Source organism: Bombina bombina, chromosome 7, assembly GCF_027579735.1.
Source record: "Bombina bombina isolate aBomBom1 chromosome 7, aBomBom1.pri, whole genome shotgun sequence".
Classification (NCBI taxonomy): domain Eukaryota; kingdom Metazoa; phylum Chordata; class Amphibia; order Anura; family Bombinatoridae; genus Bombina; species Bombina bombina.
The window spans coordinates 46,313,923-46,386,011 of record NC_069505.1 but is presented as its reverse complement, the minus strand read 5'-3'; positions in this window follow the sequence as shown (position 1 = coordinate 46,386,011).

Here is a 72,089-nt window from a genome sequence, read left to right as displayed (position 1 = left end):
ACTTGCCACCAGTTTGGCCATATTTCAGAGCTGCAACATCACTGGAGTGCCCAAAAGCACAAGGTGTGCAATACTCAGAGACATGGCCAAGGTAAGAAAGGCTGAAAGACGACCACCACTGAACAAGACACACAAGCTGAAACGTCAAGACTGGGCCAAGAAATATCTCAAGACTGATTTTTCTAAGGTTTTATGGACTGATGAAATGAGAGTGAGTCTTGATGGGCCAGATGGATGGGCCCGTGGCTGGATTGGTAAAGGGCAGAGAGCTCCAGTCCGACTCAGACGCCAGCAAGGTGGAGGTGGAGTACTGGTTTGGGCTGGTATCATCAAAGATGAGCTTGTGGGGCCTTTTCGGGTTGAGGATGGAGTCAAGCTCAACTCCCAGTCCTACTGCCAGTTTCTGGAAGACACCTTCTTCAAGCAGTGGTACAGGAAGAAGTCTGCATCCTTCAAGAAAAACATGATTTTCATGCAGGACAATGCTCCATCACACTCGTCCAAGTACTCCACAGCGTGGCTGGCAAGAAAGGGTATAAAAGAAGAAAATCTTATGACATGGCCTCCTTGTTCACCTGATCTGAACCCCATTGAGAACCTGTGGTCCATCATCAAATGTGAGATTTACAAGGAGGGAAAACAGTACACCTCTCTGAACAGTGTCTGGGAGGCTGTGGTTGCTGCTGCACGCAATGTTGATGGTGAACAGATCAAAACACTGACAGAATCCATGGATGGCAGGCTTTTGAGTGTCCTTGCAAAGAAAGGTGGCTATATTGGTCACTGATTTGTTTTTGTTTTGTTTTTGAATGTCAGAAATGTACAGGGAGTGCAGAATTATTAGGCAAATGAGTATTTTGACCACATCATCCTCTTTATGCATGTTGTCTTACTCCAAGCTGTATAGGCTCGAAAGCCTACTACCAATTAAGCATATTAGGTGATGTGCATCTCTGTAATGAGAAGGGGTGTGGTCTAATGACATCAACACCCTATATCAGGTGTGCATAATTATTAGGCAACTTCCTTTCCTTTGGCAAAATGGGTCAAAAGAAGGACTTGACAGGCTCAGAAAAGTCAAAAATAGTGAGATATCTTGCAGAGGGATGCAGCACTCTTAAAATTGCAAAGCTTCTGAAGCGTGATCATCGAACAATCAAGCGATTCATTCAAAATAGTCAACAGGGTCGCAAGAAGCGGGTGGAAAAACCAAGGCGCAAAATAACTGCCCATGAACTGAGAAAAGTCAAGCGTGCAGCTGCCAAGATGCCACTTGCCACCAGTTTGGCCATATTTCAGAGCTGCAACATCACTGGAGTGCCCAAAAGCACAAGGTGTGCAATACTCAGAGACATGGCCAAGGTAAGAAAGGCTGAAAGACGACCACCACTCAACAAGACACACAAGCTGAAACATCAAAACTGGGCCAATAAATATCTCAAGACTGATTTTTCTAAGGTTTTATGGACTGATGAAATGAGAGTGAGTCTTGATGGGCCAGATGGATGGGCCCGTGGCTGGATTGGTAAAGGGCAGAGAGCTCCAGTCCGACTCAGACGCCAGCAAGGTGGAGGTGGAGTACTGGTTTGGGCTGGTATCATCAAAGATGAGCTTGTGGGGCCTTTTCGGGTTGAGGATGGAGTCAAGCTCAACTCCCAGTCCTACTGCCAGTTTCTGGAAGACACCTTCTTCAAGCAGTGGTACAGGAAGAAGTCTTCATCCTTCAAGAAAAACAGGATTTTCATGCAGGACAATGCTCCATCACACGCGTCCAAGTACTCCACAGCGTGGCTGGCAAGAAAGGATATAAAAGAAGAAAATCTAATGACATGGCCTCCTTGTTCACCTGATCTGAACCCCATTGAGAACCTGTGGTCCATCATCAAATGTGAGATTTACAAGGAGGGAAAACAGTACACCTCTCTTAACAGTGTCTGGGAGGCTGTGGTTGCTGCTGCACACAATGTTGATGGTGAACAGATAAAAACACTGACAGAATCCATGGATGGCAGGCTTTTAAGTGTTCTTGCAAAGAAAGGTGGCTATATTGGTCACTGATTTGTTTTTGTTTTGTTTTTGAATGTCAGAAATGTATATTTGTGAATGTTGAGATGTTATATTGGTTTCACTGGTAAAAATAAATAATTGAAATGGGTATATATTTGTTTTTTGTTAAGTTGCCTAATAATTATGCACAGTAATAGTCACCTGCACACACAGATATCCCCCTAAAATAGCTATAACTAAAAACAAACTAAAAACTACTTCCAAAACTATTCAGCTTTGATATTAATGAGTTTTTTGGGTTCATTGAGAACATGGTTGTTGTTCAATAATCAAATTAATCCTCAAAAATACAACTTGCCTAATAATTCTGCACTCCCTGTACATACAGAGCTAGAACAAGGCACTGTGTGTTCCTGGCAGATTGTGTCTCTTTCTGTATGTACCTGCTACTGATTACAAATACGTACAGACCTAGAACAAGTCAGTGAGATGTTTGTTCCTGGCACATTGCGTTTCTTTCTGTATGTACCTGATACTGATTACAAATACATACAGACCTAGAACAAGGCACTGAGCTGTTTGTTCCTGGCAGATTGCTTCTCTTTCTGTATGTACCTGCTACTGATTACAAATACATACAGACCTAGAACAAGGCACTGAGATGTTTGTTCCTGGCACATTGCTTCTCTTTCTGTATGTACCTGCTACTGATTACAAATACATACATACCTAGAACAAGGCACTGAGATGTGTGTTCCTGGCAGATTGCTTCTCTTTCTGTATGTACCTGCTACTGATTACAAATACATACAGACCTAGAACAAGGCACTGAGCTGTTTTTTCCTGGCACATTGCGTCTCTTTCTGTATGTACCTGCCACTGATTACAAATACATACAGACCTAGAACAAGGCACTAAGATGTGTGTTCCTGGCAGAATGCTTCTCTTTCTGTATGTACCTGCTACTGATTACAAATACATACAGACCTAGAACAAGTCAGTGAGATGTGTGTTCCTGGCAGATTGCTTCTCTTTCTGTATGTACCTGCTACTGATTACAATTACATACAGACCTAGAACAAGGCACTGAGATGTGTGTTCCTGGCAGAATGCTTCTCTTTCTGTATGTACCTGCTACTGATTACAAATACATAGAGACCTAAAACAAGGCACTGAGATGTTTGTTCCTGGCACATTGTGTCTCTTTCTGTATGTACCTGCTACTGATTACAAATACATACAGACCTAGAACAAGCCAGTGAGATGTGTGTTCCTGGCAGATTGCTTCTCTTTCTGTATGTACCTGCTACTGATTATAAATACATACAGACCTAGAACAAGGCACTAAGATGTGTGTTCCTGGCAGAATGCTTCTCTTTCTGTATGTACCTGCTACTGATTACAAATACATACAGACCTAGAACAAGTCAGTGAGATGTGTGTTCCTGGCAGATTGCTTCTCTTTCTGTATGTACCTGCTACTGATTACAAATACATACAGACCTAGAACAAGGCACTGAGATGTGTGTTCCTGGCACATTGCGTCTCTTGCTGTATGTACCTGCTACTGATTACAAATACATACAGACCTAAAACAAGGCACTGAGATGTTTGTTCCTGGCACATTGTGTCTCTTTCTGTATGTACCTGCTACTGATTATCTAAATTAGCTAATGACCTAAACTGAATATAATACTTTAATGCTCTTGGTGCAGTTTAATTTGCATTTGCTTTGTATACAATGCTAAGCTTCAAGTGTCATTATAATAAAAATGACATGTTCTCATTTGTTACAGCAATAAATCTTAATACTAGTGACCTTGCAATGCTGTATCAACCCCTGCAAATAGGTTACACGCATAGTTAAAGTAGCAAGAGGTAGCTGTAGAACACTGCTGATCCAATAAACAGCAGGAGACGCATCACAATTCAGCTACATCTATCAATTTCACCTCTTAGCGCAAAGAGATTTTTACAAAAATGACTTTAAAACCTCCCAGAACAAACTAATAAAAAACAAAAACCCTCTATGAAACAGACCACTATAACATATGCACAAAAGAAAACTTTAAAACAGTTGAAATAAATAAAATTAAATCAACTGTTAAAGGGACATTCCGGTCTAAATTTAAATGCACATAGATGTATTACATCTCTGAATAGAAACATATTTGTAATACACAGCACACACTGGAATATCCCTTTAAAGAGAGACACAAAATACTTTAAGGGACACTGGAGTCAAAATTAATCTACAAAACACAGAGGGAAGGGTGTTAAGAGAGGTTAAATACAGTGTTATACTATGGATAATATAAATACTGATGGATATGCAAAAAATCTAATATATTCAAATGAATTTATTTATAAACACATAAAGGTGAAAAGATATAACGAAATAACCACCGGTGGTACTAAAAATATAAATTAAATGCAGTCCGAATAAATAAAGAATAATCTCTAAAATGTCCATCTAAAAATGTTGACAACAAAAGGTGGTTATTTCTTTATGTCTTTTCACCTTTATGTGTTAATAAATAAATTCATTTGAATATATTAGATTTTTTTTGCATATCCATCAGTATTTATATTATCCATAGTATAACACTGTATTTAACCTCTCTTAACACCCTTCCCTCTGTGTTTTGTTGATTGCAATTTGAAGTAAACACAGTAATTTACTTCTTTTAGGGTTGCTTTTTGCTAAGCTTTGACAGACTTTTTTGTTTTCTTATAGTCAAAATTAATCTGTAATGATTCAGATAGAGCATGCAATTGTAAAAAAACAAACAAAAAAAACTTTCCAATTTAATTCCATTATGAAAATGTGCAGTCTTTTTATATGCACACTTTTAGAAGCACCAGCTACTACTGAGCATGTGCAAGAGTTAACAGTGTATAAGTATTAGTCTGTGATTTGCTGAATGCTGTCACATGATACAGGGGCGGAGAGATAAAATGAAATGTTGAAATTTGTAAGAAAAATAAAATCTACTGCTCATTTTGAAATTCAGAGCAAGTTCTATTGCGATTTTTATTGTACATTTGTTGATTATTCTACTATGATTATTCTACTATAGTTAAAATGAATGTAAATTTTGATGCTAAAGTGCCCGTTTTTTTAAAAATGTGATTAAAAACAGGGGCACTTTAACTCATCAAAATTTACATTTCACTCGTGTTGTGAAAAAATACTGACCTTTAAATCTTGACAGCCACTCCAGCTTCCCCCGGGCGTCACAAGCCTCTTCCTACGTCACAAATGACGGATCAGTCATCCTCCAATCACGGCTTCCCCCCCGGGGAATCAGTGTCTGATTTAACGCTGTGATTGGAGGAAGCCGGATTCCTCATTTTAGAGCCAGGAATAGGCTTTGCGACAGGTGGAGGAAGCGATGCAGCGGCTGTCAAGATTAAAAGGTACGTTTTTTCACAACACGAGTGAAATGTAAATTTTGATGAATTAAAGTGCCCCTGTTTTTAATCGAATTTTTAAAAAACGGCACTTTAGCATAAAAATTTGCATTCACTTTAAAGGGACATAAAACCCCCAAATTGTATTTCATGATTTAGATAGGACATGCAAATTTAAAAAACTTTCTAATTTACCTCCATTATTGTTGTTGAAAAACGGACCTATTTAGGCTCAGGAGCTGGTAGCTAGCTGCTGATCGGTGGTTGCACATATAGGACTCTTTTCATTGGCTTACTGATGTGTTCAGCTAAGTCCCAGAAGTGCATTGCTGCTCCCTCAATAAGTATACAAAGAGAATGAAGCAAAATTGATAATATAAGTAAATTGGAAATATGTTTAAAAATGTATATTCTATCTGAATCTTAAAAGAAAAAAAAATTAGATTTCATAACTCTTTAACCCCTTCACACTGTTAGGATGTTCCATGCCGTCCAAACAGCATTGGACTTTAACGCTGTTAGGACGGCATAGAACGTCCTACCTTGGTGGGTGGATTTCCGTTGGGGGAGGAGTTTTGCAGTGTACCTGCATGCAGGTGTTGTGAGAGGACGCCCTACTATCAGCTCCCCGCTCTCTGCCACTTACCTGGGAAAGCTTGCCGAGGTTTTTGAGCGTGGCACTCTGCAGGGTTTCAACCTGCTCGAGAGTTTGAAGTCTACATTAGCCGTCATGGCTGCGACTGCACTGCAGTACAAATTTTAAATTTTCCCTACAAGCTACAGCCCTTACCAAGAAGGAGCTACCGACCGGTGTTGAAGTAAATAAGGAAAGGCGCCGTCCTGAACGGCTGAGGCTTGCAGCGGCTGGATAAGGTCTCCCAACAGTCCCGGTGTCTGGTGCATGAGTACAACAAGACTCCCTGAGAAGGTGAAGCGGACCGGTCGGACCCGGGTACATTCTTAGACACCGCCCGGGGGAATCTGGAGACAAGCTGTTTGAAAATCCGGGAGCGCCGCGGTCATCTGTATATACAGCCGCACCATCCAGAGCCGGCAAAGAGCGCTGTAGCGGAGAGCGAAGATTCACATCTATGTCAGGTCAGGTGTTGAAGTAAATAAGGAAAGGCGCCGTCCTGAACGGCTGAGGCTTGCAGCGGCTGGATAAGGTCTCCCAACAGTCCCGGTGTCTGGTGCACGAGTACAACAAGACTCCCTGAGAAGGTGAAGTGGACCTGTCGGACCCGGGTACATCCTTAGACACCGCCCGGGGGAATCTGGAGACAAGCTGTTGGAAAATACCGGGAGCGCTGCGGTCATCTGTATATACAGCCGCACCATCCAGAGCCGGCAAAGAGCGCTGTAGCGGAGAGCGAAGATTCACATCTATGTCAGGTCAGACTCCCTCACGGGCTTTTTGTATCTGCATAAGAGGCTTGCACGTTGTTATCTGCTGGTATTATCTAAGCCCGTTGCTGATTAAATCATCTCTGCTATATTAGAGATTTTTTCTGGAGAAAGGCTCAGCAGTATTACAAGAGAGCACTATTATTTAATGGTGCAGTGAGAAGTTGCTGATTCCTGGCTTGACGAGCCGGCTCTCTGGCTACACATTGTTTCGTTGTTACTCGAGCAGAACTTGCCGAGTCGCCCCTGTTGTGTAATTCCATCTGTGATTTGGAGACTTGTCACTAAGGAGGTACTGGGCAACTCGTCTCATCTTCAACAAGACTTTTTTTTTTTTTCAGCATATCCAGTTTTGGGGAACATTTGTGTCTTGCGGGGGCACTAGTAAGAAAGCTCAGCTGTAAATTGATTACACTAACTTTGTTGCCAGTGGTTACTATACAACAGAAGTTCATTGAACTGGGGGCAGAATTAGACGCTGTGACAGTCGCTGTGCGTGTGAACCCCCCTAATTGTGTAATCTGTGGTCTGTTAGTCCTATGGCTGGATAAAGGAAAGATCTAAGGAAACAACTTTAGACGCTGAGGCTATTGCTAAGGGGTTTATGGATAAATCAGCTTGAATAAGATGTACCGCCAGGGATAAGAAGTGTCCTTTTCTCTGAGGCTGTGGATTTATAGTTTACTAAAATGTCATATTACATGTATTTTTCTTTGAGATGTTACAATGCCAAGTTAGAGATCTAACACTTGGGTTCAGAAATTTATGTTTTACTAGAGTAGGGTTTATATACCAGTTGGAGGAGGTTGATGTGATTCTATCATTATTATTTTTGGGTATTTAAGTGTGCATTTAACATTTGCTTAGACCCAATATTAACTGAAGATATAAAGAGATAAATAGAATATTAGAATACAAGTTAGTCAAGGGGTAAAAATCCTCTCCAAGTAAAGGTGTTAAGCAACAGCCGTCCCCTATTAAACAAAACTTAATTAAATATTTTACCAATAAGAATTTTCTTAAAGACGATAAGAAAGGTTCTAACTGGGTCAAAGTGTAAACGACTGAAATGTTTGTTCTTGTGATTTGTGCTTGCCATGTCATTTGAGTTTTGGGCTGCACTATATCTGTTGCAAATTGTTCATATGCAGTTTTTTCCTTTTTTTTTTTTTTTGACTTGGTGATTGCTCTTTTTCTGCCGATTATGTTATAGGCTGGCTTTTCCCAGTAAATTAAAATAGTTTTTCCTCTTACACACGCTAACACGTCGTACACCTCAGCACACACTAAAACAAATTCAACTTTATTTGCTATATAATTTTTTTATTTTCATGCACAAATGTGCAATATCTTGCTCTTTTCTAAAGAGGACATAAACTGGTCTTCTATCAGCAATATAAAACAACTTTGGTTTTATATATCCAAGCACCTCACTATATACTAAATTCACTTAATTTTTCACGTTAAGGATTCCCACTGTCTGTTTGTAGTGGTTTTTCTTCTTTTCACTGATCTGAGAGTGTTTCACACTTTTTTGTATTCTTTTTCTTTTCTTTTTATTATCAATGGAAAAATTTATTACGCAAACAAGTTCTAATTCCCCGAAAATGCCAGCAAAATCGAAAGATAAAAAAACCAAGTCAGCTGACATTAGTGCAGATATGGTATCAGATATAGGTCATTCAGTTATAGATACTCAGGCCTTAATTGGTCAACTATCAGCCATTTTCTCACCCCAATTTGATTCCATTAAGAAAGAGTTAGGAGTAATCTCTTCTGATATTGTAACACTCACTTCAGAAGTTAAACAGTTCTCTATTAGGTTAGTGGAGGCTGAGGAAAGGCTCTCCGTAGTAGAGGATCAGACTAACATACACCAAGGAGTCTTAAAAAAACATGAAGATAAATTAAACAATATGCAATTGCGCCTGGAGGATCTGGAAGATCGCTCCAGGCGCAATAACATTAGAATCATTGGCCTTCCGGAGCTTCCGGAGTTTGAGGATCTTATGACATTCACTTCAATGACCTTGCCACAGGCTCTGGGTATGCCAGCACATTTGCTACCTTTGGTTGTTGAAAGGGCGCACAGAACTGGCCCCAGAAGAAATATGGATAGTGGGGCAGTCAGACCAAGAATGATAATTTTCAGACTCCTGAAATTCCAAAATAAAATAGAATTATTGAACCTTTTTAAGAAAAAGAAAAATGAGCCGGTGATATTCGGGAACAACAAGATTTTGTTGTTTCAGGATTTCTCCGGCGAAACTTCTGCTAGGAGGAAGGTTATGGCGCCATTCTGCACTCAATTGATAAACACGGGAATAAATGCATGGTTGATGTACCCGGCCAGAATTGTAATAGATGATAAAGGCAGTAGACGAGTATTTAATGAAGTAACAGAGATTACTGAATTCTTAAAATCAGTAGGATAGTAATGAAATGTATAGATTGTATTAGAAGTGTTTGATCATCCAGGTTGATGTATAGAATTAGGATTCCTAATTGGTCTAATTTTGTTTGGTTTAGTTATTTTATGGTGGAATGTGGGGGGGGGTATCATCCCCAGTAAAACGTAAACTAGTGATTAAAACCCTAGGTAAAAAACAGCCTGATGTGGTTTGTCTTCAAGAAACCCATTTAAATGAGACAGAAGCAGCTAAATTTAAGATCAAATGGGTGGGAGAAGTAATATCTACTAGAGGTTCAACAAAAAAATGTGGATTAGTCATACTATTACACAAAAAACTAGATTATAAAATAATCAAGACAGAGATCGATAGTCAAGCAAGATATATTTTACTTCAAATAGTAATTAATGACATCAAGTTTGTAATCTGCAACATATATGCGCCAAATAGACTATCAGTGAAATTTTGGGAAAAAATTCAAAATAAGGTATTTCCATACAAAAATCAAAATTTAGTAATTTGCGGAGACTTTAATATGACGCTAGATCCAGCTTTAGATCGGTTTTCGCAAAGAAATATAGTTAGTAATAGATATAGTGCAAAGTATTTTAAGAAATTCTGTAATAAATTAAAATTGACAGACATATGGCGGATCCAAAACCCTGACAGTCTTAGGTACACATGTGAATCTCGAGCACACAGAACATTTTCCAGGATTGACCTATTCCTGATCTCTGAACCACTGTCTATTCGGCAAGTCAAGCCCGATATTGGAGAGGTCCTGATATCGGACCATGCAATAATATCTTTAACAGTTTTTCTTTTGAACAAATGTAATTCTCAGAATATGGTATTTTCTTTTCCCCGTTTTCTATGCTCTGAGCCTAGATTCTGTGCATGGCTGCTAGTAAAATGGCAGGAATATGCGGCGAATAATGCAGACTATAGAAATAAAATTGAAACTTTTTGGGAAGCGGCTAAAGCCGTGCTGAGAGCTGAGATCGTTGCTTATCTAAATGTTCGGTCAAAAAAGATTAAAGCTAGGGAAGTCATGCTGGCAACAAGTGTACAGGAGATGTATATACGGGTACAACGGGATCCCTCACACCAAAATTGGGACAATTATACTGTTACTAGAAAAGAACGCGATCTTTTCCTAAAACAAAAACTGATAGCTGAGGAAATTAGATTAAATCGTTTCTATAGGGGATTTCATGGGAGGTCAGCTAAATTTCTAGCTAGTCTTACTAAATGTAGAAAGAAGAAAAATTTCATATCCGCCATTAAAGATAATGAGAATAGATATTTTGAAACTGAGAAAATTTGCGAAAGTTTGGCTTCTTACTACCAGAGGTTATATTCCACAGTAGAGATAGACATGGATAGGCAGGAGAGATTCTGGGCTAAAATAGTGACTCCACAAATTCCAGCTGAGGATTTGATGGCATTAAATGAACCTATAACTAAAGAAGAAATTGATAAAGCTATTGATAAATTGAAAGGCAATAAAGCAGCTGGCCCTGATGGATTTCCATCTGAATTCTATAAGTGTCTAAAGGAAGAGTTAGTACCAGTATTAGAATTGCTTTATAATAAGTATTATACAGAAAGCATGCCGATTTCAGCTTATTTTACAATGGCCAATATCTCCCTTATATTAAAGAAAGATAAAGATGCAGAGGATCCGGCGTCTTACAGACCAATATCGGTCTTAAACGCTGATTATAAGATTCTAACAGCTATTTTAGCCAATAGATTTTCTCTGTGTTTACAGAAACTCATTCATCCGTACCAAACGGGGTTTATGACCAACAGAAATTCAAGCAAGAATATACGTAAACTAACAACTTTCCTAGACTATGCTTGGAATCAGGAGCAGCCAAATAGAAGATATGATATGGCAGTCTTAACACTAGACGCAGTTAAAGCTTTTGATTCCATAGTATGGGAACATCTATTCACATCACTAGGAAAATTCGGCATTAGAGGGAATTTTGTAAAATGCATTCATAGAATATATTCTAACCCTATATCTCACCTAGTGGTAAACGGTACTATCTCTTCCAAAATCTTTATGCAGCGGGGTACACGACAAGGATGTCCCCTATCTCCTCTACTGTTTAATACAGCACTAGAACCATTTGCAATTCAAGTGAGAAAGTACCTTACTGGAATCCCCCTGGGTACATCTCGCTTGAATATATTATTATATGCAGATGATATTTTACTTTTTTTAGAGAATTTACAGCATTCCATTCCAATTTTGATCCAGCTTCTGGAAGAGTTTAGCTCGTTCTCAGGTTATAAGGTCAATACCGGGAAAAGCGAATTGATGATTGTCGGCAAATCTCCTTTAAGCTTATCTATTAATACTTTTAAAGAGGTAGAATCCATTAAATATTTAGGGCTTGTATTACACAAAAACCCTAAATACTGGTACACTGATAACTATATCTCTTTATTTAAAAAAATTAAAGTGGATCTACAATTGTGGACTTCTTTTCCACTGTCTTTAATGGCGCGGGTCAATCTAGTTAAAACCATTATTCTCCCTCGGCTGCTGTATCCTTTACAGAATTTGCCGATATACTTACGTAATACTGATTTAAGGAAATTGTGTTCCCACTTTTCAAAATGTATATGGGGGAATAAAAAACCTCGCATTTCCTTAGCAAGACTTTCACAAAAATCAGGTGCTGCCGGGTTATCATTTCCTGACATTAGATTGTATAATATTGCCTCATTATTGAAAATTGCAATTGATTGGCTGGCAAAGACAAATATCTATGCCACATATGAAGAAGAATCCTTTTTGATCCATCCTTTCGCATTGGCAGCTATAATTCACTGTCAACCTAAACAGCTCCCTTCTAATGTCTCTATAATGATTACATTTAAAAATATAGTTCTTGCATGGCATAAATTTTGTAAAATATTGGAGATAGATTCTTCCCTTTCAGAATTTCTTCCTATTCAGGGTAACCCTCTCTTTTTACCAGGAATTAATCAGAAGGTTTTTAAGCTATGGGCAGAAAAAGGATTAAATCGGGTTTGCCAATTATTTGGCTCGGACGAGTTAGTACTTCAAGGGGAAACCTTGTTTGCCGCATTTAATTTGCCCAGATCCGATTTATTTGCATTTTTTCAAATCAGACACTTTATCTCTGCTCAAAAATGGAGGTTACCTTTGTCCATTGCATGGTCTGAGGTCAGGACTCTCTTACAAAGATTTACTGCCGGCATTACATCAATTTCTCTGATATACGACATAATGTTATCAAAACAATCTCAAGTCATAATGGATAAGATCTGTAACTTTTGGTTACCGTTAATCCCAGATATAGATCAGGATAAAATTTGCCTGAGCTTTAATAACTTAGATAAGTGCTTAATACCTTCAAATTGGAAGGAATCACATATGAAATTCATAAATGATTTTTACCAATATCCAGCGAAAATTGCCAAGTACTATCGGGATGGATCCGCTGAGTGTCCAAGATGTCACTACCAAGATGCTGATCTGTTTCATATGTTTTGGGCTTGCCCCAAGATAAGACAGTTATGGCAAAAAATCACATACTGGTTTAATAAAGTTCACAACTCATCTATCTCCCTCACATTCCGGGATATTGTCTTATTATTTAATACCTCTAATAGTCAAGTGTGTTGTTGGACATACCCCTTAAATATTACAATATTAATTGTAAGACTTTGTATACTAAAAAGCTGGAAAGCCAGAAGAGCGCCCTCGCTCTCTACAGTTACCCAAATGCTACAGGAACAAATTCTCTTTGAATCTTACCATCTTCAGTCTTTGTCTGAAAAAAGAATTAAGAAATTCTTATATGCTTGGTACTCCATCATTAAGACATATCCTCTAACTATTCAAAAACAGATATTAGCACCCTTCCTTTCCTCTCTTAGTTTCATTGAGATGGTCGTATTAGAATTGTTTCCATATACCTGGATTAGAAATCCAACCGAGGTATAAATGTAGAGAGTAATAAGATCAACTCAAGAAAATACTTTATTATAATTCATTACTTCCCCCCCCCCTTTTTTTTTTATTTTTTTTTTATTTCTTGTCTTTTTTCCTTTTTCTTTTTTATGTAAGCTAGAGAAAAAAAAAAAAAAAAGCCGACAAATGATTGTTATATGTTTTTGTAGACTCAGGTGTCGAGTATCTTTTAATTTGTTTAAGATTGAAAAATTATGTAAATGACAATACGACAAGATTCTTTGTATATTGTACTGTATATCTTTTTCACTGTTGTTGTATTATTAATCATTGTTTTTTGTTACATTGAATGATTCGGCAAATAATAAAGAGATTTAAAAAAAAAAAAGAACGTCCTACCTTATATGGCATCCTGCAGCCTCCCCCTTTGACGAAAGCAGGAAATCTGACTGGGGGGCATGCCTAGCTGCATAGGCATTCCCCTGCAATCTGATCCCTGCTTTGAAATCACAAGATTGTTCTGATGTTAAATATTGGCTCCTGGCATGAAGAGGTTAATGATACTCTCACAATAAAATTCCCTATGCTGTAAGGAACTCCTCAAGAACTCCGCAGAACATCCACGCCCGGACCCTCTTTTGCGTCTGCAAGATTATTGAGACAACTTTCATTCTATCCAGTGAGACTACTTTACCGTAACACGATTGAACTTCGAGTATTTTACAATTACATACATTGCTCCTGTCTGTGACACTGATGGTGTGAAAGCTCCTTTATGTGTGACTCAGATAGTAAGAAGGCTCCTCTGTGTGTGACACTGATGGTGAGAAGGCTCCTCTGTGTGTGACACTGATGGTGAAAAAGCTCCTCTGTGTGTGACACTGATGGTGAGAAAGCTCCTCTGTGTGTGACAATCATGATGAGAAGGCTCCTCTATGTGAACGAGAGAACTAGCAAAACCCCAGACGTACATTTCGGCCTATTGTGGTCCTCGTCAATGAGGTGCAGCCATATACCTCTAGGCACACTGAGCAACGGGCCCACATCTGGATTCCCGCATCACACTTAGGGAGACTTCCCCAAGTGTCATAATTTGCATAAATAAAAAGAGAGAAGCGCTCAACCTGGGAACGAACAATAGCATAATAGCTTGTTGTATGGCTAGTTACCACCCAAGAAGCAGCCTCTTTTTGCTCAACATGTGCCTTTCACAGAAAAGAACTTTCCTGAAGCATATTAGTCTGATCCTGACTTCACAGTACAGTCGAGCCCCGAAATACCAGTCAATCCCTCTCTGAACGAGAGAACTAGCAGAACCCCAGACGTACGTTTCGGCCTATTGTGGGCCTCGTCAGTGAGCTGCAGCCATATCCCTCTAGGCACACTGAGCAACGGGTCCACGTCTGGATTCCCGCCTCACACTTAGGGAGACTTCCCCAAGTGTCATAATTTGCATAAATAAAATGAGAGAAACGCTCAACCTGGGAACGAACAATAGCATAATAGCTTGTTACCACCCAAGGTTGAGCGCTTCTCTCTTTTTATTTATGCAAATTATGACACTTGGGAGAGAGCAGGAAGTCTCTCTAAGTATGATGCAGGAATCCAGACGTGGACCCATTGCTCAGTGTGCCTAGAGGTATATGGCTGCACCTCACTGACGAGGCCCAGAGAAGGATTGCCTGGTATTTCAGGGCTGGACTGTACTGTGAAGTCAGGATCAGACTAATATGCTTCAGGAAAGTTCTTCTCTGTGAAAGGCACATGTTGAGCAAAAAGAGTCTGCTTCTTGGGTGGTAACTAGCCATACAACAAGCTATTATGCTATTGTTTGTTCCCAGGTTGAGCGCTTTTCTCTTTTTATTTATGCAAATTATGACACTTAGGGAAGTTTCCCTAAGTGTGATGCGGGAATCCAGACGTGGACCCGTTGCTCAGTGTGCCTAGAGGGATATGGTTGCACCTCACTGACGAGGCCCACAATAGGCCGAACCTCTATGTGTGACCCTGATGGTGAGAAGGCTCCTCTGTGTGTGACACTGATAGTGAGAAATCGCCTCTGTCTGTGACACTGATAGTGAGAAGGCTCCTCTATGTGTGACCCTGATGGTGAGAAGGCTCCTCTGTGTGTGACACTGATAGTGAGAAATCTCATCTGTGTGTGACATTGATAGTGAGAAGGCTCCTCTGTGTGTGACACTGATAGTGAGAAATCGCCTCTGTCTGTGACATTGATAGTGAGAAGGCTCCTCTATGTGTGACCCTGATGGTGAGAAGGCTCCTCTGTGTGTGACACTGATAGTGAGAAATCTCCTCTGTGTGTGACACTGATAGTGAGAAATCTACTCTGTCTGTGACACTGATGGTGAGAAGGCTCCTCTATGTGTGACCCTGATGGTGACAAGGCTCCCCTGTGTATGACCCAGATAGTGAGAAGGCTCCTCTGTGTGACCCTGATGGTGAGAAGGCTCCTCTGTGCATGACACTGATAGTGAGAAGGTTCCTCTGTATGTGACACTGATAGTGAGAAGGTTCCTCTGTATGTGACACTGATAGTGAGAGGACGTCTCTATGTGTAACAATGATAATGAGAAGGCTCCTCTGTATTATTTATTATCTGTATGTGACATTGATAGTGAGAAGGCTTCTCTGTGTGTGACACTGATAGTGAGAAGGCTTCTCTATGTGTGACACTGATAGTGAGAAGGCTCCTCTATGTGGGAGACTGATAGTGAGAAGGCTCCTCTGTGTGTGACACTGATAGTGAGAAGGCTCCTCTGTGTGTGACACTGATAGTGAGAACTCTCCTCTGTGTGTGACACTGATAGTGAGAAATCTACTCTGTCTGTGACACTGATGGTGAGAAGGCTCCTCTATGTGTGACCCTGATGGTGACAAGGCTCCCCTGTGTGTGACACTGATAGTGAGAAATCTCATCTGTGTGTGACACTGGTAGTGAAAAGGCTCCTCTGTATGTGACACTGATAGTGAGAAGGCTTCTCTATGTGTGACACTGATAGTGAGAAGGCTCCTCTGTGTCTGACACTGGTAGTGAGAAGGCTCCTCTGTGTGTGACACTGATAGGGATAAGGCTCCTCTGTATGTGACACTGATAGTGAGAAGGCTCCTCTGTGTGTTACACTGATAGTGAGAAGGCTCCTCTGTGTCTGACACTGATAGTGAGAAGGCTCCATTGTGTGTGACACTGATAGTGAGAAGGCTCCATTGTGTGTGACACTGATAGTGAGAAGGTTCCATTGTGTGTGACACTGATAGTGAGAAAGCTTCTCTGTGTGTGACACTGATAGTGAGAAGGCTCCTCTGTGTGTGACACTGATAGTGAGAAGGCTCCTCTGTGTGTGACACTGATAATGAGAAGGCTCCTCTGTGTGTGACACTGATAGTGAGAAAAGCCTCCTCTGTGTGTGACACTGATAGTGAGAAGGCTTCTCTGTGTGTGACACTGATAGTGAGAAGCCTCCTCTGTGTGTGACACTGATAGTGAGAAGGCTCCTCTGTGTGTGACACTGATAATGAGAAGCCTTCTCTGTGTGTGACACTGACAGTGAGAAGGCTCCTCTGTGTGTGACACTGATAGTGAGAAGACTCCTCTGTGTGTGACACTGATAGTGAGAAGGCTCCTCTGTGTGTGACACATAGTGAGAAGGCTCCTCTGTGTGTGACACTGATAATGAGAAGGCTCATCTGTGTGTAACACTGATAGTGAGAAGGCTCCTCTGTGTCTGACACTGATAGTGAGAAGGCTCCTCTGTGTCTGACACTGATAGTGAGAAGGCTCCTCTGTGTCTGACACTGATAGTGAGAAGGCTCCTCTGTGTCTGACACTGATAGTGAGAAGGCTCCTCTGTGTCTGACACTGATAGTGAGAAGGCTCCTCTGTGTCTGACACTGATAGTGAGAAGGCTCCTCTGTGTGTGACACTGGTAGTGAGAAGGCTCCTCTCTGTGTGACACTGATAGTGAGAAGGCTCCTCTGTATGTGACACTGATAGTGAGAAGGCTCCTCTGTGTGTGACACTGATAGTGAGAAGGCTCCTCTGTGTGACACTGATAGTGAGAAGGCTTCTCTATGTGTGACACTGATAGTGAGATGGCTCCTCTGTGTGTGACACTGATAGTGAGATGGCTCCTCTGTGTGTGACACTGATAGTGAGAAGGCTCCTCTGTGTGTAACACTGATAGTGAGAAGGCTTCTCTATGTGTGACACTGATAGTGAGAAGACTCCTCTGTGTGTGACAATGATAGTGAGAAGGCTCCTCTGTGTGTGACACATAGTGAGAAGGCTCCTCTGTGTGTGACACTGATAATGAGAAGGCTCCTCTGTGTGTAACACTGATAGTGAGAAGGCTCATCTGTGTGTGACACTGATAGTGAGATGGCTCCTCTGTGTGTGACACTGATAGTGAGAAGGCTCCTCTATGTGTGACACTGGTAGTGAGAAGGCTCCTCTGTGTGTGACACTGGTAGTGAGAAGGCTCCTCTGTGTCTGACACTGGTAGTGAGAAGGCTCCTTTGTGTCTGACACTGATAGTGAGAAGGCTCCTCTGTGTCTGACACTGATAGTGAGAAGGCTTCTCTATGTGTGACACTGATAGTGAGAAGGCTGCTCTGTGTGTGACACTGATAGTGAGAAGGCCCCTCTGTATGTGACACTGATAGTGAGAAGGCCCCTCTGTATGTGACACTGATAGTGAGAAGGCTCCTCTGTATGTGACACTGATAGTGAGAAGGCTCCTCTGTATGTGACACTGATAGTGAGAAGGCTCCTCTGTATGTAACACTGATAGTGAGAAGGCTCCTCTGTGTGTGACACTGATAGTGAGAAGGCTCCTCTCTGTGTCTGACACTGATAGTGAGATGGCTCCTCTGTGTGTGACACTGATAGTGAGAAGGCCCCTCTGTATGTGACACTGATAGTGAGAAGGCTCCTCTGTGTGTGACAGTGATAGTGAGAAGGCTCCTCTGTGTCTGACACTGATAGTGAGAAGGCTCCATTGTGTGTGACACTGATAGTGAGAAGGCTCCATTGTGTGTGACACTGATAGTGAGAAAGCTTCTCTGTGTGTGACACTGATAGTGAGAAGGCTCCTCTGTGTGTGACACTGATAGTGAGAAGGCTCCTCTGTGTGTGACACTGATAATGAGAAGGCTCCTCTGTGTGTGACACTGATAGTGAGAAAAGCCTCCTCTGTGTGTGACACTGATAGTGAGAAGGCTTCTCTGTGTGTGACACTGATAGTGAGAAGCCTCCTCTGTTTGTGACACTGATAGTGAGAAGGCTCCTCTGTGTGTGACACTGATAATGAGAAGCCTTCTCTGTGTGTGACACTGATAGTGAGAAGGCTCCTCTGTGTGTGACACTGATAGTGAGAAGACTCCTCTGTGTGTGACACTGATAGTGAGAAGGCTCCTCTGTGTGTGACACATAGTGAGAAGGCTCCTCTGTGTGTGACACTGATAATGAGAAGGCTCCTCTGTGTCTGACACTGATAGTGAGAAGGCTCCTCTCTGTGTGACACTGATAGTGAGAAGGCTCCTCTGTATGTGACACTGATAGTGAGAAGGCTCCTCTGTGTGTGACACTGATAGTGAGAAGGCTCCTCTGTGTCTGACACTGATAGTGAGAAGGCTCCTCTGTGTCTGACACTGATAGTGAGAAGGCTCCTCTCTGTGTGACACTGATAGTGAGAAGGCTCCTCTGTATGTGACACTGATAGTGAGAAGGCTCCTCTCTGTGTGACACTGATAGTGAGAAGGCTCCTCTGTATGTGACACTGATAGTGAGAAGGCTCCTCTGTGTGTGACACTGATAGTGAGAAGGCTCCTCTGTGTGTGACACTGATAGTGAGAAGGCTTCTCTATGTGTGACACTGATAGTGAGATGGCTCCTCTGTGTGTGACACTGATAGTGAGATGGCTCCTCTGTGTGTGACACTGATAGTGAGAAGGCTCCTCTGTGTGTAACACTGATAGTGAGAAGGCTTCTCTATGTGTGACACTGATAGTGAGAAGACTCCTCTGTGTGTGACAATGATAGTGAGAAGGCTCCTCTGTGTGTGACACATAGTGAGAAGGCTCCTCTGTGTGTGACACTGATAATGAGAAGGCTCCTCTGTGTGTAACACTGATAGTGAGAAGGCTCATCTGTGTGTGACACTGATAGTGAGATGGCTCCTCTGTGTGTGACACTGATAGTGAGAAGGCTCCTCTATGTGTGACACTGGTAGTGAGAAGGCTCCTCTGTGTGTGACACTGGTAGTGAGAAGGCTCCTCTGTGTCTGACACTGGTAGTGAGAAGGCTCCTTTGTGTCTGACACTGATAGTGAGAAGGCTCCTCTGTGTCTGACACTGATAGTGAGAAGGCTTCTCTATGTGTGACACTGATAGTGAGAAGGCTGCTCTGTGTGTGACACTGATAGTGAGAAGGCCCCTCTGTATGTGACACTGATAGTGAGAAGGCCCCTCTGTATGTGACACTGATAGTGAGAAGGCTCCTCTGTATGTGACACTGATAGTGAGAAGGCTCCTCTGTATGTGACACTGATAGTGAGAAGGCTCCTCTGTATGTAACACTGATAGTGAGAAGGCTCCTCTGTGTGTGACACTGATAGTGAGAAGGCTCCTCTCTGTGTCTGACACTGATAGTGAGATGGCTCCTCTGTGTGTGACACTGATAGTGAGAAGGCCCCTCTGTATGTGACACTGATAGTGAGAAGGCTCCTCTGTGTGTGACAGTGATAGTGAGAAGGCTCCTCTGTGTCTGACACTGATAGTGAGAAGGCTCCATTGTGTGTGACACTGATAGTGAGAAGGCTCCATTGTGTGTGACACTGATAGTGAGAAAGCTTCTCTGTGTGTGACACTGATAGTGAGAAGGCTCCTCTGTGTGTGACACTGATAGTGAGAAGGCTCCTCTGTGTGTGACACTGATAATGAGAAGGCTCCTCTGTGTGTGACACTGATAGTGAGAAAAGCCTCCTCTGTGTGTGACACTGATAGTGAGAAGGCTTCTCTGTGTGTGACACTGATAGTGAGAAGCCTCCTCTGTGTGTGACACTGATAGTGAGAAGGCTCCTCTGTGTGTGACACTGATAATGAGAAGCCTTCTCTGTGTGTGACACTGATAGTGAGAAGGCTCCTCTGTGTGCGACACTGATAGTGAGAAGACTCCTCTGTGTGTGACACTGATAGTGAGAAGGCTCCTCTGTGTGTGACACATAGTGAGAAGGCTCCTCTGTGTGTGACACTGATAATGAGAAGGCTCCTCTGTGTCTGACACTGATAGTGAGAAGGCTCCTCTCTGTGTGACACTGATAGTGAGAAGGCTCCTCTGTATGTGACACTGATAGTGAGAAGGCTCCTCTGTGTGTGACACTGATAGTGAGAAGGCTCCTCTGTGTCTGACACTGATAGTGAGAAGGCTCCTCTGTGTCTGACACTGATAGTGAGAAGGCTCCTCTCTGTGTGACACTGATAGTGAGAAGGCTCCTCTGTATGTGACACTGATAGTGAGAAGGCTCCTCTGTGTGTGACACTGATAGTGAGAAGGCTCCTCTGTATGTGACACTGATAGTGAGATGGCTCCTCTGTGTGTGACACTGATAGTGAGAAGGCTCCTCTGTGTGTAACACTGATAGTGAGAAGGCTTCTCTATGTGTGACACTGATAGTGAGAAGACTCCTCTGTGTGTGACAATGATAGTGAGAAGGCTCCTCTGTGTGTGACACATAGTGAGAAGGCTCCTCTGTGTGTGACACTGATAATGAGAAGGCTCCTCTGTGTGTAACACTGATAGTGAGAAGGCTCATCTGTGTGTGACACTGATAGTGAGATGGCTCCTCTGTGTGTGACACTGATAGTGAGAAGGCTCCTCTATGTGTGACACTGGTAGTGAGAAGGCTCCTCTGTGTGTGACACTGGTAGTGAGAAGGCTCCTCTGTGTCTGACACTGGTAGTGAGAAGGCTCCTCTGTGTCTGACACTGATAGTGAGAAGGCTTCTCTATGTGTGACACTGATAGTGAGAAGGCTGCTCTGTGTGTGACACTGATAGTGAGAAGGCCCCTCTGTATGTGACACTGATAGTGAGAAGGCCCCTCTGTATGTGACACTGATAGTGAGAAGGCTCCTCTGTATGTGACACTGATAGTGAGAAGGCTTCTCTATGTGTGACACTGATAGTGAGATGGCTCCTCTGTGTGTGACACTGATAGTGAGAAGGCCCCTCTGTATGTGACACTGATAGTGAGAAGGCTCCTCTGTGTGTGACAGTGATAGTGAGAAGGCTCCTCTGTGTGTGACACTGATAGTGAGAAGGCTCCTCTATGTGTGACACTGATAGTGAGAAGGCTCCTCTGTGTCTGACACTGATAGTGAGAAGGCTCCTCTGTGTCTGACACTGATAGTGAGAAGGCTCCTCTGTGTGTGACACTGATAGTGAGAAGGCTCCTCTATGTGTGACACTGATAGTGAGAAGGCTCCTCTGTGTCTGACACTGATAGTGAGAAGGCTCCTCTGTGTCTGACACTGATAGTGAGAAGGCTCCTCTGTGTGTGACACTGATAGTGAGAAGGCTCCTCTGTGTGTGACACTGATAGTGAGAAGGCTCCTCTGTGTGTGACACTGATAGTGAGAAGGCTTCTCTATGTGTGACACTGATAGTGAGATGGCTCCTCTGTGTGTGACAGTGATAGTGAGAAGGCTTCTCTGTGTGTGACACTGATAGTGAGAAGGCTCCTCTGTATGTGACACTGATAGTGAGAAGGCTCCTCTGTATGTGACACTGATAGTGAGAAGGCTCCTCTGTATGTGACACTGATAGTGATAAGGCTTCTCTATGTGTGACACTGATAGTGAGATGGCTCCTTTGTGTGTGACACTGATAGTGAGAAGGCTCCTCTGTGTGTGACACTGATAGTGAGAAGGCTCCTCTGTATGTGACACTGATACTGAGAAGGCTCCTCTGTGTGTGACAGTGATAGTGAGAAGGCTCCTCTGTGTGTGACACTGATAGTGAGAAGGCTCCACAGTGTGTGACACTGAAAGTGAGAAGGCTTCTCTATGTGTGAAACTGATAGTGAGAAGGCTCCTCTGTGTCTGACACTGATAGTGAGAAGGCTCCTTTGTGTGTGACACTGATAGTGAGAAGGCTCCTCTGTATGTGACAGTGATAGTGAGAAGGCATCTCTATGTGTGACACTGATAGTGAGATGGCTCCTCTGTGTGTGACACTGATAGTGAGAAGGCTCCTCTGTATGTGACACTGATAGTGAGAAGGCTTCTCTATGTGTGACACTGATAGTGAGAAGGCTCCTCTGTGTCTGACACTGATAGTGAGAAGGCTCCTCTGTGTCTGACACTGATAGTGAGAAGGCTCCTTTGTGTCTGACACTGATAGTGAGAAGGCTTCTCTATGTGTGACACTGATAGTGAGAAGGCTCCTCTGTGTGTGACACTGATAGTGAGAAGGCTCCTCTGTGTGTGACACTGATATTGAGAAGGCTCCTCTGTGTGTGACACTGATAGTGAGATGGCTCCTTTGTGTCTGACACTGATAGTGAGAAGGCTCCTCTGTGTGTGACACTGATAGTGAGAAGGCTCCTCTGTGTGTGACACTGATAGTGAGAAGGCTCCTCTGTGTGTGACACATAGTGAGAAGGCTCCTCTGTGTGTAACACTGATAGTGAGAAGGCTCCTCTGTGTGTGACACTGATAGTGAGAAGACTCCTCTGTGTGTGACACTGATAGTGAGAAGGCTCCTCTGTGTGTGACACATAGTGAGAAGGCTCCTCTGTGTGTAACACTGATAGTGAGAAGGCTCCTCTGTGTGTGACACTGATAGTGAGATGGCTCTTCTGTGTGTGACACTAATAGTGAGAAGGCTCCTCTGTATTTGACACTGATAGTGAGAAGGCTCCTCTGTGTGTGACATTGATAATGAGATGGCTCCTCTGTGTCTGACACTGATAGTGAGAAGGCTCCTCTGTGTGTGACACTGATATTGAGAAGGCTCCTCTGTGTGTGACACTGATAGTGAGAAGGCTCCTCTGTGTCTGACACTGATAGTGAGAAGGCTCCTCTGTGTGTGACATTGATAGTGAGAAGGCTCCTCTGTGTGTGACACTGATAGTGAGAAGGCTCCTCTGTATCTGACACTGATAGTGAGAAGGCTCCTCTGTGTCTGACACTGATAGTGAGAAGGCTCCTCTGTGTCTGACACTGATAGTGAGAAGGCTCCTCTGTATCTGACAATGATAGTGAGATGGCTCCTCTGTGTCTGACACTGATAGTGAGAAGGATCCTCTGTATCTGACACTGATAGTGAGAAGGCTCCTCTGTGTCTGACACTGATAGTGAGAAGGATCCTCTGTATCTGACACTGATAGTGAGAAGGCTCCTCTGTGTCTGACACTGGTAGTGAGAAGGCTCCTCTGTGTGTGACACTGGTAGTGAGAAGGCTCCTCTGTGTGTGACATTGATAGTGAGAAGGCTCCTCTGTGTGTGACACTGATAGTGAGAAGGCTTCTCTATGTGTGACACTGATAGTGAGAAGGCTCCTCTGTGTGTGACACTGGTAGTGAGAAGGCTCCTCTGTGTCTGACACTGGTAGTGAGAAGGCTCCTCTGTGTCTGACACTGGTAGTGAGAAGGCTCCTCTGTGTCTGACACTGGTAGTGAGAAGGCTCCTCTGTGTGTGACACTGATAGTGAGAAGGCTTCTCTATGTGTGACACTGATAGTGAGATGGCTCCTCTGTGTGTGACACTGATAGTGAGAAGGCTCCTCTGTGTGTGACACTGATAGTGAGAAGGCTCATCTGTGTCTGACACTGATAGTGAGAAGGCTTCTCTATGTGTGACACTGATAGTGAGAAGGCTCCTCTATGTGTGACACTGATAGTGAGAAGGCTCCTCTGTGTCTGACACTGATAGTGAGAAGGCTTCTCTATGTGTGACACTGATAGTGAGAAGGCTCCTCTGTGTCTGACACTGATAGTGAGAAGGCTCCTTTGTGTCTGACACTGGTAGTGAGAAGGCTCCTCTGTGTGTGACACTGATAGTGAGAAGGCTCCTCTGTGTGTGACACTGATAGTGAGAAGGCTCCTCTGTGTGTGACACTGATGGTGAGAAGGCTCCTTTGTGTCTGACACTGATAGTGAGAAGGCTCCTCTGTGTCTGACACTGATAGTGAGAAGGCTCCTCTGTGTCTGACACTGATAGTGAGAAGACTCCTCTGTGTCTGACACTGATAGTGAGAAGGCACTTCTGTGTCTGACACTAATAGTGAGAAGGCTCCTTTGTGTCTGACACTGATAGTGAGAAGGCTCCTCTGTGTCTGACACTGATAGTGAGAAGGCTCCTTTGTGTCTGACACTGATAGTGAGAAGGCTCCTCTGTGTCTGACACTGATAGTGAGAGGCTCCTCTGTGTGTGACACTGATAGTGAGAAGGCTCCTCTGTGTGTGACACTGATAGTGAGAAGGCTCCTCTGTGTGTGACACTGATAGTGAGAAGGCTCCTCTGTGTGTGACACTGATAGTGAGAAGGCTCCTCTGTGTGTGACACTGATAGTGAGAAGGCTCCTCTGTGTGTGACACTGATAGTGAGAAGGCTCCTCTGTGTGTGACACTGATAGTGAGAAGGCTCCTCTGTGTGTGACACTGGTAGTGAGAAAGCTCCTCTGTGTGTGACACTGATAGTGAGAAGGCTCCTTTGTGTCTGACACTGATAGTGAGAAGGCTCCTCTGTGTCTGACACTGATAGTGAGAAGGCTCCTTTGTGTCTGACACTGATAGGGAGAAGGCTCATCTGTGTGTGACACCGATAGTGAGAAGGCTCCTCTGTATTTGACACTGATAGTGAGAAGGCTCCTTTGTATGTGACACTGATAGTGAGAAGGCTTCTCTATGTGTGACACTGATAGTGAGATGGCTCCTCTGTGTGTGACACTGATAGTGAGAAGGCTCCTCTATGTGTGACACTGATAGTGAGAAGGCTCCTCTGTGTCTGACACTGATAGTGAGAAGGCTCCTCTGTATGTGACACTGATAGTGAGAAGGCTCCTCTATGTGTGACACTGATAGCGATAAGGCTCCTCTATGTGTGACACTGATAGTGAGAAGGCTCCTCTGTGTCTGACACTGATAGTGAGAAGGCTCCTCTGTATGTGACACTGATAGTGAGAAGGCTCCTCTATGTGTGACACTGATAGTGAGAAGGCTCCTCTGTGTCTGACACTGATAGTGAGAAGGCTCCTCTGTGTCTGGTACTGATAGTGAGAAGGCTCCTCTGTATGTGACAATGATAGTGAGAAGGCTCCTCTGTATGTGACACTGATAGTGAGAAGGCTCCTCTGTGTGTGGCAGTGATAGTGAGAAGGCTCCTCTGTGTGTGACACTGATAGTGAGAAGGCTCCTCTGTGTCTGACACTGATAGTGAGAAGGCTTCTCTATGTGTGAAACTGATAGTGAGAAGGCTCCTCTGTGTCTGACACTGATAGTGAGAAGGCTCCTCTGTGTCTGACACTGATAGTGAGAAGGCTCCTTTGTGTCTGACACTGGTAGTGAGAAGGCTCCTCTGTGTCTGACACTGGTAGTGAGAAGGCTCCTCTGTGTCTGACACTGATAGTGAGAAGGCTCCTCTGTGTCTGACACTGATAGTGAGAAGGCTCCTCTGTGTCTGACACTGATAGTGAGAAGGCTCCTCTGTATGTGACACTGATAGTGAGAAGGCTTCTCTATGTGTGACACTGATAGTGAGATGGCTCCTCTGTGTGTGACACTGATAGTGAGAAGGCTCCTCTGTGTGTGACACTGATATTGAGAAGGCTCCTCTGTGTGTGACACTGATAGTGAGATGGCTCCTCTGTGTCTGACACTGATAGTGAGAAGGCTCCTCTGTGTGTGACATTGATAGTGAGAAGGCTTCTCTATGTGTGACACTGATAGTGAGAAGGCTTCTCTATGTGTGACACTGATAGTGAGAAGGCTTCTCTATGTGTGACACTGATAGTGAGAAGGCTCCTTTGTGTCTGACACTGATAGTGAGAAGGCTCCTCTGTGTCTGACACTGATAATGAGAGGCTCCTCTGTGTGTGACACTGATAGTGAGAAGGCTCCTCTGTGTGTGACACTGATAGTGAGAAGGCTCCTCTGTGTGTGACACTGGTAGTGAGAAGGCTCCTCTGTGTGTGACACTGATAGTGAGAAGGCTCCTTTGTGTCTGACACTGATAGTGAGAAGGCTCCTCTGTGTCTGACACTGATAGTGAGAAGGCTCCTTTGTGTCTGACACTGATAGTGAGAAGGCTCCTCTGTGTGTGACACTGATAGTGAGAAGGCTCCTCTGTATTTGACACTGATAGTGAGAAGGCTCCTTTGTATGTGACACTGATAGTGAGAAGGCTCCTCTGTGTGTGACACTGGTAGTGAGAAGGCTCCTCTGTGTGTGACACTGATAGTGAGAAGGCTCCTCTGTATGTGACAATGATAGTGAGAAGGCTCCTCTGTATGTGACAATGATAGTGAGAAGGCTCCTCTGTGTGTGACAGTGATAGTGAGAAGGCTCCTCTGTGTGTGACACTGATAGTGAGAAGGCTCCTCTATGTGTGACACTGATAGTGAGAAGGCTTCTCTATGTGTGAAACTGATAGTGAGAAGGCTCCTCTGTGTCTGACATTGATAGTGAGAAGGCTCCTTTGTGTCTGACACTGGTAGTGAGAAGGCTCCTCTGTGTCTGACACTGGTAGTGAGAAGGCTCCTCTGTGTCTGACACTGATAGTGAGAAGGCTCCTCTGTGTGTGACACTGATAGTGAGAAGGCTCCTCTGTGGCTGACACTGATAGTGAGAAGGCTCCTCTGTGTCTGACACTGATAGTGAGAAGGCTCCTCTGTGTCTGACACTGATAGTGAGAAGGCTCCTCTGTATGTGACACTGATAGTGAGAAGGCTTCTCTATGTGTGACACTGATAGTGAGATGGCTCCTCTGTGTGTGACACTGATAGTGAGAAGGCTCCTCTGTGTGTGACACTGATATTGAGAAGGCTCCTCTGTGTGTGACACTGATAGTGAAATGGCTCCTCTGTGTCTGACACTGATAGTGAGAAGGCTCCTCTGTGTCTGACACTGATAGTGAGAAGGCTCCTCTGTGTGTGACATTGATAGTGAGAAGGCTTCTCTATGTGTGACACTGATAGTGAGAAGGCTTCTCTATGTGTGACACTGATAGTGAGAAGGCTTCTCTATGTGTGACACTGATAGTGAGATGACTCCTCTGTGTCTGACACTGATAGTGAGAAGGCTCCTCTGTGTCTGACACTGATAGTGAGAAGACCCGTCTGTGTCTGACACTGATAGTGAGAAGGCTCTTCTGTGTCTGACACTGATAGTCCTTTGTGTCTGACACTGATAGTGAGAAGGCTCCTCTGTGTCTGACACTGATAGTGAGAAGGCTCCTTTGTGTCTGACACTGATAGTGAGAGGCTCCTCTGTGTGTGACACTGATAGTGAGAAGGCTCCTCTGTGTGTGACACTGATAGTGAGAAGGCTCCTCTGTGTGTGACACTGGTAGTGAGAAGGCTCCTCTGTGTGTGACACTGATAGTGAGAAGGCTCCTTTGTGTCTGACACTGATAGTGAGAAGGCTCCTCTGTGTCTGACACTGATAGTGAGAAGGCTCCTCTGTGTCTGACACTGATAGTGAGAAGGCTGCTCTGTGTGTGACACTGATAGTGAGAAGGCTTCTCTATGTGTGACACTGATAGTGAGATGGCTCCTCTGTGTGTGACACTGATAGTGAGAAGGCTCCTCTATGTGTGACACTGATAGTGAGAAGGCTCCTCTGTGTCTGACACTGATAGTGAGAAGGCTCCTCTGTATGTGACACTGATAGTGAGAAGTCTCCTCTATGTGTGACACTGATAGTGAGAAGGCTCCTCTGTGTCTGACACTGATAGTGAGAAGGCTCCTCTGTGTCTGACACTGATAGTGAGAAGGCTCCTCTGTATGTGACACTGATAGTGAGAAGGCTCCTCTGTGTGTGACACTGATAGTGAGAAGGCTCCTCTGTGTGTGACACTGATAGTGAGAAGGCTCCTCTGTGTCTGACACTGATAGTGAGAAGGCTCCTCTGTGTCTGACACTGATAGGGAGAAGGCTCCTCTGTGTCTGACACTGATAGTGAGAAGGCTCCTCTGTATGTGACACTGATAGTGAGAAGGCTTCTCTATGTGTGACACTTATAGTGAGATGGCTCCTCTGTGTGTGACACTGATAGTGAGAAGGCTCCTCTGTGTGTGACACTGATAGTGAGAAGGCTCCTCTATGTGTGACACTGATAGTGAGAAGGCTCCTCTGTGTGTGACACTGGTAGTGAGAAGGCTCCTCTGTGTGTGACACTGGTAGTGAGAAGGCTCCTCTGTGTCTGACACTGATATTGAGAAGGCTCCTCTGTGTGTGACACTGATAGTGAGATGGCTCCTCTGTGTCTGACACTGATAGTGAGAAGGCTCCTCTGTGTCTGACACTGATAGTGAGAAGGCTCCTCTGTGTGTGACATTGATAGTGAGAAGGCTTCTCCATGTGTGACACTGATAGTGAGAAGGCTTCTCTATGTGTGACACTGATAGTGAGAAGGCTTCTCTATGTGTGACACAGATAGTGAGAAGACTCCTCTGTGTGTGACACTGATAGTGAGAAGGCTCCTCTGTATGTGACAATGATAGTGAGAAGGCTCCTCTGTATGTGACACTGATAGTGAGAAGGCTCCTCTGTGTGTGACAGTGATAGTGAGAAGGCTCCTCTGTGTGTGACACTGATAGTGAGAAGGCTCCTCTGTGTCTGACACTGATAGTGAGAAGGCTTCTCTATGTGTGAAACTGATAGTGAGAAGGCTCCTCTGTGTCTGACACTGATAGTGAGAAGGCTCCTCTGTGTCTGACACTGATAGTGAGAAGGCTCCTTTGTGTCTGACACTGGTAGTGAGAAGGCTCCTCTGTGTCTGACACTGGTAGTGAGAAGGCTCCTCTGTGTCTGACACTGATAGTGAGAAGGCTCCTCTGTGTGTGACACTGATAGTGAGAAGGCTCCTCTGTGTCTGACACTGATAGTGAGAAGGCTCCTCTGTATGTGACACTGATAGTGAGAAGGCTTCTCTATGTGTGACACTGATAGTGAGATGGCTCCTCTGTGTGTGACACTGATAGTGAGAAGGCTCCTCTGTGTGTGACACTGATATTGAGAAGGCTCCTCTGTGTGTGACACTGATAGTGAGATGGCTCCTCTGTGTCTGACACTGATAGTGAGAAGGCTCCTCTGTGTGTGACATTGATAGTGAGAAGGCTTCTCTATGTGTGACACTGATAGTGAGAAGGCTTCTCTATGTGTGACACTGATAGTGAGAAGGCTTCTCTATGTGTGACACTGATAGTGAGAAGGCTCCTTTGTGTCTGACACTGATAGTGAGAAGGCTCCTCTGTGTCTGACACTGATAATGAGAGGCTCCTCTGTGTGTGACACTGATAGTGAGAAGGCTCCTCTGTGTGTGACACTGATAGTGAGAAGGCTCCTCTGTGTGTGACACTGGTAGTGAGAAGGCTCCTCTGTGTGTGACACTGATAGTGAGAAGGCTCCTTTGTGTCTGACACTGATAGTGAGAAGGCTCCTCTGTGTCTGACACTGATAGTGAGAAGGCTCCTTTGTGTCTGACACTGATAGTGAGAAGGCTCCTCTGTGTGTGACACTGATAGTGAGAAGGCTCCTCTGTATTTGACACTGATAGTGAGAAGGCTCCTTTGTATGTGACACTGATAGTGAGAAGGCTCCTCTGTGTGACACTGGTAGTGAGAAGGCTCCTCTGTGTGTGACACTGATAGTGAGAAGGCTCCTCTGTATGTGACAATGATAGTGAGAAGGCTCCTCTGTATGTGACAATGATAGTGAGAAGGCTCCTCTGTGTGTGACAGTGATAGTGAGAAGGCTCCTCTGTGTGTGACACTGATAGTGAGAAGGCTCCTCTATGTGTGACACTGATAGTGAGAAGGCTTCTCTATGTGTGAAACTGATAGTGAGAAGGCTCCTCTGTGTCTGACATTGATAGTGAGAAGGCTCCTTTGTGTCTGACACTGGTAGTGAGAAGGCTCCTCTGTGTCTGACACTGGTAGTGAGAAAGCTCCTCTGTGTCTGACACTGATAGTGAGAAGGCTCCTCTGTGTGTGACACTGATAGTGAGAAGGCTCCTCTGTGGCTGACACTGATAGTGAGAAGGCTTCTCTGTGTCTGACACTGATAGTGAGAAGGCTCCTCTGTGTCTGACACTGATAGTGAGAAGGCTCCTCTGTATGTGACACTGATAGTGAGAAGGCTTCTCTATGTGTGACACTGATAGTGAGATGGCTCCTCTGTGTGTGACACTGATAGTGAGAAGGCTCCTCTGTGTGTGACACTGATATTGAGAAGGCTCCTCTGTGTGTGACACTGATAGTGAAATGGCTCCTCTGTGTCTGACACTGATAGTGAGAAGGCTCCTCTGTGTCTGACACTGATAGTGAGAAGGCTCCTCTGTGTGTGACATTGATAGTGAGAAGGCTTCTCTATGTGTGACACTGATAGTGAGAAGGCTTCTCTATGTGTGACACTGATAGTGAGAAGGCTTCTCTATGTGTGACACTGATAGTGAGATGACTCCTCTGTGTCTGACACTGATAGTGAGAAGGCTCCTCTGTGTCTGACACTGATAGTGAGAAGACCCGTCTGTGTCTGACACTGATAGTGAGAAGGCTCTTCTGTGTCTGACACTGATAGTCCTTTGTGTCTGACACTGATAGTGAGAAGGCTCCTCTGTGTCTGACACTGATAGTGAGAAGGCTCCTTTGTGTCTGACACTGATAGTGAGAGGCTCCTCTGTGTGTGACACTGATAGTGAGAAGGCTCCTCTGTGTGTGACACTGATAGTGAGAAGGCTCCTCTGTGTGTGACACTGGTAGTGAGAAGGCTCCTCTGTGTGTGACACTGATAGTGAGAAGGCTCCTTTGTGTCTGACACTGATAGTGAGAAGGCTCCTCTGTGTCTGACACTGATAGTGAGAAGGCTCCTCTGTGTCTGACACTGATAGTGAGAAGGCTGCTCTGTGTGTGACACTGATAGTGAGAAGGCTTCTCTATGTGTGACACTGATAGTGAGATGGCTCCTCTGTGTGTGACACTGATAGTGAGAAGGCTCCTCTATGTGTGACACTGATAGTGAGAAGGCTCCTCTGTGTCTGACACTGATAGTGAGAAGGCTCCTCTGTATGTGACACTGATAGTGAGAAGTCTCCTCTATGTGTGACACTGATAGTGAGAAGGCTCCTCTGTGTCTGACACTGATAGTGAGAAGGCTCCTCTGTGTCTGACACTGATAGTGAGAAGGCTCCTCTGTATGTGACACTGATAGTGAGAAGGCTCCTCTGTGTGTGACACTGATGGTGAGAAGGCTCCTCTGTGTGTGACACTGATAGTGAGAAGGCTCCTCTGTGTCTGACACTGATAGTGAGAAGGCTCCTCTGTGTCTGACACTGATAGGGAGAAGGCTCCTCTGTGTCTGACACTGATAGTGAGAAGGCTCCTCTGTATGTGACACTGATAGTGAGAAGGCTTCTCTATGTGTGACACTTATAGTGAGATGGCTCCTCTGTGTGTGACACTGATAGTGAGAAGGCTCCTCTGTGTGTGACACTGATAGTGAGAAGGCTCCTCTATGTGTGACACTGATAGTGAGAAGGCTCCTCTGTGTGTGACACTGGTAGTGAGAAGGCTCCTCTGTGTGTGACACTGGTAGTGAGAAGGCTCCTCTGTGTCTGACACTGATATTGAGAAGGCTCCTCTGTGTGTGACACTGATAGTGAGATGGCTCCTCTGTGTCTGACACTGATAGTGAGAAGGCTCCTCTGTGTCTGACACTGATAGTGAGAAGGCTCCTCTGTGTGTGACATTGATAGTGAGAAGGCTTCTCCATGTGTGACACTGATAGTGAGAAGGCTTCTCTATGTGTGACACTGATAGTGAGAAGGCTTCTCTATGTGTGACACAGATAGTGAGAAGACTCCTCTGTGTGTGACACTGATAGTGAGAAGGCTCCTTTGTGTCTGACACTGGTAGTGAGAAGGCTCCTCTGTGTCTGACACTGGTAGTGAGAAGGCTCCTCTGTGTGTGACACTGGTAGTGAGAAGGCTCCTCTATGTGTGACACTGATAGTGAGAAGACTCCTCTGTGTGTGACACTGATAGTGAGAAGGCTCCTTTGTGTCTGAAACTGGTAGTGAGAAGGCTCCTCTGTGTCTGACACTGGTAGTGAGAAGGCTCCTCTGTGTGTGACACTGGTAGTGAGAAGGCTCCTCTGTGTGTGACACTGATAGTGATAAGGCTCCTCTGTATGTAACACTGATAGTGAGAAGGCTCCTCTGTGTGTGACACTGATAGTGAGAAAGCTTCTCTGTGTGTGACACTGATAGTGAGAAGGCTCCTCTGTGTGTGACACTGATAGTGAGATGGCTCCTCTGTGTCTGACACTGATAGTGAGAAGGCTCCTCTGTGTCTGACACTGATAGTGCGAAGGCTCCTCTGTATGTGACATTGATAGTGAGAAGGCTTCTCTATGTGTGACACTGATAGTGAGAAGGCTTCTCTATGTGTGACACTGATGGTGAGAAGACTCCTCTGTGTTTGACACTGATAATGAGAAGGCTCCTCTGTGTGACACTGATAGTGAGAAGGCTTCTCTATGTGTGACACTGATAGTGAGAAGACTCCTCTGTGTGTGACACTGATAGTGAGAAGGCTCCTTTGTGTCTGACACTGATAGTGAGAAGGCTCCTTTGTGTCTGACACTGATAGTGAGAAGGCTCCTTTGTGTCTGACACTGATAGTGAGAAGGCTCCTCTGTGTCTGACACTGATAATGAGAAGGCTCCTCTGTGTGACACTGATAGTGAGAAGGCTCCTTTGTGTGTGACACTGATAGTGAGAAGACTCCTCTGTGTGTGACACTGATAGTGAGAAGGCTCCTTTGTGTCTGACACTGATAGTGAGAAGGCTCCTCTGTGTCTGACACTGGTAGTGAGAAGGCTCCTCTGTGTCTGACACTGGTAGTGAGAAGGCACCTCTGTGTCTGACACTGGTAGTGAGAAGGCTCCTCTGTGTGTGACACTGATAGTGAGAAGGCTCCTCTGTGTGTGACACTGGTAGTGAGAAGGCTCCTCTGTGTGTGACACTGATAGTGAGAAGGCTCCTCTGTGTGTGACACTGATATTGAGAAGGCTCCTCTGTGTTTGACACTGATAGTGAGAAGGCTTCTCTATGTGTGACACTGACAGTGAGAAGACTCCTCTGTGTGTGACACTGATAATGAGAAGTCTCCTCTATGTGTGACACTGATAGTGAGAAGGCTCCTCTGTATTTGACACTGATAGTGAGAAGGCTCCCCTGTGTGTGACACTGATAGTGAGATGGCTCCTCTGTATGTGACACTGATAGTGAGAAGGCTCCTTTGTATGTGACACTGATAGTGAGAAGGCTTCTCTATGTGTGACACTGATAGTGAGATGGCTCCTCTGTGTGTGACACTGATAGTGAGAAGGCTCCTATATGTGTGACACTGATAGTGAGAAGGCTCCTCTGTGTGTGACACTGATAGTGAGAAGGCTCCTATATGTGTGACACTGATAGTGAGATGGCTCCTCTGTGTCTGACACTGATAGTGAGAAGGCTTCTCTATGTGTGACACTGATAGTGAGAAGCCTCCTCTGTATTTGACACTGATAGTGAGAAGGCTCCTCTATGTGTGACACTGATAGTGAGAAGGCTCCTCTATGTGTGACACTGATAGTGAGAAGGCTCCATTGTGTGTGACACTGATAGTGAGAAGGCTCCTCTATGTGTGACACTGATAATGAGATGGCTCCTTTGTGTCTGACACTGGTAGTAAGAAGGCTCCTCTGTGTCTGACACTGATAGTGAGAAGGCTCCTCTGTGTCTGACACTGATAGTGAGAAGGCTCCTCTGTGTGTGACACTGATAGTGAGAAGGCTCCTCTGTGTGTGACACTGATAGTGAGAAGGCTCCTCTGTATTTGACACTGATAGTGAGAAGGCTCCTTTGTATGTGACACTGATAGTGAGAAGGCTTCTCTATGTGTGACACTGATAGTGAGATGGCTCCTCTGTGTTTGACACTGATAGTGAGAAGGCTCCTATATGTGTGACACTGATAGTGAGAAGGCTCCTCTGTGTCTGACACTGATAGTGAGAAGGCTTCTCTATGTGTGACACTGATAGTGAGAAGCCTCCTCTGTGTGTGACACTGATAGTGAGAAGGCTGCTCTGTATGTGACACTGATAGTGAGAAGGCTCCTCTGTATGTGACACTGATAGTGAGAAGGCTCCTCTGTGTCTGACACTGATAGTGAGAAGGCTTCTCTATGTGTGACACTGATAGTGAGAAGCCTCCTCTGTGTGTGACACTGATAGTGAGAAGGCTGCTCTGTATGTGACACTGATAGTGAGAAGGCTCCTCTGTATGTGACACTGATAGTGAGAAGGCTCCTCTGTGTGTGACACTGATAGTGAGAAGGCTCCTCTGTATGTGACACTGATAGTGAGAAGGCTCCTCTGTGTGTGACACTGATAGTGAGAAGGCTCCTCTGTGTGTGACACTGATAGTGAGAAGGCTCCTCTGTGTCTGACACTGATAGTGAGAAGGCTCCTTTGTGTCTGACACTGATAGTGAGAAGGCTCCTCTGTATGTGACACTGATAGTGAGAAGGCTTCTCTATGTGTGACACTGATAGTGAGAAGGCTTCTCTATGTGTGACACTGATAGTGAGAAGGCTTCTCTATGTGTGACACTGATAGTGAGATGGATCCTCTGTGTGTGACACTGATAGTGAGAAGGCTCCTCTGTGTGTGACACTGATATTGAGAAGGCTCCTCTGTGTGTGACACTGAAAGTGAGATGGCTCCTCTGTGTGTGACACTGATAGTGAGAAGGCTCCTTTGTGTCTGACACTGGTAGTGAGAAGGCTCCTCTGTGTCTGACACTGGTAGTGAGAAGGCTCCTCTGTGTCTGACACTGGTAGTGAGAAGGCTCCTCTGTGTGTGACACTGATAGTGAGAAGGCTCCTCTTTATTTGACACTGATAGTGAGAAGGCTCCTTTGTATGTGACACTGATAGTGAGAAGGCTTCTCTATGTGTGACACTGATAGTGAGATGGCTCCTCTGTGTGACACTGATAGTGAGAAGGCTCCTCTGTGTGTGACACTGATAGTGAGAAGGCTCCTCTGTGTCTGACACTGATAGTGAGAAGGCTTCTCTATGTGTGACAGTGATAAGGCTCCTCTATGTGTGACACTGATAGTGAGAAGGCTCCTCTGTGTCTGACACTGATAGTGAGAAGGCTTCTCTATGTGTGACACTGATAGTGAGAAGGCTCCTCTGTGTCTGACACTGATAGTGAGAAGGCTCATTTGTGTCTGACACTGGTAGTGAGAAGGCTCCTCTGTGTGTGACACTGATAGTGAGAAGGCTCCTCTGTGTGTGACACTGATAGTGAGAAGGCTCCTCTGTGTGTGACACTGATAGTGAGAAGGCTCCTCTGTGTCTGACACTGATAGTGAGAAGGCTCCTCTGTGTCTGATACTGATAGTGAGAAGGCTCCTCTGTGTCTGACACTGATAGTGAGAAGGCTCCTCTGTGTCTGACACTGATAGTGAGAAGACTCCTCTGTGTCTGACACTGATAGTGAGAAGGCTCCTCTGTGTGTGACACTGATAGTGAGAAGGCTCCTCTATGTGTGACACTGATAGTGAGAAGGCTCCTCTGTGTCTGACACTGATAGTGAGAAGGCTCCTCTGTGTCTGACACTGATAGTGAGAAGGCTTCTCTATGTGTGACACTGATAGTGAGAAGGCTCCTCTGTGTCTGACACTGATAGTGAGAAGGGTCCTCTGTGTCTGACACTGATAGTGAGAAGGCTCCTCTGTATGTGACACTGATAGTGAGAAGGCTTCTCTATGTGTGACACTGATAGTGAGAAGACTCCTCTGTGTGTGACACTGATAGTGAGAAGGCTCCTCTGTGTGTGACACTGATAGTGAGAAGGCTCCTCTGTGTCTGACACTGATAGTGAGAAGGCTCCTCTGTGTCTGATACTGATAGTGAGAAGGCTCCTCTGTGTCTGACACTGATAGTGAGAAGGCTCCTCTGTGTCTGACACTGATAGTGAGAAGACTCCTCTGTGTCTGACACTGATAGTGAGAAGGCTCCTCTGTGTGTGACACTGATAGTGAGAAGGCTCCTCTATGTGTGACACTGATAGTGAGAAGGCTCCTCTGTGTCTGACACTGATAGTGAGAAGGCTCCTCTGTGTCTGACACTGATAGTGAGAAGGCTTCTCTATGTGTGACACTGATAGTGAGAAGGCTCCTCTGTGTCTGACACTGATAGTGAGAAGGGTCCTCTGTGTCTGACACTGATAGTGAGAAGGCTCCTCTGTATGTGACACTGATAGTGAGAAGGCTTCTCTATGTGTGACACTGATAGTGAGAAGACTCCTCTGTGTGTGACACTGATAGTGAGAAGGCTCCTTTGTGTCTGACACTGATAGTGAGATGGCTCCTCTGTGTCTGACACTGGTAGTGAGAAGGCTCCTCTGTGTCTGACACTGATAGTGAGAAGGCTCCTCTGTGTGTGACACTGATAGTGAGAAGGCTCCTCTGTATGTAACACTGATAGTGAGAAAGCTTCTCTGTGTGTGACACTGATAGTGAGAAGGCTCCTCTGTGTGTGACACTGATATTGAGAAGGCTCCTCTGTGTTTGACACTGATAGTGAGAAGGCTCCTCTGTGTGACACTGATAGTGAGAAGGCTTCTCTATGTGTGACACTGACAGTGAGAAGACTCCTCTGTGTGTGACACTGATAATGAGAAGGCTCCTCTGTGTGTGACACTGATAGTGAGAAGGCTTCGCTGTATTTGACACTGATAGTGAGAAGGCTCCTCTGTGTCTGACACTGATAGTGAGAAGGCTCCTCTGTGTGTGACACTGATAGTGAGAAGGCTCCTCTGTATTTGACACTGATAGTGAGAAGGTTCCTTTGTATGTGACACTGATAGTGAGAAGGCTCCTTTGTATGTGACACTGATAGTGAGAAGGCTTCTCTATGTGTGACACTGATAGTGAGATGGCTCCTCTGTGTGTGACACTGATAGTGAGAAGGCTCCTATATGTGTGACACTGATAGTGAGAAGGCTCCTCTGTGTGTGACACTGATAGTGAGAAGGCTCCTATATGTGTGACACTGATAGTGAGATGGCTCCTCTGTGTCTGACACTGATAGTGAGAAGGCTTCTCTATGTGTGACCCTGATAGTGAGAAGCCTCCTCTGTATTTGACACTGATAGTGAGAAGGCTCCTCTATGTGTGACACTGATAGTGAGAAGGCTCCTCTATGTGTGACACTGATAGTGAGAAGGCTCCATTGTGTGTGACACTGATAGTGAGAAGGCTCCTCTATGTGTGACACTGATAATGAGAAGGCTCCTTTGTGTCTGACACTGGTAGTGAGAAGGCTCCTCTGTGTCTGACACTGGTAGTGAGAAGGATCCTCTGTGTCTGACACTGATAGTGAGAAGGCTCCTCTGTGTGTGACACTGATAGTGAGAAGGCTCCTCTGTGTGTGACACTGGTAGTGAGAAGGCTCCTCTGTGTCTGACACTGGTAGTGAGAAGGCTCCTCTGTGTCTGACACTGATAGTGAGAAGGCTCCTCTGTGTCTGACACTGATAGTGAGAAGGCTCCTCTGTGTCTGACACTGATAGGGAGAAGGCTCCTCTGTGTCTGACACTGATAGTGAGAAGGCTCCTCTGTATTTGACACTGATAGTGAGAAGGCTCCTTTGTATGTGACACTGATAGTGAGAAGGCTTCTCTATGCGTGACACTGATAGTGAGATGGCTCCTCTGTGTGTGACACTGATAGTGAGAAGGCTCCTATATGTGTGACACTGATAGTGAGAAGGCTCCTCTGTGTCTGACACTGATAGTGAGAAGGCTCCTCTGTGTGTGACACTGATAGTGAGAAGGCTCCTCTGTATGTGACACTGATAGTGAGAAGGCTCCTCTGTGTGTGACACTGATAGTGAGAAGGCTCCTCTGTGTGTGACACTGATAGTGAGAAGGCTCCTCTGTGTCTGACACTGATAGTGAGAAGGCTCCTCTGTGTCTGACACTGATAGTGAGAAGGCTCCTCTGTATGTGACACTGATAGTGAGAAGGCTTCTCTATGTGTGACACTGATAGTGAGATGGCTCCTCTGCGTGTGACACTGATAGTGAGAAGGCTCCTCTGTGTGTGACACTGATATTGAGAAGGCTCCTCTGTGTGTGACACTGATAGTGAGAAGGCTCCTTTGTGTCTGACACTGGTAGTGAGAAGGCTCCTCTGTGTCTGACACTGGTAGTGAGAAGGCTCCTCTGTGTGTGACACTGATAGTGAGAAGGCTCCTCTGTATTTGACACTGATAGTGAGAAGGCTCCTTTGTATGTGACACTGATAGTGAGAAGGCTCCTTTGTATGTGACACTGATAGTGAGAAGGCTTCTCTATGTGTGACACTGATAGTGAGATGGCTCCTCTGTGTGTGACACTGATAGTGAGAAGGCTCCTATATGTGTGACACTGATAGTGAGAAGGCTCCTCTGTGTGTGACACTGATAGTGAGAAGGCTCCTATATGTGTGACACTGATAGTGAGATGGCTCCTCTGTGTCTGACACTGATAGTGAGAAGGCTTCTCTATGTGTGACACTGATAGTGAGAAGCCTCCTCTGTATTTGACACTGATAGTGAGAAGGCTCCTCTATGTGTGACACTGATAGTGAGAAGGCTCCTCTATGTGTGACACTGATAGTGAGAAGGCTCCATTGTGTGTGACACTGATAGTGAGAAGGCTCCTCTATGTGTGACACTGATAATGAGAAGGCTCCTTTGTGTCTGACACTGATAGTGAGAAGGCTCCTCTGTGTCTGACACTGGTAGTGAGAAGGCTCCTCTGTGTCTGACACTGGTAGTGAGAAGGCTCCTCTGTGTCTGACACTGATAGTGAGAAGGCTCCTCTGTATGTGACACTGATAGTGAGAAGGCTCCTCTGTGTCTGACACTGATAGTGAGAAGGCTTCTCTATGCGTGACACTGATAGTGAGATGGCTCCTCTGTGTGTGACACTGATAGTGAGAAGGCTCCTATATGTGTGACACTGATAGTGAGAAGGCTCCTCTGTGTCTGACACTGATAGTGAGAAGGCTCCTCTGTGTGTGACACTGATAGTGAGAAGGCTCCTCTGTATGTGACACTGATAGTGAGAAGGCTCCTCTGTGTGTGACACTGATAGTGAGAAGGCTCCTCTGTGTGTGACACTGATAGTGAGAAGGCTCCTCTGTGTCTGACACTGATAGTGAGAAAGCTCCTCTGTGTCTGACACTGATAGTGAGAAGGCTCCTCTGTATGTGACACTGATAGTGAGAAGGCTTCTCTATGTGTGACACTGATAGTGAGATGGCTCCTCTGTGTGTGACACTGATAGTGAGAAGGCTCCTCTGTGTGTGACACTGATATTGAGAAGGCTCCTCTGTGTGTGACACTGATAGTGAGAAGGCTCCTTTGTGTCTGACACTGGTAGTGAGAAGGCTCCTCTGTGTCTGACACTGGTAGTGAGAAGGCTCCTCTGTGTCTGACACTGGTAGTGAGAAGGCTCCTCTGTGTGTGACACTGATAGTGAGAAGGCTCCTCTGTATTTGACACTGATAGTGAGAAGGCTCCTTTGTATGTGACACTGATAGTGAGAAGGCTTCTCTATGTGTGACACTGATAGTGAGATGGCTCCTCTGTGTGACACTGATAGTGAGAAGGCTCCTCTGTGTGTGACACTGATAGTGAGAAGGCTCCTCTGTGTCTGACACTGATAGTGAGAAGGCTTCTCTATGTGTGACAGTGATAAGGCTCCTCTATGTGTGACACTGATAGTGAGAAGGCTCCTCTGTGTCTGACACTGATAGTGAGAAGGCTTCTCTATGTGTGACACTGATAGTGAGAAGGCTCCTCTGTGTCTGACACTGATAGTGAGAAGGCTCATTTGTGTCTGACACTGGTAGTGAGAAGGCTCCTCTGTGTGTGACACTGATAGTGAGAAGGCTCCTCTGTGTGTGACACTGATAGTGAGAAGGCTCCTCTGTGTGTGACACTGATAGTGAGAAGGCTCCTCTGTGTCTGACACTGATAGTGAGAAGGCTCCTCTGTGTCTGATACTGATAGTGAGAAGGCTCCTCTGTGTCTGACACTGATAGTGAGAAGGCTCCTCTGTGTCTGACACTGATAGTGAGAAGGCTCCTCTGTGTCTGACACTGATAGTGAGAAGGCTCCTCTGTGTCTGACACTGATAGTGAGAAGGCTCCTCTGTGTGTGACACTGATAGTGAGAAGGCTCCTCTATGTGTGACACTGATAGTGAGAAGGCTCCTCTGTGTCTGACACTGATAGTGAGAAGGCTCCTCTGTGTCTGACACTGATAGTGAGAAGGCTTCTCTATGTGTGACACTGATAGTGAGAAGGCTCCTCTGTGTCTGACACTGATAGTGAGAAGGGTCCTCTGTGTCTGACACTGATAGTGAGAAGGCTCCTCTGTATGTGACACTGATAGTGAGAAGGCTTCTCTATGTGTGACACTGATAGTGAGAAGACTCCTCTGTGTGTGACACTGATAGTGAGAAGGCTCCTTTGTGTCTGACACTGATAGTGAGATGGCTCCTCTGTGTCTGACACTGGTAGTGAGAAGGCTCCTCTGTGTCTGACACTGATAGTGAGAAGGCTCCTCTGTGTGTGACACTGATAGTGAGAAGGCTCCTCTGTATGTAACACTGATAGTGAGAAAGCTTCTCTGTGTGTGACACTGATAGTGAGAAGGCTCCTCTGTGTGTGACACTGATATTGAGAAGGCTCCTCTGTGTTTGACACTGATAGTGAGAAGGCTCCTCTGTGTGACACTGATAGTGAGAAGGCTTCTCTATGTGTGACACTGACAGTGAGAAGACTCCTCTGTGTGTGACACTGATAATGAGAAGGCTCCTCTGTGTGTGACACTGATAGTGAGAAGGCTTCGCTGTATTTGACACTGATAGTGAGAAGGCTCCTCTGTGTCTGACACTGATAGTGAGAAGGCTCCTCTGTGTGTGACACTGATAGTGAGAAGGCTCCTCTGTATTTGACACTGATAGTGAGAAGGTTCCTTTGTATGTGACACTGATAGTGAGAAGGCTCCTTTGTATGTGACACTGATAGTGAGAAGGCTTCTCTATGTGTGACACTGATAGTGAGATGGCTCCTCTGTGTGTGACACTGATAGTGAGAAGGCTCCTATATGTGTGACACTGATAGTGAGAAGGCTCCTCTGTGTGTGACACTGATAGTGAGAAGGCTCCTATATGTGTGACACTGATAGTGAGAAGGCTTCTCTATGTGTGACACTGATAGTGAGAAGCCTCCTCTGTATTTGACACTGATAGTGAGAAGGCTCCTCTATGTGTGACACTGATAGTGAGAAGGCTCCATTGTGTGTGACACTGATAGTGAGAAGGCTCCTCTATGTGTGACACTGATAATGAGAAGGCTCCTTTGTGTCTGACACTGGTAGTGAGAAGGCTCCTCTGTGTCTGACACTGGTAGTGAGAAGGATCCTCTGTGTCTGACACTGATAGTGAGAAGGCTCCTCTGTGTGTGACACTGATAGTGAGAAGGCTCCTCTGTGTGTGGCACTGGTAGTGAGAAGGCTCCTCTGTGTCTGACACTGATAGTGAGAAGGCTCCTCTGTGTCTGACACTGATAGTGAGAAGGCTCCTCTGTGTCTGACACTGATAGGGAGAAGGCTCCTCTGTGTCTGACACTGATAGTGAGAAGGCTCCTCTGTATTCGACACTGATAGTGAGAAGGCTCCTCTGTGTCTGACACTGATAGTGAGAAGGCTCCTCTGTGTGTGACACTGATAGTGAGAAGGCTCCTCTGTATTTGACACTGATAGTGAGAAGGTTCCTTTGTATGTGACACTGATAGTGAGAAGGCTCCTTTGTATGTGACACTGATAGTGAGAAGGATCCTCTGTGTCTGACACAGATAGTGAGAAGGCTCCTCTGTGTGTGACACTGATAGTGAGAAGGCTCCTCTGTGTGTGACACTGGTAGTGAGAAGGCTCCTCTGTGTCTGACACTGGTAGTGAGAAGGCTCCTCTGTGTCTGACACTGATAGTGAGAAGGCTCCTCTGTGTCTGACACTGATAGTGAGAAGGCTCCTCTGTGTCTGACACTGATAGGGAGAAGGCTCCTCTGTGTCTGACACTGATAGTGAGAAGGCTCCTCTGTGTCTGACACTGATAGTGAGAAGGCTCCTCTGTGTCTGACACTGATAGTGAGAAGGCTCCTCTGTGTCTGACACTGATAGGGAGAAGGCTCCTCTGTGTCTGACACTGATAGTGAGAAGGCTCCTCTGTATTTGACACTGATAGTGAGAAGGCTCCTTTGTATGTGACACTGATAGTGAGAAGGCTTCTCTATGCGTGACACTGATAGTGAGATGGCTCCTCTGTGTGTGACACTGATAGTGAGAAGGCTCCTATATGTGTGACACTGATAGTGAGAAGGCTCCTCTGTGTCTGACACTGATAGTGAGAAGGCTTCTCTATGTGTGACACTGATAGTGAGAAGCCTCCTCTGTGTGTGACACTGATAGTGAGAAGGCTCCTCTGTATGTGACACTGATAGTGAGAAGGCTCCTCTGTATGTGACACTGATAGTGAGAAGGCTCCTCTGTGTGTGACACTGATAGTGAGAAGGCTCCTCTGTATGTGACACTGATAGTGAGAAGGCTCCTCTGTGTGTGACACTGATAGTGAGAAGGCTCCTCTGTATGTGACACTGATAGTGAGAAGGCTCCTCTGTGTGTGACACTGATAGTGAGAAGGCTCCTCTGTGTGTGACACTGATAGTGAGAAGGCTCCTCTGTGTCTGACACTGATAGTGAGAAGGCTCCTTTGTGTCTGACACTGATAGTGAGAAGGCTCCTCTGTATGTGACACTGATAGTGAGAAGGCTTCTCTATGTGTGACACTGATAGTGAGAAGGCTCCTCTGTGTGTGACACTGATATTGAGAAGGCTCCTCTGTGTGTGACACTGATAGTGAGAAGGCTCCTTTGTGTCTGACACTGGTAGTGAGAAGGCTCCTCTGTGTCTGACACTGGTAGTGAGAAGGCTCCTCTGTATTTGACACTGATAGTGAGAAGGCTCCTTTGTATGTGACACTGATAGTGAGAAGGCTTCTCTATGTGTGACACTGATAGTGAGATGGCTCCTCTGTGTGACACTGATAGTGAGAAGGCTCCTCTGTGTGTGACACTGATAGTGAGAAGGCTCCTCTGTGTCTGACACTGATAGTGAGAAGGCTTCTCTATGTGTGACAGTGATAAGGCTCCTCTATGTGTGACACTGATAGTGAGAAGGCTCCTCTGTGTCTGACACTGATAGTGAGAAGGCTTCTCTATGTGTGACACTGATAGTGAGAAGGCTCCTCTGTGTCTGACACTGATAGTGAGAAGGATCCTTTGTGTCTGACACTGGTAGTGAGAAGGCTCCTCTGTGTGTGACACTGATAGTGAGAAGGCTCCTCTGTGTCTGACACTGATAGTGAGAAGGCTCCTCTGTGTGTGACACTGATAGTGAGAAGGCTCCTCTGTGTCTGACACTGATAGTGAGAAGGCTCCTCTGTGTCTGACACTGATAGTGAGAAGGCTCCTCTGTGTGTGACACTGATAGTGAGAAGGCTCCTCTGTGTCTGACACTGGTAGTGAGAAGGCTCCTCTGTGTCTGACACTGATAGTGAGAAGGCTCCTCTGTGTCTGACACTGATAGTGAGAAGGCTCCTCTGTGTGTGACACTGGTAGTGAGAAGGCTCCTCTGTGTGTGACACTGGTAGTGAGAAGGCTCCTCTGTGTGTGACACTGATAGTGAGAAGGCTCCTTTGTGTCTGACACTGATAGTGAAAAGGCTCCTCTGTGTCTGACACTGATAGTGAGAAGGCTCCTTTGTGTCTGACACTGATAGTGAGAAGGCTCCTTTGTGTCTGATACTGATAGTGAGAAGGCTCCTCTGTGTCTAACACTGATAGTGAGAAGGCTCCTCTGTGTCTGACACTGATAGTGAGAAGGCTCCTCTGTGTCTGACACTGATAGTGAGAAGGCTCCTTTGTGTCTGACACTGATAGTGAGAAGGCTCCTCTGTGTCTGACACTGATAGTGAGAGGCTCCTCTGTGTGTGACACTGATAGTGAGAAGGCTCCTCTGTGTGTGACACAGATAGTGAAAAGGCTCCTCTGTGTGTGACACTGATAGTGAGAAGGCTCCTCTGTGTCTGACACTGATAGTGAGAAGGCTCCTCTGTGTGTGACACTGGTAGTGAGAAGGCTCCTCTGTGTGTGACACTGATAGTGAGAAGGCTCCTTTGTGTCTGACACTGATAGTGAAAAGGCTCCTCTGTGTCTGACACTGATAGTGAGAAGGCTCCTTTGTGTGTGACACTGATAGTGAGAAGGCTCCTCTGTGTCTGACACTGATAGTGAGAAGGCTCCTCTGTGTCTGACACTGATAGTGAGAAGGCTCCTCTGTGTCTGACACTGATAGTGAGAAGACTCCTCTGTGTGTGACACTGATAGTGAGAAGGCTCCTCTGTGTCTGACACTGGTAGTGAGAAGGCTCCTCTGTGTCTGACACTGATAGTGAGAAGGCTCCTCTGTGTCTGACACTGATAGTGAGAAGGCTCCTCTGTGTGTGACACTGGTAGTGAGAAGGCTCCTCTGTGTGTGACACTGGTAGTGAGAAGGCTCCTCTGTGTGTGACACTGATAGTGAGAAGGCTCCTTTGTGTCTGACACTGATAGTGAAAAGGCTCCTCTGTGTCTGACACTGATAGTGAGAAGGCTCCTTTGTGTCTGACACTGGTAGTGAGAAGGCTCCTCTGTGTGTGACACTGATAGTGAGAAGGCTCCTCTGTGTCTGACACTGATAGTGAGAAGGCTCCTCTGTGTCTGACACTGATAGTGAGAAGGCTCCTCTGTGTCTGACACTGATAGTGAGAAGGCTCCTCTGTGTCTGACACTGATAGTGAGAAGACTCCTCTGTGTGTGACACTGATAGTGAGAAGGCTCCTCTGTGTCTGACACTGGTAGTGAGAAGGCTCCTCTGTGTCTGACACTGATAGTGAGAAGGCTCCTCTGTGTCTGACACTGATAGTGAGAAGGCTCCTCTGTGTGTGACACTGATAGTGAGAAGGCTCCTCTGTGTCTGACACTGATAGTGAGAAGGCTCCTCTGTATGTGACACTGATAGTGAGAAGGCTTCTCTATGTGTGACACTGATAGTGAGATGGCTCCTCTGTGTGTGACACTGATAGTGAGAAGGCTCCTCTGTGTGTGACACTGATAGTGAGAAGGCTCCTCTGTGTGTGACACTGATAGTGAGAAGGCTCCTCTGTGTCTGACACTGGTAGTGAGAAGGGTCCTCTGTGTCTGACACTGGTAGTGAGAAGGCTCCTCTGTGTCTGACACTGGTAGTGAGAAGGCTCCTCTGTGTGTGACACTGATAGTGAGAAGGCTCCTCTATGTGTGACACTGATAGTGAGAAGGCTCCTCTGTGTGTGACACTGGTAGTGAGAAGGCTCCTCTATGTCTGACACTGATAGTGAGAAGGCTCCTCTGTGTGTGACACTGATAGTGAGAAGGCTCCTCTGTGTGTGACACTGATAGTGAGAAGGCTCCTCTGTGTGTGACACTGATAGTGAGAAGGCTCCTCTGTGTGTGACACTGATAGTGAGAAGGCTCCTCTGTGTCTGACACTGATAGTGAGAAGGCTCCTCTGTGTGTGACACTGATAGTGAGAAGGCTCCTCTGTGTGTGACACTGATAGTGAGAAGGCTCCTCTGTGTGTGACACTGATAGTGAGAAGGCTCCTCTGTGTGTGACACTGATAGTGAGAAGGCTCCTCTGTGTGTGACACTGATAGTGAGAAGGATCCTCTGTGTGTGACACTGATAGTGAGAAGGCTCCTCTGTGTGTGACACTGGTAGAGAGAAGGCTCCTCTGTGTGTGACACTGGTAGTGAGAAGGCTCCTCTGTGTCTGACACTGATAATGAGAAGGCTCCTCTGTGTGTGACACTGGTAGTGAGAAGGCTCCTCTGTGTGTGACACTGGTAGTGAGAAGGCTCCTCTGTGTGTGACACTGATAGTGAGAAGGCTCCTCTGTGTGTGACACTGATAGTGAGAAGGCTCCTCTGTGTATGACACTGGTAGTGAGAAGGCTCCTCTGTGTGTGACACTGGTAGTGAGAAGGCTCCTCTGTGTGTGACACTGATAGTGAGGTTACTATACTGGGTAACACTCACATAACATTTCACTAAGTGGTCTCTCCAGCTTTCAAAGTTCCTGTTTGTTCTATGCATCTAATTGAGTAAAGCGCACAGCAACCTCTCCAACCTCGCCACAACTATGTAATTCTATGCAGTTTATTCTCTCACCAGCTTTTCCAGTCCCTATGTTATTCTATGTATCGGATTCACTAAAGCTTTCACAAACTTCTCCAGTCTATGTTATTTAATGTAGCCTGATTTATTAACACTCTCTCTAGCCTCACCAGTTCCTATGCTATTCTATTAAGCTGATTCACTAAATTGCTCACTGGCCACTCCATTCCCTAGGTTATTCTATGCAGTGGATTCACTAAAGCTCTCCCCAGCCTTTCCAATCCATGATATTTCATGTAGCTGATTCATTTAAGCTCCCTCCAGTCGCACCAGTCACTATTATTCTATGTAGTTGATTCACTAAAGTTCTCACCAGCCTCTTTACTCCCTGTTATGCTATACAGCGGATTCACTAAAACTCTCACTAGCCTGTCCAGTTCCTGTTTTTCTATGCAGTGGATTCACTAAAACTCTCACTAGCCTCTCCAGTCCCTATGTTATTCTATGTAGCTGATTCACTAAAGCTATTACTAGCCTCTCCAGTCCCTATTTTATTCTACATAACTGATTCACTATAGCCCATTAACATCTCCATTCTTTAGTAAATAAGCCACATACAATATAGGAACTGGTGATATCTGAGAGGAGCCCTTAGTGAATTCATCTGACACCGTAGCCCCCTCTCCTGTGTGACAGACTGACAGCTTTCTTGTCTGGGAATGGGGTTGCCCCTTTTTATGTAAGTGACACGCTTTTCTCTCTTTTCATATTGTTTTCTTTATCCCCCTTAATAAATGATTTTGTCTCTACCCTCTCTCGCTCGGCCTCTTCACTCTCTGCCTGCTCTCTTATTCTTCTTTTGCGCTCTCAGTGACCTCTTTTCTATCTCCATCTGTCCTTCAATACTTTTTTTCATTCACCATTTCTCTTTAACAGGAATTTGGCTTTTTCTGTCAACTTGTATTTAAAAAGAAATTCTCTCCTTTGTCACCTGCATCTTTTCTGCTCCCCTTGTCAGCTTGTCACACCCTCCTTCCTCTAATTGTCACCTCTCACCTTTATTTTTCAGTCCGTCGCTCTCTGCGTATCTCTACCTGCTTTGGTTCTACACGTTGCCTTATAAGAATGCTTTATATTGATTCACTATAAGCCCCTCTCCCCTCCTCCATAATGCAATGCAGATCTACTCCTCACTTCCCATCTCCTCCAACCTGCCCCCCCCCCCCCCAAAAAAAAAATAATAATTCCCAGGCAGTCATTACCTTGTGAATCTGCATCTCTGCATCCCTCTTTCAGTGTCAAGCTGGTGTGTGTGAGGGCACGCGTGTGACTGTATGTGAGAGAGCATGAGTGTGTGTGGGGTCTGGTGTCACTGCTCACGCTAAAATCCCTCGCTGTCCCTGTGTACTGCAGTTATCAGCGTATACACACTGCACTGTGATAAAGAGGAGGGGGAAAGAAAATGTGTGAGAGAGAGAGAGAATATATGTGTGAGAAAGGGGGAGAGACGATGTGTGTGTGAGAGAACGAGGTGACAGCGCGGGAAACCGCAACACAGCGATAGTGAATATGTAGATATGCATAAAATATATCTAATTCATTATCTGTATGTATTTATCTGGCTAATAGATTCAATTCATTTTTTTCACACCGTTACCTTTGTCTTCTTTGTACAATATCCCATATAAACTTCATTAATACCTGCTAATGACATGAGCTTATTTATTTTTTTCCTTCTATCTTTTTTTTTTTTTTTTTTACTGCATTTTGTTATGTTGAATATTAAAGGGACATAGACATAGAAAAACAAAATGATATGATGTGTTAGAGTGTTTTATTATTGCTCTATTTCTTTCATATAACTATGTGTTTAACCTCTGCAAAGGGTTAATGCGAGCTCCAGAGCAGCAATGCATTACAGGGAGCTAGCTGAGCACAACTGGTGAGTCAATTACAAAAGACCTATGTGCAGCCACCAATCAGCAGCTAGCTCTTAGCAGTGCATAGCTGTTCCTGAGCATACCTAGGTATGATTTTAAGAGAATTAAATACATTTGATAACTGAAGTAAACTGAAAAATCTCTTAAAATGTCTGAATCATGAAAATGTAATTTAGAAAAAAAAATGTTGTCCCTTTAAATATTTTTTAATTGAAATATTGGTGAATACTATGATAAGTGCTCTTACATGCATATAGTTATAAATAGAAAGTGTATTGCCGGCTACACTGAGAAGAACGTTCCCCTTACAGGCCTTGTAATAAGCATGAAAGGATTTATGATAGACATTAATCCAGCTACTGCCAGAGCCTTGAAGAAGATCAATTAACCCTTACACAGCTGGCTAATGAAGAGCATCACATGACCCCCCCAACAGACAGTTAACTCCTTTCCTGCCACAGCCCTACAGAGCATCATCACATGACCCACCAAACAGACACTTAACTCTTCACCTGCCAGAGCCCTACAGAGCATCACATGACCCACCCAACAGACACTTAACTCTTCACCTGCCAGAGCCCTACAGAGCATCACATGACCCCCCCGACAGACACTTAACTCTTCACCTGCCAGAGCCCTACAGAGCATCACATGACCCCCCCAACAGACACCTAACTCTTCACCTCCAGAGCCCTACAGAGCATCACATGACCCCCCGACAGACACTTAACTCTTCACCTGCCAGAGCCCTACAGAGCATCACATGAACCCCCAACAGACACTTAACTCTTCACCTGCCAGAGCATTGCTTAACACCTTTCCTGCCGCAGCCCTACAAAGCATCACATTACCCCCCCGACAGACACCTAACTCTTCACCTCCAGAGCCCTACAGAGCATCACATGACCCCCGACAGACACTTAACTCTTCACCTCCAGAGCCCTACAGAGCATCACATGACCCCCGACAGACACTTAACTCTTCACCTCCAGAGCCCTACAGAGCATCACATGACCCCCGACAGACACTTAACTCTTCACCTCCAGAGCCCTACAGAGCATCACATGACCCCCGACAGACACTTAACTCTTCACCTCCAGAGCCCTACAGAGCATCACATGACCCCCGACAGACACTTAACTCTTCACCTGCCAGAGCCCTAAAGAGCATCACATGACCCCCCGACAGACACTTAACTCTTCACCTGCCAGAGTCCTACAGAGCATCACATGACCCCCGACAGACACTTAACTCTTCACCTCCAGAGCCCTACAGAGCATCACATGACCCCCGACAGACACTTAACTCTTCACTTCCAGAGCCCTACAGAGCATCACATGAACCCCCAACAGACACTTAACTCTTCACCTGCCAGAGCATTGCTTAACACCTTTCCTGCCGCAGCCCTACAAAGCATCACATGACCCCCCCAACAGACACCTAACTCTTCACCTCCAGAGCCCTACAGAGCATCACATGACCCCCGACAGACACTTAACTCTTCACCTGCCAGAGTCCTAAAGAGCATCACATGACCCCCGACAGACACTTAACTCTTCACCTGCCAGAGTCCTACAGAGCATCACATGACCCCCGACAGACACTTAACTCTTCACCTGCCAGAGCCCTACAGAACATCACATGACCCCCGACAGACACTTAACTCTTCACCTGCCAGAGCCCTACAGAACATCACATGACCCCCCGACAGACACTTAACACTTCACCTGCCAGAGCCCTAAAGAGCATCACATGACCCCCTGACAGACACTTAACTCTTCACCTGCCAGAGTCCTACAGAGCATCACATGACCCCCGACAGACACTTAACTCTTCACCTGCCAGAGCCCTACAGAGCATCACATGACCCCCCGACAGACACTTAACACTTCACCTGCCAGAGCCCTACAGAGCATCACATGACCCCCCCGACAGACACTTAACTCTTCACCTGCCAGAGCCCTACAGAGCATCACATGACCCCCGACAGACACTTAACTCTTCACCTGCCAGAGCCCTACAGAGCATCACATGACCCCCAACAGACACTTAACTCTTCACCTGCCAGAGCCCTACAGAGAATCACATGACCCCCCCGACAGACACTTAACACTTCACCTGCCAGAGCCCTACAGAGCATCACATGACCCCCCCGACAGACATTTAACTCTTCACCTGCCAGAGCCTTACAGAGCATCACATGACCCCCCGACAGACACTTAACTCTTCACCTGCCAGAGCCTTACAGAGCATCACATGACCCACCTGACAGACACTTAACACTTCACCTGCCAGAGCCCTACAGAGCATCACATGACCCACCTGACAGACACTTAACTCCTCCCCTTCCGCAGCCCTACAAAGCATCACATGACCCCCCGACAGACACTTAAAGGGACACTGACCCAAAAATATTTCTTTTGTGATTCAGATAGAACAGCAATTTTAAGCAACTTTCTAATTTACTCATATTATCAATTTTTCTTCATTCTCTTGCTATCTTTATATAAAAAAGAAGGTATCTAAGCTTTTTTCTTGGTTCAGCACTCTGGACAGCAGTTTTTGATTGGTGGATGAATTTATCCACCATTCAGCAAGGACAACCTAGGTTGTTCACCAAAAATGGGCCAGCATCTAAACTTACATTCTTGCTTTTCAAATAACGATTCCAAGAGAATGAAGAAAATTTGATAATAGGAGTAAATTAGAAAGTTGCTTAAAATGTCATGCTCTATCTGAATCACGAAAGAAAAAATTTGGGTACAGTGTCCCTTTAACTCTTCATCTGCAAGAGCCCTACAGAGTATCACATAACCCCCCGACAGAGACTTAACTCTTCACCTGCCAGAGCCCTACAGAGCATCACATGATCTCCCCAACGGACACTTAACTCTTCACCTGCCAGAGCCCTACAGAGCATCCCATGATCTCCCCAACGGACACTTAACTCTTCACCTGCCAGAGCCCTACAGAGCATCCCATGATCCCCCCAACGGACACTTAACTCTTCACCTGCCAGAGCCCTACAGAGCATCCCATGATCTCCTCAACGGACACTTAACTCTTCACCTGCCAGAGCCCTACAGAGCATCACATGACCCCCCCCCCCCGACAGACATTTAACTCTTCACCTGCCAGAGCCCTACAGAGCATCACATGACCCACCTGACAGACACTTAACTCTTCACCTGCCAGAGCCCTACAGAGCATCACATGACCCCCCCCCCGACAGACACTTAACTCTTCACCTGCCAGAGCCCTACAGAGCATCACATGATCCCCCCAACAGACACTTAACTATTCACCTGCCGCAGCCCTACAGAGCATCACATAACCCCCCCAAAAGACACTTAACTATTCACCTGCCGCAGCCCTACAGAGCATCACATGATCCCCCCAACAGACACTTAACTATTCACGTGCCGCAGCCCTACAGAGCATCACATAACCCCCCCAAAAGACACTTAACTATTCACCTGAAGCAGCCCTACAGAGCATCACATAACCCCCCCAACAGACACTTAACTCTTCACCTGCCAGAGCCCTACAGAGCATCACATGACTCCCCTGACAGACACTTAACACTTCACCTGCCAGAGCATTCCTTAACTCCTTTCCTACCGCAGCCCTAAAGAGTATCACTTAACCCCCCCCAACAGACACTTTTCTCTTTACTTGCCACAGCCCTACAGAGCATCACTTAAGCCCCCAACAGACACTTAACTCCTCCCCTGCCGCAGCCCTACAGAGCATCACATGATCCCCCTAACAGACACTTAACTCCTCCCCTGTCGCAGCCTTACAGAGCATCACATACCCCCCAAAAGACACTTAACTCTTCACCTGCCGCAGCCCTACAGAACATATAAAAATAACCCCCCTGACAGACACTTAACTCTTCACCTGCCGCAGTGCTACAGAGCATCACATAACCCCCTCCCCAACAGACACTTAACTCTTCACCTGCCAGAGCATTGCTTAACTCCTTTCCTGCCGTGGCCCTAAAGAGTATCACTTAACCCCTCCCTTGCACAGCATTGTTTAGCGTTATAAATACCAGCATTTTGCAGGCACCTCAAATCGCCTTTTAGACACAAACTTTTAACCCCTCTTTTGCTAGAGCCTTGTAGAGCACCATTTAAAGGGACATAAAACCCCCAAACATCAATGAGTGGTTACCAAAAACGTGTATCACAGTTTCATAAATGCGTCTGGTTAAGTGTACAACAGTAATAACAAACATGTCACTGTTGCTGTGACAGATGAAGTGTCATAGTGAAATATTACATATTAAGAATTTCACAATGAAATGTGCCAGCTAAAGTCTATTATATCACAAGGTAAAGCCAAGATATTATGCAGTGTAACAGTGCCAAGCAGAAGTGTGACAAGTAAAGTGTGCCATAGTAATGTCAGCCAGATGAACTGTGCACGGAATAATAACAGTTACAGAACATTTCACTTGCTTTACGCCCATTAACCACCTTTTTTTAAAAAAAGACAGAGAAATAACTGCATATTTGTGTATCATAACATTTCTAAGGTTTTACTCTATCTGCAAAAAGGAGTAGGAGGTGTTCAAATGAATCTCTGAATTTAGCAGCAGAATGTAGCAGAAGAGTCTGATTTTTTAAAGAGAACAAAAAGTGGGGAAAAAAACAACTTTGGTTGTGCAATAATAAATGCTCTATTAATCGCTTCTCGGCCTTTTGGTTAAGATCAATTGTAGTATCGACTCCCTAAGGACTGAGAGGGAGTTGAGAAACCTTGGTCTGATGCCTTAAGGCCGGGGAGTATGAGAGCCCGGGGTCTGAAGGGGGAAGCATATGGCCCAGGTGCTTCCCCTTATATGCACTCAGCACTCTACACCCCTTGGTGAAGCACCGGGACCCAGGATGTTCCCTTAGGATGCCTGGGTACCCCTAATTTTCATTTCCCCCCAGCTCCATGTGGGTCGGGGAGCACTTTATTGTGCACCCAGCACTTAGAGCTAGGGGACTGGTGGCAGCTGTTCCCTAGTGCCACCAAACCACCAGAGTAGTGGCAGTGCTCCTGGTGGGGAGGTTTTACCCTTACACCCCCCACTATTAATTTACTTTAGCACTTATTTGGAAAATTGTGGATTTTTGATTTTGGCAAACGGACACTGACACAGAGCAAGCCAATAGATTTTTGTTTTGAAGCAATTCCACCTGGTGGGAGTCACGGCTGTTCCTCCTGCATCCAAGCAGAGGAACACACCTTGTCGCCTTCAAACGGGCTGGTGGCAGCGGCCCCTAGAGAAGATCGGAGCCCTGGAGGGTGGTGGCAGCACCTCCAGGGGGAAGATGATAGTCCTCCATCGGATGCCTCGGCTGAAGATGGAGAAAGAACTTCTTGTGTCTGCAGGACCTTTGGGCCGAGGCATCAAGAAGAAGTTAAAAAGGGGTCCTCTAGCCATCGTGGCTTGGGGACCTGAAGACTGACAAGGTCCTTGCTCTCCCCAGAGCACTGGCACCAAAAGCACAACCTCGGGCTTTAAAAAAAAAAAAAAGCTTTATTAAAGGGACACTAAACCCAATTTTTACCTTTCATGATTCAGATAGAGCATACAATTTTAAGAAACTTTCTAATTTACTCCTATTATCAATTTTTCTTTGTTCTCTTGCTATCATTATTTGAAAAAGCAGGAATTAAAGCTAAGGAGCCGGACCATTTTTGGTTCAGGACCCTGGATAGCGCTTGCTGATTGGTGGGTACATTAAGCCACCAATCAGCAAGCAAAACCCAGGGTGCTGAACCAAAAATTGTCCGGCTCCTAAGTTTTACATTGTTGCTTTTCAAATAAAGATAGCAAGAGAACGATGAAAAATTGAAAATATGCGTAAATTAGAAAGTTGCTTAAAGGGACACTGAACCCAAATTTTTTCTTTCGTGATTCAGATAGAGCAGCAATTTTAAGCAACTTTCTAATTTACTCCTATTATCAATTGTTCTTCGTTCTCTTGCTATCTTTATTTGAAAAAGAAGGAATCTAAACTTTTTTCTTGGTTCAGTACTCTGGACAGCACTTTTTTTATTGGTGGATGAATGTATCCAACCAATCAGCAAGAACAACCCATGTTGTTCACCAAAAATGGGCCGGCATCTAAACTTACATTCTTGCATTTCAAATAAAGATACCAAGAGAATAAAGAAAATTTGATAATAGGAGTGTCCCTTTAAAATTGCATTTTCTATCTAAATCGTGAAATAAAATTATTGGCTTTAGTATCCCTTTAATTTAGCTCTAGAGCAGCAATGCACTACAGAGAGCTGAGTGAGCACATCTTGTGAGCCAATGACATGAAGCATATGTGTGTAGCCACCAATGACCAGCTAGCTCCCAGTACTGCTGAGGATATGTACAAATGCTTTTCAACATTGAATAACAAGAGAACAAGAGACGTAAATTTAATAACAGAAGTAAATTGAAAAGCCTTTTAAAATTGCATGCTCTACCTCAGTGTAGGGTTGCCACCCGTCCCTTAAAATACAGAACACTTATAAGTTACACATGCTGCAGGGTGTGCAGGGAGGAACATGAATAGTGCTTTTCAGAAACACAATACATGTTCCTCCCTGCGCACACTGCAGCATGTGTAACTCATTAGTGTCTAAAAAAACATGGCTGAGTTGGCAACCCTACCTTAGTGTTTCTCAACCCCTGTCCTCAAATACCCCCAACAGGCCAGGTTTTCGTTATAGCTGAACCGGTGCACAGGTGAAGTAATCAGCTGATCAGTAACCATGGTTACTAACCTGCTCTCACCCATCAGCTGATTATTTCACCTGTGCCTTCTAGTTCAGCTATAATGAAAACCTGGCCTGTTGGCAGTACTTGAGGACGGCGGGATGAGAAACAAAGCTTTACCTGACCTCATTAAACTTCAGATTTTACTTTACTGTCCCTTTAAAGGGACATGAAACCCACAAATATACAATTCTAAAAACTTTCTAATTTACTTCTATTATCGATTTCGCTTCATTCTCTTGGCATCCTTTGTTCAAGGAGCAGCAACGCCACCTACTTGGTCCTTGCTGGAACATATCAGGTGAGTGGTAAATGATAGCCGACATATAAATACAGCCACCAATCAGCAGCTAGCTCTAGTGGTGCATTCATGCTCGTAAGGCTACCTAGGTATGCGTTTCAACAAAGGATACTAGGAGAACAAACCAAATTTGTTAATGGAAAAAAATTGGAAAGTTGTTTAAAATTAAATACTGTATGTGAAAAATGAAAAGTTAAATTTTGACTTTACTGTCCCTTTAAAGAAGGAAAGGGACACTGAGTGTTAGAAAATGGTACCACACCGACCCCATCACTAATAATACACTTCACCCGAATATTTCGCTATGAGACAAAATGTGGTTTGAAAACATAAAAGCACCCGTAACACATAGGGCCCAGATAGCTGTAGCATATCATTAAAGGGACATTCCCCTGAAGCAAAAATGATGCACTAATAGTTAAAGCAATTTAATTCACGCATTACTGACCCCTAGATGACACTGTACACCACTTACTGCAAAAGGGTATAAACAACAGGTAATGTCTCACTCAGGAGCCAAAATCTGACCAGTGACTGGTGGTGACACGTGAAATCAGCTCATTTTAGGGCACTGGTTTTCAAACCTGTTCTCAAGCCTCCCAAACAGGTCAGGTTTTCAGGATTATCTAGGATGAGGCTATGACTACGGCAATCTGCCGAAACGCGTAAGCCTGTGTGTTGTGCTCTACACATGTTTTGGAAACTTCCTTTAGAGGCTGTTTTAAATGATTCAAATAAATTTTGCAATTTTAATGGAGTGAACGCATCTTCTTTATCCACTAAATCTATATCCAGCTGGTTCTACTCCAATCTCATACGTGTGACAGTTACTATCCTGGAACCAGCCCCTCCCACGGCTGTTATGACGTAATCCTGAGCGCCCGACATCATACCTGAATCGCACGCCGGAAAGCTGAGAAGGCAAGAGGTGAAGCATGCCTGGTTCGTGTCCGTAGAAGAAACGTTAACCAACTGTGCCTTGGCTGCAATGACCGGATGAATGATGGTGAAGCAGATGTCTTAAGGGACTGAAGGTATACATTTATATATTTACATTTTGGGAGGAGGCGTTGTGTGCAGGAGGTATTTTGTCCAGTACTTTGGGACCTTGTCAAAAGTTTACCGTTAACTTTCTATCTGAACAGTGTTACCTAGGATGAGAGCAGGTAAAATAACATATTTACTCCAGTTAAGATATCCACAAAATCTGGCCTGTTAGGGCAAAAAACAGTGTCTTAGGCTATCTGGCTGCATCCTTCTTGGGGAGCTCCTGATTACAAATGTACCTATGTGTTTTATTCCTTTACTGGGGTTGTTAGTCAAAAGCAAGAAAGATAACCAACTTGCAGCAAAATCCACTTGCAAAATTCAAGCTGCTATTCAAAATCAATCAGTCCAGGCTGATTTAAGTGTCATGAAGTGTTGCTGGAGAGTCTATGCACTGGCAGCCATATTGGCTTGGAAAGCAAACGACAATACAAACACGCTGGCAAACACCATAGTAAGGAATATATGCAATATAGTACTTGTATATGCACAATACATCTTGTATTTTTGGTTCGATTAAAGATCTTTTTAATGGTTTTAGGCACACACAAAACCCCTTAAAGAGAAATTATACCCCAAATGTTGAAGCATGTGAAACTGACACAGCATAGCTGTAAAAAAAAACTGACTAGAAAATATCATGAGAATTTCTCTATGTAAAAAAAAGATAATTTACCTAAAAAAAAATCGCCAGTAGGCACATACCACTCTAAAGGAGTTTAAGCAGCCAATCAGGATGCTAGCCCCTAGACTTGCAAGGCAATGTGCATCAGGCATGTGCAGTACAGTCATGGTACTTCCCTCCTTAGTTTAAAGGGACAGTCTACTCCGGAATTGTTATTGTTTAAAAAGATAGATAATCCCTTTATTACCCATTCCCCAATTTTACATAACCAACACAGTTATATTAATATACATTTTACCTCTGTGATTACCTTGTATCTAAGCCTCTGCAGACAGCCCCTTATTTCAGGTCTTTTTACAGACTTGCATTTTAGTCAATCAGTGCTGACTCATAAATAACTCCACGGGATGGAGTGAGCGCAATATTATCTATATGGCACATATTGTCAGGATAATTGTCAGGGAAAATTCACTATTTTGAAAATGCATATTAATCACGTGTCTGAGCTATGTTATGTAGGGATAAAATTGATCATGTGTATTTACTTATACATTCAGGGACACATACACATATATAATTAATCAGTATTAATATGTAACGATTAACTAGTGTTGCTCGTCAGTATATAATTGCTTACGGTTGAAGTTTTTGTACTGAGTTATTATGATATTTAAGATTCCCAAAATAGCTGCATGATTTCAATCATCCACGTTATTCATATATGGTTCCACTAAGTCTCTTAGTCTATAGACATTAGTGGGGTTTAACCTTGGTTAACGTACAAATAGAGATACTGACTTGTATTTCAGAACATATTTACAAAATACATATTTGTCTGTTATAGCTTAGTGGCGAGTGCCATCTGCCAACGAAAAAATATTCTGACTGCTAATTCTTAGCTCATTAACAAAAATGTTAATTAACCTGTAATTAATGTTAGCCAATCATTTATGTGAACCTAACCTTATCAGTGAGTTTTCCATAAAATACTAACTCACCCACAAAAGGGGGGCACAAACAGGCAACACAAGAGGGGCCACACTGAGCTTGCACAATGACCACACCCTGTCCAGAGGAGATGGGAGGCTAAGCTGACCAACAGACAAGTCAGGAAAATGGCGATAGAGGGTCCAGTGGTAACCTAAGAGGGTCTTCTTACACTGAACTCTAGTGAAGGATCCCACAATAGTGATACGTATGAAACAAACCCATATGAAACAGTTATGTTAATAAGATTTATGCTCTTTACATTAGCAAACGTTTCTCTATTATACACACAAGCTACTGCAAATAAAATAATTTAGTGATTGTTTTCATTAGTTCTAACCCGTTAATCATTAAAGCATTGTAATGATGTAGGTTTATTGATATGCTTTATTCGAACAGTGCTTATTATTATTTCTAATAATTCTTTTAAAGGGACATTAGATTTTTCTTTGCACAAATGTTTTGTAGATGATCCATTTATATTGCCCATCTGGGAGTGTTTATGTAACAATGTTTAGTTTTGCATATTTTTTTAAGATTGTGTTGATTTTCAGACTCCTAACCAAGCCCCACAGTGTCAGATGTATACGCGAGTTTACAGACTCCTGGTGGCTCCTGTTTATGTAATCTGTCTTGTCATATGCAGGGAACAGGGGAGTGTCTGCGATTCTTGTTTTCCCAGCCTAACCTCATTAACAGAGCTAAACTGGGAGCTTCTAAGTACGTTTTTAAACGGTTTAATACTGGATTATTAGATCAGTATATGTGCATATTATTCTTTATAGTAGTGTCTATTACATGCAGTTATATGGAAATTGGTGTATCCTGTCCCTTTAATAAACGGTTTGTTTATTGATCTGGTCTCAGTTTAATTAATAAATAAATCAGAATTAAAAGGATTCAGGTTTTATATGTTTTATCCTTTGCAAATGATGTAATTCAAAATGTTTATATATATATGAACTAGCACTGTCTAGCTGTAAAAAAAACTGTCACAATGCACTGAGATAAGAGGCGGCCTTCAAGGGCTTAAACATTAGCATATGAGCTATCTAGGTTTAGCTTTCAACAAAGAATACCAAAAGAACAAAGAAAATTTGATGATAAAACTAAATTGGAAAGTTGTTTAAAAATGAATCTCCTATCTGAATCATGAAAGTTTAATTTTTACTAGACTGTTCCTTTAATTAAGTTTACTGTAAAATCTCATGAGATCACAGTATAGCATAATATGAGGTCAGAACTGGTAAAGCGAATGTTTTACCTAACTCTCCTGCTATAGCCTTACTGTGTATTACATAACTCTCCTGTTATATAGCCTTACTGTGTATTACATAACTCTCCTGTTATATAGCCTTACTGTGTATTACATAACTCTCCTGCTATAGCCTTACTGTGTATTACATAACTCTCCTGTTATATAGCCTTACTGTGTATTACATAACTCTCCTGCTATATAGCCTTACTGTGTATTACATAACTCTCCTGTTATAGCCTTACTGTGTATTACATAACTCTCCTGCTATAGCCTTACTGTGTATTACATAACTCTGTTATAGCCTTACTGTGTATTACATAACTCTGTTATAGCCTTACTGTGTATTACATAACTCGCCTGTTATAGCCTTACTGTGTATTACATAACTCTCCTGCTATAGCCTTACTGTGTATTACATAACTCTGTTATAGCCTTACTGTGTATTACATAACTCGCCTGTTATAGCCTTACTGTGTATTACATAACTCTCCTGTTATAGCCTTACTGTGTATTACATAACTCTCCTGCTATAGCCTTACTGTGTATTACATAACTCTCCTGTTATATAGCCTTACTGTGTATTACATAACTCTCCTGCTATATAGCCTTACTGTGTATTACATAACTCTCCTGTTATATAGCCTTACTGTGTATTACATAACTCTCCTGTTATATAGCCTTACTGTGTATTACATAACTCTCCTGCTATAGCCTTACTGTGTATTACATAACTCTCCTGCTATATAGCCTTACTGTGTATTACATAACTCTCCTGCTATAGCCTTACTGTGTATTACATAACTCTCCTGTTATATAGCCTTACTGTGTATTACATAACTCTCCTGCTATATAGCCTTACTGTGTATTACATAACTCTCCTGCTATATAGCCTTACTGTGTATTACATAACTCGCCTGTTATAGCCTTACTGTGTATTACATAACTCTCCTGTTATAGCCTTACTGTGTATTACATAACTCGCCTGTTATAGCCTTACTGTGTATTACATAACTCTCCTGCTATAGCCTTACTGTGTATTACATAACTCTCCTGTTATAGCCTTACTGTGTATTACATAACTCGCCTGTTATAGCCTTACTGTGTATTACATAACTCTCCTGCTATAGCCTTACTGTGTATTACATAACTCTCCTGCTATAGCCTTACTGTGTATTACATAACTCTCCTGTTATAGCCTTACTGTGTATTACATAACTCTCCTGCTATAGCCTTACTGTGTATTACATAACTCTCCTGTTATAGCCTTACTGTGTATTACATAACTCTCCTGTTATAGCCTTACTGTGTATTACATAACTCTCCTGTTATAGCCTTACTGTGTATTACATAACTCTCCTGCTATATAGCCTTACTGTGTATTACATAACTCTCCTGCTATATAGCCTTACTGTGTATTACATAACTCTCCTGCTATATAGCCTTACTGTGTATTACATAACTCTCCTGCTATATAGCCTTACTGTGTATTACATAACTCTCCTGCTATATAGCCTTACTGTGTATTACATAACTCTCCTGCTATATAGCCTTACTGTGTATTACATAACTCTCCTGCTATATAGCCTTACTGTGTATTACATAACTCTCCTGCTATATAGCCTTACTGTGTATTACATAACTCTCCTGTTATATAGCCTTACTGTGTATTACATAACTCTCCTGCTATAGCCTTACTGTGTATTACATAACTCGCCTGTTATAGCCTTACTGTGTATTACATAACTCTCCTGCTATATAGCCTTACTGTGTATTACATAACTCTCCTGTTATAGCCTTACTGTGTATTACATAACTCCACTGTTATAGCCTTACTGTGTATTACATAACTCCCCTGTTATAGCCTTACTGTGTATTACATAACTCTCCTGCTATAGCCTTACTGTGTATTACATAACTCTCCTGTTATAGCCTTACTGTGTATTACATAACTCTCCTGCTATAGCCTTACTGTGTATTACATAACTCTCCTGCTATAGCCTTAATGTGTATTACATAACTCTCCTGCTATAGCCTTACTGTGTATTACATAACTCTCCTGCTATAGCCTTACTGTGTATTACATAACTCTCCTGTTATATAGCCTTACTGTGTATTACATAACTCTCCTGTTATATAGCCTTACTGTGTATTACATAACTCTCCTGCTATATAGCCTTACTGTGTATTACATAACTCTCCTGCTATATAGCCTTGCTGTGTATTACATAACTCTCCTGCTATAGCCTTACTGTGTATTACATAACTCTTCTGCTATATAGCCTTACTGTGTATTACATAACTCTCCTGCTATATAGCCTTACTGTGTATTACATAACTCTCCTCTTATAGCCTTACTGTGTATTACATAACTCTCCTGCTATATAGCCTTACTGTGTATTACATAACTCTCCTGTTATATAGCCTTACTGTGTATTACATAACTCTCCTGTTATATAGCCTTACTGTGTATTACATAACTCTCCTGCTATATAGCCTTACTGTGTATTACATAACTCTCCTGCTATATAGCCTTACTGTGTATTACATAACTCGCCTGTTATAGCCTTACTGTGTATTACATAACTCTCCTGCTATAGCCTTACTGTGTATTACATAACTCTCCTGCTATAGCCTTACTGTGTATTACATAACTCTCCTGCTATATAGCCTTACTGTGTATTACATAACTCTCCTGTTATAGCCTTACTGTGTATTACATAACTCTCCTGCTATATAGCCTTACTGTGTATTACATAACTCTCCTGCTATATAGCCTTACTGTGTATTACATAACTCTCCTGCTATAGCCTTACTGTGTATTACATAACTCTCCTGTTATAGCCTTACTGTGTATTACATAACTCTCCTGTTATAGCCTTACTGTGTATTACATAACTCTCCTGCTATAGCCTTACTGTGTATTACATAACTCTCCTGCTATAGCCTTACTGTGTATTACATAACTCTCCTGTTATAGCCTTACTGTGTATTACATAACTCTCCTGCTATAGCCTTACTGTGTATTACATAACTCTCCTGCTATATAGCGTTACTGTGTATTACATAACTCTCCTGCTATATAGCCTTACTGTGTATTACATAACTCTCCTGCTATAGCCTTACTGTGTATTACATAACTCTCCTGTTATAGCCTTACTGTGTATTACATAACTCTCCTGTTATAGCCTTACTGTGTATTACATAACTCTCCTGTTATAGCCTTACTGTGTATTACATAACTCTCCTGTTATAGCCTTACTGTGTATTACAGAGCTCTCCTGCTATATAGCCTTACTGTGTATTACATAACTCTCCTGCTATATAGCCTTACTGTGTATTACATAACTCTCCTGCTATATAGCCTTACTGTGTATTACATAACTCTCCTGTTATAGCCTTACTGTGTATTACATAACTCTCCTGTTATAGCCTTACTGTGTATTACATAACTCTCCTGCTATATAGCCTTACTGTGTATTACATAACTCTCCTGTTATAGCCTTACTGTGTATTACATAACTCTCCTGTTATAGCCTTACTGTGTATTACATAACTCTCCTGTTATAGCCTTACTGTGTATTACATAACTCTCCTGCTATAGCCTTACTGTGTATTACAGAGCTCTCCTGCTATAGCCTTACTGTGCATTACATAACTCTCCTGCTATAGCCTTACTGTGTATTACATAACTCTCCTGTTATAGCCTTACTGTGTATTACATAACTCTCCTGTTATAGCCTTACTGTGTATTACATAACTCTCCTGCTATATAGCCTTACTGTGTATTACATAACTCTCCTGCTATATAGCCTTACTGTGTATTACATAACTCTCCTGCTATATAGCCTTACTGTGTATTACATAACTCTCCTGTTATAGCCTTACTGTGTATTACATAACTCTCCTGCTATATAGCCTTACTGTGTATTACATAACTCTCCTGCTATATAGCCTTACTGTGTATTACATAACTCTCCTGTTATATAGCCTTACTGTGTATTACATAACTCTCCTGCTATATAGCCTTACTGTGTATTACATAACTCTCCTGTTATATAGCCTTACTGTGTATTACATAACTCTCCTGTTATAGCCTTACTGTGTATTACATAACTCTCCTGCTATAGCCTTACTGTGTATTACATAACTCTCCTGCTATAGCCTTACTGTGTATTACATAACTCGCCTGTTATAGCCTTACTGTGTATTACATAACTCGCCTGTTATAGCCTTACTGTGTATTACATAACTCTCCTGCTATATAGCCTTACTGTGTATTACATAACTCTCCTGCTATAGCCTTACTGTGTATTACATAACTCGCCTGTTATAGCCTTACTGCGTATTACATAACTCTCCTGCTATAGCCTTACAGTGTATTACATAACTCTCCTGTTATAGCCTTACTGTGTATTACATAACTCTCCTGCTATAGCCTTACTGTGTATTACATAACTCTCCTGTTATAGCCTTACTGTGTATTACATAACTGTCCTGCTATATAGCCTTACTGTGTATTACATAACTCTCCTGTTATAGCCTTACTGTGTATTACATAACTCTCCTGCTATATAGCCTTACTGTGTATTACATAACTCTCCTGTTATATAGCCTTACTGTGTATTACATAACTCTCCTGTTATATAGCCTTACTGTGTATTACATAACTCTCCTGCTATAGCCTTACTGTGTATTACATAACTCTCCTGTTATAGCCTTACTGTGTATTACATAACTGTCCTGCTATATAGCCTTACTGTGTATTACATAACTCTCCTGTTATAGCCTTACTGTGTATTACATAACTCTCCTGCTATATAGCCTTACTGTGTATTACATAACTCTCCTGCTATATAGCCTTACTGTGTATTACATAACTCTCCTCTTATAGCCTGTGTATTACATAACTCTCCTGCTATAGCCTTACTGTGTATTACATAGGTCTCCTGCTATATAGCCTTACTGTGTATTACATAACTCTCCTGTTATATAGCCTTACTGTGTATTACATAACTCTCCTGTTATAGCCTTACTGTGTATTACATAGGTCTCCTGCTATATAGCCTTACTGTGTATTACATAACTCTCCTGTTATATAGCCTTACTGTGTATTACATAACTCTCCTGCTATAGCCTTACTGTGTATTACATAACTCTCCTGTTATATAGCCTTACTGTGTATTACATAACTCTCCTGCTATATAGCCTTACTGTGTATTACATAACTCTCCTGTTATATAGCCTTACTGTGTATTACATTACTCTCCTGTTATAGCCTTACTGTGTATTACATAACTCTCCTGTTATATAGCCTTACTGTGTATTACATAACTCTCCTGCTATATAGCCTTACTGTGTATTACATAACTCTCCTGTTATATAGCCTTACTGTGTATTACATAACTCTCCTGTTATATAGCCTTACTGTGTATTACATAACTCTCCTGTTATATAGCCTTACTGTGTATTACATAACTCTCCTGCTATATAGCCTTACTGTGTATTACATAACTCTCCTGCTATATAGAGTTACTGTGTATTACATAACTCTCCTGTTATAGCCTTACTGTGTATTACATAACTCTCCTGTTATAGCCTTACTGTGTATTACATAACTCTCCTGTTATAGCCTTACTGTGTATTACATAACTCTCCTGTTATAGCCTTACTGTGTATTACATAACTCTCCTGTTATAGCCTTACTGTGTATTACATAACTCTCCTGCTATATAGCCTTACTGTGTATTACATAACTCTCCTGCTATATAGCCTTACTGTGTATTACATAACTCTCCTGTTATATAGCCTTACTGTGTATTACATAACTCTCCTGCTATATAGCCTTACTGTGTATTACATAACTCTCCTGTTATAGCCTTACTGTGTATTACATAGGTCTCCTGTTATAGCCTTACTGTGTATTACATAACTCTCCTGCTATATAGCCTTACTGTGTATTACATAACTCTCCTGCTATAGCCTTACTGTGTATTACATAACTCTCCTGCTATAGCCTTACTGTGTATTACATAACTCTCCTGTTATAGCCTTACTGTGTATTACATAACTCTCCTGCTATATAGCCTTACTGTGTATTACATAACTCTCCTGCTATAGCCTTACTGTGTATTACATAACTCTCCTGCTATAGCCTTACTGTGTATTACATAACTCTCCTGTTATAGCCTTACTGTGTATTACATAACTCTCCTGCTATATAGCCTTACTGTGTATTACATAACTCTCCTGTTATAGCCTTACTGTGTATTACATAACTCTCCTGCTATAGCCTTACTGTGTATTACATAACTCTCCTGTTATAGCCTTACTATGTATTACATAACTCTCCTGTTATAGCCTTACTGTGTATTACATAACTCTCCTGTTATAGCCTTACTGTGTATTACATAACTCTCCTGTTATAGCCTTACTGTGTATTACAGAGCTCTCCTGCTATATAGCCTTACTGTGTATTACATAACTCTCCTGTTATAGCCTTACTGTGTATTACAGAGCTCTCCTGCTATATAGCCTTACTGTGTATTACATAACTCTCCTGTTATATAGCCTTACTGTGTATTACATAACTCTCCTGCTATATAGCCTTACTGTGTATTACATAACTCTCCTGTTATAGCCTTACTGTGTATTACATAACTCTCCTGCTATATAGCCTTACTGTGTATTACATAACTCTCCTGTTATAGCCTTACTGTGTATTACATAACTCTCCTGTTATAGCCTTACTGTGTATTACATAACTCTCCTGCTATAGCCTTACTGTGTATTACATAACTGTCCTGCTATATAGCCTTACTGTGTATTACATAACTCTCCTGCTATAGCCTTACTGTGTATTACATAACTGTCCTGCTATATAGCCTTACTGTGTATTACATAACTCTCCTGCTATATAGCCTTACTGTGTATTACATAACTCTCCTGTTATAGCCTTACTATGTATTACATAACTCTCCTGTTATAGCCTTACTGTGTATTACATAACTCTCCTGTTATAGCCTTACTGTGTATTACATAACTCCCCTGTTATAGCCTTACTGTGTATTACATAACTCTCCTGTTATAGCCTTACTGTGTATTACATAACTCTCCTGCTATAGCCTTACTGTGTATTACATAACTCTCCTGCTATATAGCCTTACTGTGTATTACATAACTCTCCTGCTATATAGCCTTACTGTGTATTACATAACTCTCCTGCTATATAGCCTTACTGTGTATTACATAACTCTCCTGCTATATAGCCTTACTGTGTATTACATAACTCTCCTGCTATATAGCCTTACTGTGTATTACATAACTCTCCTGCTATAGCCTTACTGTGTATTACATAACTCTCCTGTTATAGCCTTACTGTGTATTACATAACTCTCCTGCTATATAGCCTTACTGTGTATTACATAACTCTCCTGCTATAGCCTTACTGTGTATTACATAACTCTCCTGCTATATAGCCTTACTGTGTATTACATAACTCTACTGCTATATAGCCTTACTGTGTATTACATAACTCTCCTGTTATAGCCTTACTGTGTATTACATAACTCTCCTGCTATATAGCCTTACTGTGCATTACATAACTCTCCTGCTATATAGCCTTACTGTGTATTACATAACTCTCCTATTATATAGCCTTACTGTGTATTACATAGGTCTCCTGCTATATAGCCTTACTGTGTATTACATTACTCTCATGCTATAGCCTTACTGTGTATTACATAACTCTCCTGCTATAGCCTTACTGTGTATTACATAACTCTCATGCTATAGCCTTACTGTGTATTACATAACTCTCCTGCTATATAGCCTTACTGTGTATTACATAACTCTCCTGCTATAGCCTTACTGTGTATTACATAACTCTCCTGCTATATAGCCTTACTGTGTATTACATAACTCTCCTGCTATATAGCCTTACTGTGTATTACATAACTCTCCTGCTATAGCCTTACTGTGTATTACATAACTCTCCTGTTATAGCCTTACTGTGTATTACATAACTCGCCTGTTATAGCCTTACTGTGTATTACATAACTCGCCTGTTATAGCCTTACTGTGTATTACATAACTCACCTGTTATAGCCTTACTGTGTATTACATAACTCTCCTGCTATAGCCTTACTGTGTATTACATAACTCGCCTGTTATAGCCTTACTGTGTATTACATAACTCTCCTGCTATATAGCCTTACTGTGTATTACATAACTCTCCTGTTATAGCCTTACTGTGTATTACATAACTCTCCTGTTATATAGCCTTACTGTGTATTACATAACTCTCCTGCTATATAGCCTTACTGTGTATTACATAACTCTCCTGTTATAGCCTTACTGTGTATTACATAACTCTCCTGTTATAGCCTTACTGTGTATTACATAACTCTCCTGTTATATAGCCTTACTGTGTATTACAGAGCTCTCCTGTTATAGCCTTACTGTGTATTACATAACTCCCCTGTTATAGCCTTACTGTGTATTACATAACTCTCCTGTTATATAGCCTTACTGTGTATTACATAACTCTCCTGCTATATAGCCTTACTGTGTATTACAGAGCTCTCCTGCTATAGCCTTACTGTGTATTACATAACTCTCCTGTTATAGCCTTACTGTGTATTACATAACTATCCTGTTATATAGCCTTACTGTGTATTACATAACTCTCCTGTTATATAGCCTTACTGTGTATTACATAACTATCCTGTTATATAGCCTTAGTGTGTATTACATAACTCTCCTGCTATAGCCTTACTGTGTATTACATAACTCTCCTGCTATAGCCTTACTGTGTATTACATAACTCTCCTGCTATAGCCTTACTGTGTATTACATAACTCTCCTGCTATAGCCTTACTGTGTATTACATAACTCTCCTGTTATAGCCTTACTGTGTATTACATAACTCTCCTGCTATATAGCCTTGCTGTGTATTACATAACTCTCCTGTTATATAGCCTTACTGTGTATTACATAACTCTCCTGTTATAGCCTTACTGTGTATTACATAACTCTCCTGTTATATAGCCTTACTGTGTATTACATAACTCTCCTGCTATAGCCTTACTGTGTATTACATAACTCTCCTGTTATATAGTCTTACTGCGTATTACATAACTCTCCTGTTATATAGCCTTACTGTGTATTACATAACTGTCCTGCTATATAGCCTTACTGTGTATTACATAACTCTCCTGTTATAGCCTTACTGTGTATTACATAACTCTCCTGTTATAGCCTTACTGTGTATTACATAACTCTCCTGCTATATAGCCTTACTGTGTATTACATAACTCTCCTGTTATAGCCTTACTGTGTATTACATAACTCTCCTGTTATAGCCTTACTGTGTATTACATAACTCTCCTGTTATAGCCTTACTGTGTATTACATAACTCTCCTGTTATATAGCCTTACTGTGTATTACATAACTCTCCTGCTATATAGCCTTACTGTGTATTACATAACTCTCCTGTTATATAGCCTTACTGTGTATTACATAACTCTCCTGTTATATAGCCTTACTGTGTATTACATAACTCTCCTGTTATATAGCCTTACTGTGTATTACATAACTCTCCTGTTATAGCCTTACTGTGTATTACATAACTCTCCTGCTATAGCCTTACTGTGTATTACATAACTCTCCTGCTATATAGCCTTACTGTGTATTACATAACTCTCCTGCTATAGCCTTACTGTGTATTACATAACTCTCCTGTTATATAGCCTTACTGTGTATTACATAACTCTCCTGTTATAGCCTTACTGTGTATTACATAACTCTCCTGTTATAGCCTTACTGTGTATTACATAACTCTCCTGCTATAGCCTTACTGTGTATTACATAACTGTCCTGCTATAGCCTTACTGTGTACTACATAACTCGCCTGTTATAGCCTTACTGTGTATTACATAACTCTCCTGCTATAGCCTTACTGTGTATTACATAACTGTCCTGCTATAGCCTTACTGTGTACTACATAACTCGCCTGTTATAGCCTTACTGTGTATTACATAACTCTCCTGTTATATAGCCTTACTGTGTATTACATAACTGTCCTGCTATATAGCCTTACTGTGTATTACATAACTGTCCTGCTATATAGCCTTACTGTGTATTACATAACTCTCCTGCTATATAGCCTTACTGTGTATTACATAACTCTCCTGCTATAGCCTTACTGTGTATTACATAACTCTCCTGCTATATAGCCTTACTGTGTATTACATAACTCTCCTGCTATATAGCCTTACTGTGTATTACAGAGCTCTCCTGCTATAGCCTTACTGTGTATTACATAACTCTCCTGTTATAGCCTTACTGTGTATTACATAACTCTCCTGCTATAGCCTTACTGTGTATTACATAACTCTCCTGTTATAGCCTTACTGTGTATTACATAACTCTCCTGCTATATAGCCTTACTGTGTATTACATAACTCTCCTGCTATATAGCCTTACTGTGTATTACATAACTCTCCTGCTATATAGCCTTACTGTGTATTACATAACTCTCCTGCTATAGCCTGTGTATTACATAACTCTCCTGCTATATAGCCTTACTGTGTATTACATAACTCTCCTATTATATAGCCTTACTGTGTATTACATAGGTCTCCTGCTATATAGCCTTACTGTGTATTACATAACTCTCCTGCTATATAGCTTTACTGTGTATTACATAACTCTCCTGCTATAGCCTTACTGTGTATTACATAACTCTCCTGCTATAGCCTTACTGTGTATTACATAACTCTCCTGCTATATAGCCTTACTGTGTATTACATAACTCTCCTGCTATATAGCCTTACTGTGTATTACATAACTCTCCTGTTATAGCCTTACTGTGTATTACATAACTCTCATGCTATAGCCTTACTGTGTATTACATAACTCTCCTGCTATAGCCTTACTGTGTATTACATAACTCTCCTGCTATAGCCTTACTGTGTATTACATAACTCTCCTGTTATAGCCTTACTGTGTATTACATAACTCTCCTATTATATAGCCTTACTGTGTATTACATAGGTCTCCTGCTATATAGCCTTACTGTGTATTACATAACTCTCCTGTTATAGCCTTACTGTGTATTACATAACTCTCCTGCTATATAGCCTTACTGTGTATTACATAACTCTCCTGCTATATAGCCTTACTGTGTATTACATAACTCTCCTGTTATAGCCTTACTGTGTATTACATAACTCTCCTGGTATATAGCCTTACTGTGTATTACATAGGTCTCCTGCTATATAGCCTTACTGTGTATTACATAACTCTCCTGTTATATCCTTACTGTGTATTACATAACTCTCCTGTTATATAGCCTTACTGTGTATTACATAACTCTCATCCTGTTATAGCCTTACTGTGTATTACATAACTCTCCTGCTATATAGCCTTACTGTGTATTACATAACTCTCCTGTTATAGCCTTACTGTGTATTACATAACTCTCCTGTTATATAGCCTTACTGTGTATTACATAACTCTCCTGTTATATAGCCTTACTGTGTATTACATAACTCTCCTGTTATAGCCTTACTGTGTATTACATAACTCTCCTGTTATATAGCCTTACTGTGTATTACATAACTCTCCTGTTATAGCCTTACTGTGTATTACATAACTCTCCTGCTATATAGCATTACTGTGTATTACATAACTCTCCTGTTATAGCCTTACTGTGTATTACATAACTCGCCTGTTATAGCCTTACTGTGTATTACATAACTCTCATTCTGTTATAGCCTTACTGTGTATTACATAACTCGCCTGTTATAGCCTTACTGTGTATTACATAACTCGCCTGTTATAGCCTTACTGTGTATTACATAACTCTCCTGTTATAGCCTTACTGTGTATTACATAACTCTCCTGCTATATAGCCTTACTGTGTATTACATAACTCTCCTGTTATAGCCTTACTGTGTATTACATAACTCGCCTGTTATAGCCTTACTGTGTATTACATAACTCGCCTGTTATAGCCTTACTGTGTATTACATAACTCTCCTGTTATATAGCCTTACTGTGTATTACATAACTCTCCTGTTATATAGCCTTACTGTGTATTACATAACTCTCCTGCTATATAGCCTTACTGTGTATTACATAACTCTCCTGCTATATAGCCTTACTGTGTATTACATAACTCGCCTGTTATAGCCTTACTGTGTATTACATAACTCTCCTGTTATATAGCCTTACTGTGTATTACATAACTCTCCTGTTATATAGCCTTACTGTGTATTACATAACTCTCCTGTTATATAGCCTTACTGTGTATTACATAACTCTCCTGTTATAGCCTTACTGTGTATTACATAACTCGCCTGTTATAGCCTTACTG